Source organism: Stenella coeruleoalba, assembly GCF_951394435.1.
Source record: "Stenella coeruleoalba genome assembly, chromosome: 19".
Lineage (NCBI taxonomy): Eukaryota > Metazoa > Chordata > Mammalia > Artiodactyla > Delphinidae > Stenella > Stenella coeruleoalba.
In genome coordinates, this window is record NC_137165.1 from 41433331 (window position 1) to 41494278 (window position 60948).

Genomic DNA, 60948 nt, shown 5'->3' on the forward strand with positions numbered 1-60948 from the left:
AAATGTTCCACCCATGGGTGTCATGGTCCCATTCCTTTCATTCTAGGACTTCAGCAGAGGAGACTTTTGGGGTGCTGCTTTCAGCCTCCTTTGTTACTCTGCACTCTTACCATCAGGTCTTGGTCCTGATTTCCAATGCAGTCTTCCCTTTGTTGCAATGGAGGCCATTTGACTTTCATACCATATCCTGAGTGAATGGTTGGCTGACCTGAGCCTAACATTTTCCTCCTTTAGAGATTCTCTGGTGATTAACAATAGCCAAGCCACTCCACAGTCATAATAATCATTGCTCTTATCTCTCAAGCGCTGAAGTAATTGATAAGCCAATGGACCCTCATCCACCGGGATCCCATCCTAATTCACTACAGATAAGAATCTCAGTAATTGTGAAGGACCTACTGTATAGCACAAGGAACTCTGCTCAATACTCTGCAATAAATGGGAAAAGAATTTGAAAAACAATAGATACATGTACAACTGAATTACTTTGCTGTACACCTAAAACTAACACAACATTGTTAATCAAATATACTCCAATATAAAATAAAAATTTTTTAAAGGAATCTCAGTAATTGTGTTGCTACAGATCCCACAGTGCTAGAAATATCTGTGTTGGACAAGAATTTCATGTGAAGTCTCTGGGAAGTCCCAATAAGAGAACTGCAGTGCAGACCCCTAGGGCTGGCGAACTTCTTTTAAAGGGCCAGATGGAAAATATTTTAGGCTTTGCAGGTCAAGAGGCAAAATCAATGACATTGCATAGGTACTCAAATAACCATTCAAAGCGTACCCATTTAAACTATAAAAAACATTCTTAGCTTGCAGGCAAAACAAAAACAGGTGACGGGCCAGATTTGGCCCATGGGTCATAGTTTGCTGACCCCTGTTCTAGAGTCAAGGGCATGCTATCTACAGAAGAGAATTATTTACTGTTAAAAAAGCCACTCCCAGCATGCTACTGGGCCCTAGTAGGGAATGAGCACTTGACCACTGGACATTAAGTTACTATGCAATCAGAGTTGCCCACCATGAGTTGGGTGTTTTCAGACTCACCACGTCATAAGGTTGGATGGGCCAAGCAGTGATTCAGTTTAGGATGAAACGGTACACTTGAGATTGGGCCTGAGGAAGGCCAGAGGGCACAAACAAGTTAGTCAGTCACCCACACCCCCAGGCCACCTACGTCTACTGCACCAGTGCCTCTTCCTCGGCTTACCCCTATAGCCTCACTGGAGTTTCCCTATGGCCAGCTCATACAGGAGGAAAAATTCAGGCCTGGTTCCCGAGGGGGTTGACTTGATAAGCCGGTAAAAACTGAAAATGAACTGCTGCTGAACCACGGCTCACTCTGGGTGGCCCTGGAAGACGGTGGTGAAGGGCTGTCTTTCAGGCGGGTAGAGCTTCACGTTCTGGACCTGGGCATCCACTTGGCGTGGAGGGAGAAGCGGTTTGGGGGAAGAACATACAGACCTCCGGGCAGCAGCAGATCGGTCAGGGGTCATGCAAGAGAAAGACTAGAAATTCCGAGACGAAGCCATCTGGGAAAGAGGCAAGTAGATAGATCCATGGAGGGCGGCACAGGGCCTGTGGACTTCCGTGTCTCACACCAGTGCCCACCAAAGAGCATCCACTGAAACGACCAGGTGCTCAGGATGTCTCACCCAATGGAGGTCAGCTAGGTGCAGTCTTTGGCCACTCCCTACTTGCACTATGGGCCCATGAATAAAGTGACCATGGTGCCAGAGACAGAGGTCAGGCATGGAACCGATCGTCAATCCAGCTACTACCTCTGCTGCACATCTGACTTGTGAGCAGCAGAGGCCATTTCTGAGCCCTGGCTGTGGGACCACGCCCTTAGGGGACCAACAAGCCACTTGGTAAATTGATTCCATCAGACACCTTCCACCCTAGAAGGGGCATTGAACCATCCTGGTGGGGAGTGGTTCACGTTCTGAATGTAGGCTTTCCCTTCTGCCCGCAGTGCCTCCCCCAGCACTACAGGACGACAGAGCATCTAAGGACGTACAGTGGGTGACATGCCATCACAGGATCCCCTAAAACATGACCTCATATCACCTCACACGGGTCAGAATGGCCGTCATCCAAAACTCTACAAACAAGAAATGCTGGAGAGGGTGTGGAGAAGAGGGAACCCTCTTGCACTGTTGGTGGGAATGTAAATTGGTACAGCCACTATGGAGAACAGTATGGAGATTCCTTAAAAAACTAAAAATAGAACTACCATATGACCCAGCAATCCCACTACTGGGCATATACCCTGTGAAAACCATAATTCAAAAAGAGTCATGTACCACAATGTTCATTGCAGCACTATTTACAATAGCCAGGTCATGGAAGCAACCTAAGTGTCTATCGACAGATGAATGGCTAAAGATGTGGCACATATATACAATGGAATATTACTCAGCCATAAAAAGAAATGAAACTGAGTTATTTGTAGTGAGGTGGATGGACCTAGAGTCTGTCATACAGAGCGAAGTAAGTCAGAAAGAGAAAAACAAATACCGTATGCTAACACATATATATGGAATCTAAAAAAAAAAAAAAAGGTTCTGATGAACCTAGGGGCAAGACAGGAATAAAGACGCAGATGTAGAGAATGGACTTGAGGACACGGGGAGGAGGAAGGGTAAGCTGGGACGAAGTGAGAGAGTAGCATTGACATATATACACTACCAAGTGTAAAATAGATAGTTAGTGAGAAGCAGCTGCATAGCACAGGGAGATCAGCTCGGTGCTTTGTGTCCACCTAGAGGGGTGGGATAGGGAGGGTGGGAGGGAGATGCAAGATGGAGGGGATATGGGGATATATGCATATATATAGCTGATTCACTGTTATACAGCAGAAACTAACACAACATTATAAAGCAATTATACTCCAATAAAGATGTTAAGTTAAAAAAAAATTAAAAAATTAAAAAACAGGATCTCAGACAAGGGACCTGCTTTATAGTGAAGGAGGTGCGGCAATGAGCACATGACCATGGGATCCACTTGTCCTACCAGACACCATGTGACCCAGAGACCGCAGGCCTAAAAGAATGTCGGAATTAAAGGCGCAGCTAAGGCACTAACTTGGGGATGCACCCTGGAGGGTGGGGTGCAGGATATACTTTGAGCCAGAGGTTCTCAAACAATGCTTTGTCCCTGACAGCCAGAACACGTGGGTCCGGGAACCTAGGGGGAGAGTGGAAGTGGTGCCTATGACCACCATTGCCAGTGGCCCACCTCAGAAATTTGTACTTCCCGTCCCCACGATTCTAGACACTCCTGGACTAGAAATCCTGCTTCCCGGGGAAAGATGCTTCCACCAGGGAGAACAGTAAAAGTTCTCCTGAATCTAAAGTTATAGGGGCTTGCGAATTCCCTGGTGGTCCAGTGGTTAGCACCCTGTGCTCCCACTACAGGGGGCCCAGTTTCGATCCCTAGTCAGGGAACCAAGATCTTGCAAGCCACACAGTGCGGCCAAAAACAAAAAAACAAAAAAAAGAAAGAAAAAGAAAAAAATAAAGTTATAGGGGCTACCTGGCCATTTTTGGTTCATGTCATTAGACCATCAGGCAAAGAAAAGTCAATTATTAGCAGGGGTTACTGATTCTGATTAACATGAAGGGTTAGGATCACTGCCTCATAGTGGGGACAGGAAGGAGTATTCAGGGTCTGGAACTCAGGAGGATTCACTGAGGTGCGTCTTGGGACTTCCTGCCTGGCAATAACCATAAACAGGCAGTTGCAGTAACAATAGCCTGACCAGGGCCGATGACCAAGTGTTCAGACCTCTCAGGAATTACGATCTAGGTTACTTCACCAGGAAAGCAACCTGGACCAGCTGAAGTGCTGACCAAGGAAGAGGGGAATATAGGATGGGTGGTAGAGGAAGGAGATGAGAAGTACCATCTAGGGATTCAGGAGCAATTGCAGCTGAGGACCACAGCTTATACCATTCATCCTCCAGGTGTAATTCTTCTTCCTAAGACACTGTGACCAGCCGCCATCTTAAAGAAGCAATGCCAGGCCAGAGTGAACTCCACATGGGGCTTGAGTGCATCTGAGTGGCACAAAGGGTGGACTGTAGCAGACTGTCAGTGACCTGCCCGCCTCCTCGGCACTCACCATGCTAGCACACGCTGACCATGGTCCATGACAAGCAGTTAGTCTCTGCCAGGGGGCTTTTCCCCAGCGTATGTGTGGAGAGGCCAGAGCACCAGTGAGTTAATAACCCGGGAGCAGACCTCAGCCAATGACAAACGAAACTTGGAGGATGCCTGCCCCAGCTTCCTCGCCCCTTGGATGGGGTAACTGAAATGGGTTCTAGATTGGTGCATCTCCGACTTCAATATGCATTGAAGGTCAAGGTCTTGGGGACCTTGTCAACATGCAGATTCCGACAATATAGGTGTTGGGTGAGACCTGAGATTCTGCATTTCTGATAAACTCCCAGGAGATGTTAATGATGCTGGTCCACCGACCACACTTTGAGTTGCAACGGGCTACACCCCCTCCCAGGGTTCCCCGGTAGGACTGAGCCTCTGTTGCCTAAAACTCCCTTTCGTTAGCTTCCTTCTGTCCTCAATTCCCCACTCCCCCACCAGCAGGGCTTCCTGGGATCATCTTCTAAATAAACTACTTGGGTTTTTTTTTTTTTTATGATTGAAATCTTTATTAGCAATGCTCTGGAAACACCAAGAATTAGAAGGTGACTAAACCGCTCTGAGAATTGAGCTCTTATTTTCCAAAATGATAAACTCTAAACTGGAAATTGAACATATCAAGCCAGACTCAACAAAAGTTCTGGGACCCTCTGATCTCATACTGTTTTCTGTCCCTCTCTGCCTGCATGTTTGAGAACCCTCCCTTGGCAAGAGTCAGTCCAACAGCCTCATTTAACGGAATAAACGACGTGTTTTCACATGTTGTTCTGGGGGACCTCTGCCTAAGACAGTGGTGACTTCATTCCTGCTTTACCCTTTGCAGCTAGGCACCGAGTCAGGATCCCAGGAACAGAAAGGATCGGGGAAGGGGGCCTGCCCAAGCATGGGCTCTGGAGGCCTGAGGGCTTGGGTTCGAATCCCAGCTCCACAACCAGCTGTTCCACTCTTGGGAGGGTCACTTCACCTGCCTAGGTGTCAGTTTCATCACCTGACGACCATTTATCAGATCACCCACCACCCCCCAGGGGTTGTTGAAATGATTATGTGTTTAATCAAAGCCCCTGGCACGTAATTCACTACTGGAGCCCACCCTCTCGCCACAGCTTTGCCGCACCAAAGTGCACATGCACACGCACACATTGCACACACACACACACACACACACACACGTGCACTCCCTGAGAAAGACAGCAGAGGCTGGGCCAGGTAGCGCACAGGTCCTTTATTTCCTTCACCGGCACGTACACGGTCTGACAAGCAACAGAAGCATGAGAAGCACTGTGGGGAGGTGGGCAGATACCGACGGGGGCCTGAGCCCCCGACTCCAGGTGTTTATGAGTAAAGGGTGGGAAAGGGCGAAACATCTAGAACAAGGAAACAAGGGGCACTGAGGAGAGGACGTGGTGGGGAGTGACAGGGCCTTGGGAGGGAGCCTGGACACTCACAGGCCACAGGTGGGGAGGTGGGGAGGGCAGGGGAGGGGAGGGAGCCCTGCACCCCCATCCCGGGCAGAGGGAGTCCTCGCCCGCACAGACAGGTGCTTCTGTTTACACACAGCAATTAGGGACTGAGAAGAAAGAGCTAAGAACCGGGAAAGACGACCAGGTCCCTAAAAGTCACCAAGGACTGGGAAGCCACCTTTGATTGGGGGTCAAGGGGTGAGGGGCATGTAGTGAGCAAGGTGCTGAAAACAACTTCCTACGCCCCAGGCCTGAGCCCTGCCCCAGCTCAGAGCCGAGTCTGGCAGCTGGTGGGCCTCCCCCTGGGCTTCTTACGCCCCTGGGGCCACCAATGATCCAGGCCCAGCAGCCACAGCTTTTGCACCAGCTGCAGAACGAGGGCCGGGGTTCCTTCAGCCTGTCCCAGAAGAGGGTCAAGGCTTGGGCCCTCAAGTTCCGGCCCAGGTTCATCAGGACAGCGGGTGGGCTGGTGACAGATCGGGGGTCCGGTTTCTGAGCAAGGGAAGGGAGGTCTGGGGAGGGTGGGGCTTGGCCAGGCAGCGGAAGGAGGGGCCTCAGGCTGTCTATGGGGCCTCAGCAGGCTGCTGGGAAACAGCAAAGCCTGGAAAAGAAGTGGGTGGACGTGAACTGGGGGCCTGAGGACCACAGGTCTGGCCTGGGCAGCAGGCAGGGGCTACGCCTCGTCAGCTGTATCAGAAAGAGACAGCCACCATTGAGTTATGCAGGTTGTCTAGCCATAGAGGTCACCATTCAGTTTACAACCTGCACAACCTTACATGGCGACCCCGATGAGGCCACCCAGCAGTGACCAAACGGCCATCAGAGTCAGGGCACATCAGATATAATGGTGAGGCTGCCAACAGGTTATAAACATCACAGCTCACCCAGGAGGCCAAGAAGGCACCAGGACAGGGTTAGAGGGGAGGGAGGGGTCAGGGAAGTCGTTACGGCATAGCAGTGACAAAAACGGGTTCAGTGGCCTTGAACAAATTATTTTGCTCTCTGAACCTCCGTTTCCTCTCCAAATGGGGATAATACATACCTACAGGGCTGTGAGGATTAGAGAAGATAATTCGCATCACTAAATCATCTTTGATATCTCCATGAACTCCTCAAGGCAGGGCTCTCACGGCCTAGCACAAGGCCTGTACTCAGCAGGTGTTACTCCCCAACCTTTGGGGCTTCCAGCTGGGGAGAGGAGACCTTAACCGCCCCCCATCACCCTGTAGGAGCCCCTAGCCCACCTTCAGACTCACCCAGGGGACTGGTCCGACTGTGGCCCTTGCTGGCAGAGGCTTTTGTCCTAATGGCCTGGGAATGTCCTTCCAGGCCCTGGGAGGGTGATTGGCCCTTTCCTCCTCCAGCCTCCGAAAGTCCTGGGTCGGCCCCCCAGCTGCTGCTCCACGACCCCGCCCCCCATGTTTGTTTTGGCTGCTGCCCCTGCTGCAGGGTTGAGGAGCCTTGGGGATGGGGGAGGTGGGGGTGGGGGGGACGCGGGAAGGGGGCGGGCCGAGACAGGAAGCTGAGACGCAGTGAGGGGCTACAGTCCGCGCCCTGACCCCCAGCCCAGCCCCAGGAGCAAAAAGGGTGAAGATCTGGAATCCTATGCACACTCCACGTAAATAAGCATTGGGGCCACAATTCCCACTGAGGGGGACCTGAGGTGCCTATGTAAATGATATGCAAAGTCCATGCAAATCAGCACGCTGGGTGGGGCCGGGCTGGGGTAAGTGAGCGTCTGGGGGGCTCACCTACCCTCACCTTTCATCGGCTTCACGATCTGCAGCTTGTCCGGCTGGCAGGAGGGAGGCCCCCACGGGAGCACTCACGTTTCTGGAGCATCTTCTGCCGCAGCTGCTGCCTGTAATGGGCGTCCTGCCAGTTGGCCAGTTGCTGGAGGACATACTTCATGTCCAGGCACGAGGGGCCCAAGCCGCTGGCATCCAGGGCCGACGTGACCACATTCATCCGCGTTGGCTCATCCAGCTCGGGCTCCACCTCTTCCCAGGCCTCCGCCTCCTCAGACACCAGCTCTGCCTCTTCCGTCACCCCCTCGTCAGCTGGCAGCACCTCTCCGGTGGCCCCCAGCTCCTCCTCAGGCACCAGCTCCTCCGCAGGCGCAAAATCCTCGGCCGACATCAGCCCCTCCTCTGCCTCGAGCCCCTGCTCCCGCTCTCGATCTTCACTGTAGTGCAGCTCATAGCTGGGCAGGGAGACAGGAGAGTCCTTCCCTAACCCCTGAAAGCCAGAGCCACCCCTCTTCACTGCCCCAGGGCACCTCCAGCCACTGGGGCTCCTGCTCTCCGCCCCGGCCTGCACACAGACCCTGATGGTTACTCCCCAGTTCTGTCCCAGCCAGGGGTGAGGGCAGCTAGGTACCAGCCTCAAGGCTTCAAACACCCAGCCCATGACCCTGGTAGAAAGAAGAATGGTCACCAACACTGCCTAGGCCCCGCCTTCCCCCAGTAACCCCACCCTGCTGCACGGAACAAACCAGCAGGAATAACATCCCCTCTGCCCCCCTCCTTCATTATTTAACATTCACAACCCATCCCACTTCTAGTTGCCATAGTAACAAATCCATTTTAGTAAGGCCCAGACAGGTCAAGTGACTTGCCCAAGGACACACAGCCACTAAAGGGATCAAGCTGGGACTCAGTCCCAGTTGTTTCCAGCTCCTAGGCCAGTGCCCATTCGCCTCTCAGTCCCTGGTCAGGTGAAGGGAAGGCTTCAGCTCCCACTTGGAGAAGCCTCAAATCAGATGGCCACCCATGGGGCAAAATTTGAAGGCAAAGCGGGCAGTTCCTTCCCAGAACAACTCTTAGCCCAGCCAGCCCGAGAGCAGGGGCTTCTCCAGGGTTGTAGGGCCACAGAACCAGCTGCAGGGGGTTGTCTGGCTGCTGAAAGGTGAGGGCAGGTGGGGACTTCCCTGGTGGCGCAGTGGTTAAGAATCCGCTTGCCAATTCACGGGACGTGGGTTCAAGCCCTGGTCGGGGAACTAAGATCCCACATGCCGCAGAGCAACTAAGGCCATGTGCCACAACTACTGAGCCTGCACTCTAGAGCCCACGAGCCACAACTACTGAGCCCGTGCACCACAACTACTGAAGCCCATGCACCTAGAGCCCGTGCTCCTCAACAAGAGAAGCTACTGCAACGAGAAGCCCACGCACCACAACGAAGAGTAGCCCCCACTCGCCGCAAGGAGAGAAAGCCTGTGCAGCAACAAAGACCCAACGCAGCCAAAAACATAATAATATTCTTTAAAAAAAAGGTGAGGGCAGGTGAAGGGGGAGCCCCTGGTCGGCGTACCCCAGATCTGAGGTCTCCTCTGGAGTCACTTCATAATTCCTTCAACATAGAAAAGGGCCTTCACTGTCCCGAGGCAACGGGAAGCTGTAAGTGTGAAATCCCTGGGACCCCATCATGCAGAAAAATCCCAGGGAGAAATGATACACCCAGAACGTGTGCACAGAGGAAAGGTGTTGAGTGGAAGGGGCCAAGGACCAATGAGGCAGGAGGAGGGGCACCCGGGGGGGGAGGAGCGGGGGAGGGAGGTCAGAGCGGGGTGTGAGGTGAACCCCCTCCCACTACCAGAAAGGCTGCTGCCTACCAGGTAGGCAAACGTGAGTGCAGGGCAGGCAAAGGTCTGGGGCCCAGAGTGCACCTTTCCATAAAAAACACAGGGTCTGAGATAATCCTCCTTATAGATGTTCTGAGCTCCTCAGCCAGGGTCTCCTGGAAATCAGGAAGTGCTTCCTACGGTGGAGAGGGGGGACATCACCAGAAGATCCCCACAGAACCCCCCACCCATACCCCCAGGCACAGGAAAGGACTGCGGATAGACACAGATCGCACAGAGGTAAAAAGGCAGGCAGCCAGGGGGCCTCACCAGAGGTACAGTCTCCGTGTAGTGGGTGACAGAGCCAGTGGACGCCGGGCCTTGCTGGCGGAGGGTCTTCACCTCCTCCTGGGCCTCAGTCAGCATGCTCCCACGCTCAGAGTACTTCTCCCGTAGGTCCTGCAGCTGGGAACCCGCCCACAGGCTCTGCTGGGACGCAGGCGCACCCAGCCCAGACGCCTTGCCCACTCTCTCCCCAGGGGGCGGGGAAGCCTGGGCAAAGAGGCAAGAGGCCCAGACTCTAGACCCCCATAATGATATGCAGGGTGATCCCCGGACTCCACTCCACTCAGACCCCAAATGAACTGCCACCTGCCAGGCCCTGTGCCAGAGGCTGAGGGTATGGAAAGGACAGACCCAGTCCCTGCTGCGAGGAGCTTGTCCTCTCAGGAGAGTCAGGCAGCTGCCCAAGGGTCCCAGGTCCCCCAGGAGCCCAGGGTAGCCTCACCTCGTCCTGGAGCTGCGTCTGGATTTCTTTCTCCGAAGCCAGCTGCTGCTGCAACTTCTCAGCCTCAGCTCCACACTGGAAGGACCCAAGACCAGTGAAGTTCACCCCAGACCTCCCCGCTCCCGCGCACACCCTGCTCTGGCAAGTCTTCCCAGGCTCATCAGTGAGTCTCTGGCAGCTCTTCCAAAAAGAAGTCACGTGGAATAAGGCCAAAGAACGTGGGGAGTCACGTGGCCTGTTTCCTGGAACACCCTGTGTCTCTCTTTGGGCTCGGTCCCCAACTTGGGACGAGGGGACAGGATGAGGCGCTCTCTGATGTCTCCTCCAACACTGACTCTGACACAGAGAGGGGCCTTGGGCCTCTGAGCTCCATGGGGTGGGGGCAGGGAGAAGGAGGTGTGGGTCCCATGGGGCCACGACAGGAGCAAGGAGCCCCGCACACACCCCGACGCACCGCCTGGCAGCACTGCTGCAGCTTCGTGACCTGGGCCCGCAGCTGGGCAGCCTCCCTCTGCTGCTGTTCAGAGTTCTGCATCCTGAGCGCCAGCACCTCCGACAGCTCGGCCATCTGCTGGCTGGCCTCCGCTGGGGAGGAGTGAGGAGAGGTCAGCCCTGGTTCCCCGGGTTCTCAGTCTCCCAGATGCGTCCGTCCACCTGCACCCCTCAGCTCACGCCAAGTACCCGAGGTTCCACGGGGCTTAGCATCCCTCACTCGGGTCTTCTTTTCAATAAACATTTACTGACTGACACAGAGCAGGGTGTTGGACAAGCAGTCAGCAAGACCTGGCCCCAGCCCACACTGAGCTCAAGACTAGTGTGGAGACTGAGGGAAAAAGCAATCACAATAGTGCACGTTATGGACTAGGATGCGGCAAGCGTAAAGGGTGCATCGGGGGTCACAGCGGCCGCACCCAGGCCAGCCTGGCAAGGTCTGAGATGCTAGGACCTCCCCGGGGAAATGGGGCTCGCCCAGCAGAAGGGAAGACAGGGCCCAGGCAGGGTGTGGAGAGGCCCAGAGGACACCAGGAGGGAGTGGCTGGGGTGGTGGGCAGGGCCCAGATCGCTAGGGCTGGGGTAGGGAGGGTGGGGTTTATCCTTTGGCCAATGGGGAGTTATTTGGGTGTTTTAGGCAGGGGAGTGACATAGATCTGGTTTTAGAAAACTCCTTTGCGCTGTGTGCAGAAGGGCCTGGAAGGGTAGGAGTGGAGGCAGAGAGACCAGTTAAGAGTTGGCCTGGGCTAGAGGCAGCTGGGGTGGGAAAAGGAAAGAGACGTGAGCCTTTCCTAGACTTTCCTGTTGTAGAAGCAACAGAATGTGGGGACTGGCTCCTACTCGGGGGGGCCTGGGACCAGCGGGGGCGCCATTCAGGGAACCCAGGGGGAAGGAAGGCCAGATTTGGGGTGAGCGGAACAGCACGAGTTCATCTGTTGCCACCTTGAGTATGCATCTCCCCAGCTAGGCCTGAGCTCCTCAGGGACAAACGCTGTGCCTCACTCATCTTCAGGACCACACAGCGCCAGGCACAGCCTCTGCCTGATAATGCAGTGCCTGAGGAGGGAGGGGGGGCCCTGGTCTCTGGCGGTTCATGGCTCCCTCCATTCCTCGCTCCCAGCCCCCTCCCTCCCCCTTCTCAAATAACAAAAGGAGACAAGCTTAGAGGAGCCCCATAGCATCCGCACAGCTCTTTACAGTTTGCACAAAGCACTTCCTCAGCTGTAACCCCTGGAGAGGTCAGCAGGGCCAATTTTATGAACCCCCATTCTAAAGATGAAGTTTCAGAGAGGTTAAGGAACTTGTCCAAGGTAACACAGCTAGGAGGTGTCAGAGCTGCGACATGAATTCACGTCTCCAAACTCTAAATCCCAGGTTCTTGTCTCTGCTCCTCTGGACAGCGTCCCCTACCCCCAGTTACAAGTTCACGTACAAAAGTGCTCCACACAACCCAGGATGAACATCTGTCCCTCCTCCTCAAGGTCATCGAGTTGAGAGACCTGGAGAGCGGGAGAGAGGAAGGGGCAGGGGCGTCAACACCCCCTGCCCACGGGCACACCCTCCTCCCCCATCCTCACCTCCTCTCGCAGCTGCTCGTTCTCCTCCTCCAGCAGCCGCACCCGCTCCTGCAGGGCCTCCAGCTGTGGGCAGTGGTGTGCCTCTGACTCTGTCAGAGGAGTCCTAGGGGAGGGAGTGATGGGAGTCGGGGTACAGGGGCTCGGGGGACCCAGTTCCCAGCCCACCCAGCGCTCCCCCACCCCAGGCTGACTGCGGTGGTCTCAGTTAGCTCCAGCAACCCCAGTGGCAGGTACATGGTGTCCCTGTTTGCGAACAAGGAAACTGAGACTCGGAGAAGGGGCCGCCCAGGTGCAAAGGCAGGACACTTGCGGGGAGTTCCCTGGTGGTCCAGTGGTTAGGATTGGCACTTTCACTGCCGTGGCCCAGGTTCAATCCCTGGTTGGGGAACTGAGATCTCGCAAGCCGCGTGGCGCAGCGAAAAATTAAAAAAAAAAAAAAAAAAAAGGCAGGACACTGACGGATCTGAGGCTTCGTAGGGATGACCATGCCCCCGCTCTTCTTCTTCATCCTCCTCGTCCTCCTCCTCTTCATCATCAGAGTCTGAGTAAAGCTGAAGGAGGTCATCCCACAGGCTCACCTGGTGTCTGAGATGTAAAATCTGGCAGGAGGAAGAGAAGCCCTGGGGCGGGGTATGGGCAGGGCAGGCACACAGCCCAGCACAGTGGGATGGAGGCCAGCCTGAGATACGCCTCCCGCTGCCCTCCCCACCCAGGTACCTCCTCCCTGGCCGAGCCCAGCATGGCTTCCAGCTTGCTGTTCTCCTCCGTCAGAACACTGTTCTGTTTCACCAGGGACTGGCCAATGCGAGCTGCCGTGTTCAAGTCCCGCTCTCTCTGCAGAGGGACCCCCATCCATGGGGAATATGTTCCTGGTTTCTGGGATCTCCCAGACAGATGGGAGGAGCTAGCGTCCAGAGGAAAGCTAGGCCACTGCTGGAGACCCTCTCCATCCCCTAGTTCTCCAAGGTACTAGACAAGAGCCTGCCATGAACCCACTGTGGGACCTGACTCAGTTTCCCCCTATGGAAAAAGAGATCAGACCGGAAGGTGCTAAGAGCTCTTGCAGCCTGGACATCCCACATCTACCTGTCTTCCGTAAGAGGGACCTCCAGCTTGGCCCCCAGAGAGGTAGCCAGGCAGGAACACTCCTACCCCTACAGACATAATTAAAACGGGAGCCTGGCTAAAGCTGGGGCTGTCCCGGGCGGGGAAGGCAGCACACACCTCCTCTAGCAAACTCAACATCACTTTGACATCTTCTTGGGTGATTTTCTTGACTGGTGGGTGTAGGTCAGGACACAGCGCTGCAAGAGAAAGCGGGAAGCCACATCAGGGAAAAGGGGGCCCATGCTACCTGCCACCTTACTGTTTCCTGCCCTCAACAGCAAGGATCAGCAACAAGGGAGAAGACTGAGTTCCCTTTCTGCCCCCAATATCCTCTCCATACCCCCAGTAATCAGCACTCCCTTCCCTGCTCCCAGGGCCAGCTGGACTCCTGTTTGTTTGATTGATTGATTGTTTGTTTTTTCTGGAGGGGCCTGGGAGGGGTAAGGAGATCCCAGTCCTACAGCTCGGAGGGAAGAGGAGAGGCAGCTTCTGTCTGAGGCTCCGCCCACCCCCAAGATTGTTTGGGGGTAGGGGGGGAAGCCCGATCTTGACCCCAGCAGCCAGGAGGTTGGCAAAACCTCCTCTCTGCCCACCCACCTCCCCGTCGCTGGCGCGGCGGGCCAGCGCAGGCTCAGAGCGCACCGGGCAGAGCCCTCCCGCAGCCCCCCGGCCCTCTCCTGGCACTGCGGTAGCCTCGGGAGGGGGGCACTGAGAGTGCGCAGATCTGCTGCAGCAACAGGCGTGAAGAGGGGGGCAGGGGAGCGCGAGCCCCGGGGATCTTACCCACCGACGGAAATAGGGAACGAGAGAAGGGGAGAAGGAGGTGGGGAAAAGGGGACCGGAGAGGCGCCGCAGACCATGACTTCGCAAGGGTGGGCGGAGGGGTGGGACTGAGGGCCAGAGGGTACCGGGCGCCGGACCCGACGGGGCCCCCTCCTCCCTGCTGCTGCCCTAGTCCCACCTGCTCCGGGGGTCCGGGGACCCAGTTTACCTTCCTCCAGCTCCCGAATAAAGGAGGCGCGCTCGGGGCCCGACACCCCAGGCCGCCGGCCGATGTAGGCAGCCGGCGTCTTCCAGATGCCCGCTGCCTTTCCAGTCCCCAAGCCAGCGGCCCGGGGGCCAAATGGACCTTGGAATATGAAGCGAGTCCGCGGCGCGTCCGAGTTGTCGGGCACGGACTGGGCATTCCCCTGGACTGCCGAGAATGCGGACGCGCGCTGGACTCCTGCCTCCGATCCAGCCTTGGAGGCCGGGCGAGCTCCCGCTGAGGGTCCCGAGACGGTTGCGGATCCGGATCCTGCTGCCTGTCCTGCCGCCGGTACCTGCACAGGGGCGGGCTCAGGCTCGCCGGAGGGCTCTGGAGCGGGATTGGCTGCGGGCAGAGGAGCTGGGGTGACTGCTGCCGGATCGCCGGGTCCCGGCCAGTCGCCGGCTGAACCCTGCCCCAACTCTTGCGGGCGCATGTTGAGTCCGCAGTCGGCTGCCGCAGCAGGGCCTTTATAACCTGTGCCTGGATGCGCGCCCGCCGGGCCGTACCACGCGCGGGAGGGGGCGGCCGAGGAGCAACTGGTGGTGCCCGGCACTGGCGGGCGCTCAGGAGGCGAGCCAATGAGGCGAAACAGAGCGCAAAAGTAAGAGAAGAGCGAGGAGAAGAGGCGAGTGGAGTTCCAGCTGGTTCAGCGGACTTGGGCTCCGAGTGCTGGCCTTCTCTCCCCTCTCCACCTCCGGAGAATGGTTTTGCCCAAAGCCGCCGCTTCCCGGGGTTTCGGTTACCGGGACTTGGAAGTCCCTAGTTGGGGGAACCCCCTCGCTCCGCTCCAGCCAGAGGCTTTTCGGCTGCCTTCCCTGGATCTGACCTGTAAGTTGGGGCCGTATTGTGTCTCTCCCGCGTGGGCTGGGAGATAAATCCAAACTCCAGTACGGCCTCCACGCGCTGCCCAGTCTGGGACATCATGATCCCGGCGCTCACACCCACGGTGTTCCAGCCGCTTGACAGACCTCTTTCTTATTTCTTAAGTCGTTTTATTGCCTTTCCTAGTGCTTTACCTCCGCCCTTATTCACTTTGCCCACCTCATACCACGGTAGCAAACACCTGTTCTTCCGGGAGACCCCACTTAGATGTCTCCGCGTAAAGACTCATCCGACCCCGTCCTTCTCGGCCCCAGAGCATCCTTTATGCGATGGCCGCAGTGGTCACACTGTGTCTGTCTCCGAGACCAGACGTGCGCCCCTTCAACACAGGGAGCGTGTTCCTCAGAGCGCAGCACGTGACGGGATACCTGTGAGGGTCGCCGTAAGTCCTGAATGAACTGTGGAGCGGCAGAGGAGTCCAGTGGCCATTTCTGTGCCTTTGGACCGGAGGAACCTACAGGCCAAAAAGAAATGGCTGCGGCACTGATTCTTTTAAAGCCTTGGGATTATTCTTGGTGCCCCAATTCCCTTCTCTTCAATACCGTCAGTCACCAAATCCTGCTTAATTTACCTCCTAAATAGTTCTCACATGTGCCACCTCCTTTTCAGCCCTTCTGCTCTTGAGGCCTCATTCTCTCTTCTAGATTGTTGTGAGTCTATCCTCCCACCCACCCGACCCCCATCCACATGACTCCATCTCTAACCCATCTCTCTCACTCATACCCCTATCCTAGCTAAGGAATTCCAGGAGCCCTTTTCCTACCGCCACCACTCAAAGCCGGAGCCCAGGACAGAGGCTGTGCCCAAGGTGTGCCCCTGGGACAGAGGCTCTTCGTGCTGACAGCGTGCTTTGGGGGCCAGGTGTCCATGACACAGCCTGGAACAAGAAGCATAACCCAGGAAGGAGGATCAGAGTGCCCCATCCCCAGCCGTCCAGTGGAGAAGCAGTGTGATTAGAGTATTTCCTTCTGTCTGGGTTCATTCATTCCTTTGACAAATATTTCTTGAGCACCTACTATATATACTAGGCACCATGCTAGACTCTCAGGCTAGACCAGGGAACAAGGGAAACTAGATCCCCTGCTCTCCTGGAGTTTAGAGTCTAGAAGGGGAGGCAGATAAACGAGAGAACAAGTAAGGTAGTTACAGAGTGTGGGGAGTTCTCTGAAAGAAACAAACGGAGCTATGACTGAGAAAAATGGAAAGTGCTACTGACAGGGTGGTCTGGGCCGTGGCAGAGGAGAAATCATTAACTGCGTAGTATTTTGCGTCTCAACCCACACCTCCACCTTCACAGCCCATTCATACCCACCCCCCTCCAGTGGCAGCCTCTCTCCCCAGAAGCCTGTGTTTCTTATTCCTGATTGGTGAGTGAACCCTGGAGCCAGTTCACCTCCCCTTCCCCAAATCCTGCATACCCACATGGGGATTCATCTGCCAGTTTATCAAAGGAGCAGTCTGCACTAGTTACGTTGTTTCTGAAACAGTGGCTCAAATGCAGTCCCCTCATTGGCTGGGAAGTAAGAAGTGGTTCCCCTGTGGAACCAGACCCCTCCCAACCCTTGCCCACCTGGCCCCTGCTCCCTCTTCCTCTCCTCTCCTCCCATCCAGACTCCAGGGCACTTCTGCCAAGTTGTTAAAGGTGGCTCAGGCCAGAGGCTTTGGATAAAAAGATGGGGCATCTAAGCTCCACGGCCATTTTTTATGGTCATAATCTTTAACAACCTTAATATTTGTTGGCTTCATTTCTTCTTTCATCTCAGCTCTTCTCGTCCCCCTAACTTACCTTCTACTCCTTATTCATTCAACAAATATTTATTTATTTATTTATTATTAAAGTATAGTTGATTGACAATGTTTTAATTTCTGCTGCACAGCAAAGTAACTCAGTTATACACATATATACATTCTTTTTTACATTCTTTTCCATTATGATTTATCCCAAGATATTGGATGTAGTTCCCTGTGCTATACAGTGGGACCTTGCTGTTTATCCATTCTATATGAAATAGTTTGCATCTACTAACCCCAAACTCCCACTCCATCCCTCCCCTATTCCCCCTCCCCCTTGGCAACCACAAGTCTGTTCTCTGTCTGTGAGTCTGTTTCTGTTTTGTGGATAGATTAATTTGTGCCATATTTTAGATTCCACATATAAGTGATATCATATGGTATTTGTCTTTCTCTTTCTGACTTACTTCACTTAGTATGATAATCTCTAGTTGCATCCATGTTGCTGCAAATGGCATTGTTTTGTTCTTTTTTATGGCCGAGTAATATTCCACTGTATATATGTACCACGTCTTCTTTATCCATTCATCTGTTGATGGACATTTAGGTTGTTTCCATGTCTTGGCTATTGTGAATAGTGCTGCTATGAACATAGGTGTGAATTCAACAAACATTTATCAAGCACCTGGTGCCAGGCATTGTGACAGGTGTTGGGGACACATCAGTGAGACAAAACAAAGATCTTTGCCCTCCTAGGGCCCACATGCAATGCAGAGCTACAAATAATAAACAAAGAAGTAGAGCACATAGCATAAATGATGTGAAAAGTGCTGGGAGAAGAAAAGAAAGCAGGAGGAGGACCTGGGAGGGGTGGGTGGGCTGTGGGTTGCAAGTTTAAATATTTGGGTGGTCAGGGAAGCTCTCACTGAAGAGTCACTTAAGTCCAAAGCTGAAGGAGGGAGGGAGCTGGGGAGAATATTCACCAACAGAGGGTTCGAAGCAGCAACAGCAAATGCAAAGACTGGAGGCCAGAGAAGGAGCCACAGTTGCTAAAATGACATGAACAAAAGGGACTATAGATGAGGGAGGTGGAGAGGTAACAGCAGGGCCCAATGGGCTAGACCTAAGTTGAGTCAGTGGAGAACTTTACATCAGAGGAGTGATGTCACCTGGCTTAAGCTTTAACAGGAAGGCGCTGGCTGTTTGGCTGAGAATAGACAGCCAGCAGGGGGTGTCTTAGTCCGTTCAGATTGCTCTAACAAAATACCATAGACTGGATGGCTTACAAACAACAGAAATTTACTCCTCAGAGTTCTGGAGGCTGGAAGTCCAAGATCCAGATGCCGGCATGTTCCGTGTCTGGTGAGAGGTCCAATTTCTTGTTCATAGACGGCGCTCTTCCCTTCTCACTGTGTCCTCACCTGGTAAGGGAGCTCTCTGGGGTCTCTTTCATAAGGCTGCGATTCCCATTCAGGAGGGCTCCACCCTCATGGCATAATCACTTCCTCAAAGCCTCCTCCTCTTAATACTATCACATTGGGGCTGAAGTTTCAGCCTACGAATTGCAGAGGGAGGTGGAGGACAAAACAGTCTGTAACAACCCTATCACTCTTTTAAAAAAAAAATAAAAGCTTTTTTGAGATATAACTCACGTGCCATAAAATTCACCATTTAAAAGTGTCCAGGGGCTTCCCTGGTGGCGCAATGGTTGAGAGTCCGCCTGCCGATGCAGGGGACACGGGTTCGGGCCCCAGTCTGGGAAGATCCCACATGCCGCGGAGCGGCTGGGCCCATGAGCCATGGCCGCTGAGCCTGCGCGTCCGGAGCCTGTGCTCCGCAACGGGAGAGGCCACAATAGTGAGAGGCCCGCCTACCGCAAAAAAAAAAAAAAAAGTGTCCAATCTGGACTTCCCTGGTGGCACAGTGGTTAAGAATCTGCTGCCAGTGCAGGGGACACAGGTTCAAGCCCTGGTCCGGGAAGATACCACATGCCGCGGAGCAACTAAGCCTGTGCGCCACAACTACTGAGCCTGCGCTCTAGAGCCCACGAGCCACAACTACTGAAGCCTGCACGCCTGGAGCCCGTGCTCCGCAACAAGAGAAGCCACCGCAGTGAGAAGCCTGCACACCAGACCGAAGAGCAGCCCCCGCTCGACACAACTAGAGAAAGCCCGCACACAACAATGAAGACCCAACACAGCCAAAGTAAATAAATAAAATTTTTAAATAAATAAATAAATAAATAAAAATAAATTAAAAATAAATAATTTTAAAAATTAAAAGATAAAACAAAAAAAAGAAAAAATGTTTAATCTCTGGTTTTAGTATATTCACAGAATTGTACAACCAACACCACTACCTAATTTCAGAACATTTTCATCAAACCAGAATGAAACCCCATACCCATTGGTAGTCATTCCCCATTCCCCTCCCCCACAAGCCCCAGCTCTATGGATTGCCTATTCCGGACACTTCATATTAATGGAATCATATAATATGTGGCCTCTGTGTCTGGCTTCTTTCACTTAGCATCATGTTTTTAAGGTTCATCTAAGGTGTAGAATATATCAATACTTCATTCCTTTTTTTGTAACCAGACTTATTGAGGTATAATTGACAATTCTAACTGAACATACTTAAAGTGGAACATACTTAAATAGGGTAAGTTTTGATAGACTTATAATACTCATGAAGCCATCCTCACAATCAAGATAACGAACATATCCATCACTCCATATTTTATCTTTCAAAAAAAATAAAGTTTATATTTTAGAGCAGTTTTAGGTTCACAGCAAAATTGAGCTTAGAAAGTACAAAGAGTTCCCTATATATCCCCTCCCACAACACACGCATAGCTTTCCTCATTATCAGCATCTCCCCCCAGAGTGGGACATTTGTTACAACTGATGAGCCTAAACTGACACAGCATCATCACCCAAAGTCCATAGTTTACATTAGGGGTCACTCTTGGTGTTTTACATTCTATGGATCTGGACAAATGTATGACACGTAGCCATCATTATGGTACCATACAGAACATATTCATTGCCCTAAGAATCCTCTGCAACATGGATAGGCTCAGAGATTATCATACTGAGTGAAGTAAGTCAGACAGAAAAAGACAAATACCATAGGATATCACTTATATGTGGAATCTAAAATACGACACGCATGAACTTATTTACGAAACAGAAGTAGACTCACAGACGTAGAGAACAGATTTGTGGCGGACGAGGGGGAGGAAGGATGGGGGAGGGATGGACTAGGAGTTTGGGATTAGATGGCGCAAACTATTATATATAAAATGGATAACAACCTTGGATAACCTTGTTGTTTAACAAGGTCCTACTGTATAGCACAGGGAATTACATTCAAATCCTGTGATAAACCATAATGGAAAAGAATATAAAAAAGAATGTATACATATACGTATAACTGAATCACTTTGCTGTACAGCAATAATCAACACATTATAAATCAACTATGCTTCAATTTAAAAAAAATCCCTCCCTCTACCTCAACCCTGGCAACCATATTTTCACAATCTCATAGTTTGGCCTTTTCCAGAATGTCATATAGTTGGAATCACACAATATCTAGCCTTTTGGGATTGGCTTCTTTCACTTACTAATATGTATTTAAGGTTCTTCCATGTCTTGATATCTCATTCTTTTTTTGCACTGAATAATATTTTATCATCTGGATGTACCATGGTTTATTAATCTATTCACCTACTGATGTCCTTTCATTTTTGTTTTATTTATTATTTATTTATGTATTTTGGCCGCATCAGATCTTAGTTGCAGCACACAGGATCTTCGTTGCGGCATGCAGTATATTTAGTTGAGGCATGTGGACTTCTTAGTTGGGGCATGTGGGCTTCTTAGTTGCAGGAATGCATGCAGGATCTAGTTTCACAACCAGGGATCAAACCCGGGTCCCCTGCATTGGGAGCGCGGAGTCTTACCCACCTGACCACCAGGGAAGTCCCCTTATGTTTTTGAAAAGAGCCTTTTTTTTTTTTTTTTTGCGGTACGCGGGCCTCTCACTGTTGTGGTCTCTCCCGTTGCGGAGCACAGTCTCCGGAATCGCAGGCTCAGCGGCCATGGCTCACGGGCCCAGCCGCTCCGCGGCATGTGGGATCTTCCCGGACCGGGGCACGAAACCGTGTCCCCTGAATCGGCAGGCGGACTCTCAACCACTGCGCCACCAGGGAAGGCTGAGCCTTTATTTTTTAAAGATAGATACCGAACTTTTTGTATATGAAACAATGTCTGGGATTTGCTTCAAAATAACACAGCAGGGGGAAGCCGATGGGGACATAGATGAAACAAGGTCGGCCATGAGTTGGTAACTAGTGTCGTCATCATGGGATAAACACAGGCGGATCATAATACTGTTCTCTCTCTCTCTCGTGTGTTTTTTGTTTTCCATAATAAAATCTTACATTTTAATTGAAGTATAGTTGATATACGATGTGTTAGTTTCTGGTGTACAGAAAATTGATTCAGTTATACATATATATACATATTCTTCTTCATATTCTTTTCCATCATGGTTTATCCCAGGATAGTGAATATAGTTCCCTGTGCTATACAGTAGGACATTGTTGTTTATCTATTTCATATATAGTAGTTTGTATCTGCTAATCCCAAACTAATTTATCCCTCCCCCCTTTGGTAAATATAAATTTGTTTTCTATGTCTGTGAGTCTATTTCTGTTTTGTAAATAAGTTCATTTCTATCATTTTTTTAGATTCCACATATAAGTGATATCATATGGTATTTGTCTTTCTCTTTCTGACTTACTTCATTTAGTATGATAATCTCTAGGTCCATCCATGTTGCTCCAAATGGCATTGTTTCATACTTTTTTATGGCTGAGTAGTATTCCTTTCTGTATGTATGGACCACATCTTCTTCATCCATTCATCCGTCAATGAACATTTAGGCTCTTTCCATGTCTTGGCTATTGTAAATAGCGCTGCTATGAACATTGGGGGGGGGGTGTCTTAATAAAATCTTACTTTTAGGAAATTCCCTTGTGGTCCAGTGGTTAGGACTCGGCACCTTCACTGCCAGGGCCGGGGTTCAATCCCAGGTCAGGGAACTGATATCCCACAAGCCTCGCGGCACAGCCAATAAATAAATAAATAAATAAAATCTTACTTTTAAAGTAGTAACACACAGACACACATTACCCCTGATAACTCCCTATCCTCTACAAAGAGGGCTGAAAATCAGTTGTAAGCATCTCTCCTGCTTTGTCGCCCAGAACATTCCAATCTTACATAGTTTTATTGTCATCAAGGCCAACAAGAGTCCAACTTTTGGGCAGCACATTCATTCCTGTTTGGGGCTCCCATCTCACCCACCTGCACCTCTGCCATCCACTGACATCCCCCCGCTCCAGCCATGCAGGACTTCTCCCAACCCTTGGAACTTCTCACACTTTCATTCATTCACTCAACAAGTCTTCATTGAGCCCCTCCAAGAGCCTGGTACTCTTCTAGGAACTGGGGATACAGCAATGAACAAGACAAGTCCCTACCGTCGGGAGCTTCCACTCTAGGGAAGTAGACACGGTAACACCACCTATAATGTCACATAGTGACACCATGTATCATATCCTATGGTGATAAGCACTGTGGGAGAGAAAGAGAGCCAAGTAAGGAGGAGGAGGAACAGATGTTACTGTTTCAGAAAGCGTGTTCTGGGAAGGCTTCCCTGAGGAGGTGACATTTGGGCACAGACCAAAGTGAATTAAGCAAGTGATCCCTGCCTGTATGAGGGAAGAGCTGTTCAGGCAGAGGAAAAGCAAGTACAAAGACCTGGAGACCCGTGCCTGCTTGGATGCTCGTGGGATGGGACACCCTCGAGGATTTTCCAGCAGGAGAACAACATGGTCTAACCTACATTTATGAGAAGATCACTTTGGCTCCTGGGTAAAGAATGAATTCTGGAGCAACGCTGTCCAATAAGAATAGAATGGGAGTCACAAACACAAGTCACAGATGTAATTTTTTTCATATTCTTTTCCACTGTGGTTTATCACAGGATATTGAACACAGTGCTATACAGTAGGACCTTGTTGTTTATCCATTCTATATGTAATAGTCTGCATTTGCTAATCCCAAACTCCCAATCCATCCCTCCCCCACCCCCTTCTCCTTGGCAACCACAAGTCTGTTCTCTCTGTCCATCTGTTTTTGTTTTGCCACACATGTGATTTTAAATGTTCTAGCAGCTGTATTTTTTTATAGCAGCTGCATTTTATTTTATTATTTTTAATATTTATTTATTTTATTTTTTTATTATTTTTGAATGCGTTGGGTCTTCGTTGAGGTGCACGGGCTTCTCATCGCGGTAGCTTCTCTTGTTGCGGAGCACGAGCTCTAGGCGCACAGGCTTCAGTAGTTGCAGCACACAGGCTCATTAGTTGTGGCTCGTGGGCTCTAGAGCCCAGGCCCAGTAGTTGTGGTGCACGGGTTTAGTTGCCCTGTGGCACGTGGGATCTTCCCAGACCAGGGCTCGAACCCGTGTCCTCTGCATTGGCAGGCGGAGTCTCAACTACTGCATCACCAGGGAAGTCCCCCACTGATCTTTTTTAAAAAAACAAAAAAAATTTCTTTCTTGTGATGAGAACTCTTAGGCTTTACTCGCTTAACGACTTTCACAGATAGCATAAAACAGTGTTACTTCTATTTATCATGTTAGACATCACATCCCAGGAACTTCTTTATCTTGTAACTGGAAGTCGGTACCTTTTGACTGACTTCCCCTACTTCCCCCTTCCCCTACCCCCCATCTCTGTTAACCACAAATCTGATTTCTTTTTCTGTGTTTGTTTTTAAAGTATAATCGACCTACGACACTGTGTTAATTCCTGTTGCACGATACAGTGATTCAATATTTCTATGCATTTCAAAATGATCACCATGGGAGTTCCCTGGTGGCATAGCGGTTAGGATTCCAGGTTTTCACTGCCGTGGCCCAGGTTCAGTCCCTCGTCGGGGAACTGAGATCCCGCAAGTCCCGCAATGCGGCACCCCCCCCAAAATATATATATATCTCACCATGATAAGTCTAGTCACCATCTGTCACCATACAAAGATATTACATAGTTATTGACTAGATCCCTCACTGTGCATTTCATACCCATGACTCATTTATTTTGCAACTGAAAATTTGTACCTCTTAATCTCCCTCAACTTTTTGTTTCCTCCCCTCTGACAACCACCTGTTTGTATCTCTTATCTATAACCTTGTTTCTGTTTTGTTATGTTTGTTCATTTTTTTTTTTTTTAGATTCCACATATGGGTGAAATCATAGGTATTTGCCTTTCTGTCCGACTTATTTCACTTAGCATAATACCCTCTAGGTCCATCCATGTTGTTGAAAATGGCAAAATTTCGTTCTCTTTTATGGCTGAGTAATATTTCATTTTATACATATGTATATATACGTGTGTGTGTGTGTATCACATCTTCTTTATACATTCATCTGTTGGTGGACACTTTGCTTCCATATCTTGGCTATTGTAAATAATGCTGCTGTGAACATAGAGGTGCATAAAGTGTGCACGTCTTTCCTACAGTTTATTTGTCAGCAAAAAGTTTTTTATTATTTTTTTATTGAAGTATAGTTGATTTACAATGTTGCGTTAGATTCTGGTGTACAGCAAAGTGGTTCAGTTATACATATATATATTCTTTTTCATTATGTTATTACAAGATATTGAATATAGTTCCCTGTGCTACACAGTAGGACCTTGTTGTTTATCCATCCTATGTATAATAGTTTGCATCTGCTAAACCCAAACTCCTAATTTATCCCTCCGCCCCTCCTTTGGTAACCATAAGTTTGTTTTTTATGTCAGCGAGTCTGTTTGTTTTGTAAATAAGTCCATTCGTGGACTTATTTACATATAAGACTGTACATATAAGTGATATCATTTGATATCTGTCTTTCTCTGTCTGTCAACAAGCAGTTTTAAGAAGACACAACCCGACCCCAAGGGCTTGCTGTGGACAGGGAGGGTGGAGAATACCAGGAGGTGGCCATGACCTGGCATCAGCACAGCCCGGACTACACGAGGCTGCAGCTCTGTCGAGTGGCTCCCCCACTAGCCACTAGCTTCCTGGACAGTCTTACTAGAGACATCTCTGTAGCTCCAACACCAAGCACAGAACAGGACATAGAGTAGGGGCCCATTTAATTTTTGCTGAATAGATGTTTGCTGAACTGAATTATCCCAGTCCTTGAGAAAGTAACCCTGAGACCCCTGGGAAGTGTGGGGTAAAGAAGAAGGAAGTGGGATGGAGAAGACAGAGTTGAAGGGGACTCATGAGGCTCCCAGGTAACAACACCCTCTAGGACCAGGCACTAGTGCCTGGCAACTCTCACTGTAGCCACCAGAGGGCAGTGCCAGTCCACATGCCCCCACCCACACCCCACCCCACCCCAGCTCCCTCGCCTGCAGGGTCATCACCCCACAGAAGAGGCAGTGCAGGGATGGTGACTCCATTTTTCAGATGGAAAAACCAGGGCTCAGACCCCCAGTTCGTCCGCAATAAGCATTTTGGTCTGGCTGTTGGGTTTCTGCCGCTTTCTGCCCAGGTCTGCCAGGCATACTCCTCACCGCAGCCATGAACTTGGGGCACAGACACTCTGATCCCCAGCCTTGGGCGACACACACCAAGCTCGGGCCACCTCCCCTGGCCTGAACCTGGAAAAAGCCACCTGGGACAGGGTTCCCTGTGGAAAGAGCCCCTGAGGTTGAATGCAGGGACCCGGGCAGGGCCAGGCACCAGGCCTACCTTCTGCATCAGACTGGGGGGCAGGACGGAGGGGTGCCCTGGACGTGGGACAGCACAGACCTCTCACCCCCACCCCCACTCCTGCTCGTCTCCCGCAGGCCTCCGGGGAGCCCTCCTCCCTCTCCTGGTCCCACTTCCCCAGCAGAACCAGGCAATGGCCACGACAGTGTAACCCCCGATCCCCCGGGTCCCTCCACCCCTCAGCGCCCCCTTTCCCTTACTCCGCTTCCCAGGATCCCAGCGAGACTGCTGGGGCACTGAGCCTTCCAAGACCTCCCCTGAGCCGGGGTGAGGACGTGGGGATGCACTGGGGTCCTGAGCACCTCAGCCCACTGTCTTCTGGTTTCTAGGCCCTGCTGTTGGCCAGGACAGTGAAGAGAGAGAAGCAAGGAGAGAGGACAGAGGGGAAGTACCTGGGGCGATGGTCAGGGTGGGACGCAGGGGCTCCAGGGAGGATGGCCAGGACCTTGGGCAGAGTGCCATTTCCTCCTCTCCAAGCCCCACCAAGCTCTCTCCCACAGGGCTCTTGTTCCGTAGAACCCCTGCCACCCATACAGCCTGCAGGCTCACTCCTGCTCATCTGTCCTTCTGAGGTTGCCCTCCTCCTCTGAGAAGCCCTCCCTGCTCCAAGACCAGGGTGTCTCCTTGATCTGCCCTCTCCTGGCATCCTCGCCTGCCTCACTGTTCACCCGGTAAGATTGTTACCCATGAGCTGATTATTTTAAAAACAATGAGGAACTGATTCACTTTGTTATAAAGCAGAAACTAACACACCATTGTAAAGCAGTTATACTCCAATAAAGATGTTAAAAAAAAAAAAAGGGCTTCCCTGGTGGCACAGTGGTTGAGAGTCCGCCTGCCGATGCAGGGGACACAGGTTTGTGCCCTGGTCTGGGAAGATCCCACATGCCGCCGAGCGGCTGGGCCCGTGAGCCATGGCCGCTGAGCCTGCGCGTCCAGAGCCTGTGCTCCGCAACGGGAGAGGCCACAACAGTGAGAGGCCCGCGTACCGCAAAAAAAAAAAAAAAAAAGAATGAGTGAAGAGGAGAATACAGCTCAGGGTACAGGAGACCATGTTTGCTGTCTATTGAAAAACAATAATAAAATAAAAACAATGAGGGACGTCCCTGGTGGTCCAGTGGTTAGGACTTCTCGCTTCCAATGCAGGGGGCACAGCTTCGATCCCTGGTCAGGGAACTAAGATCCTGCATGCCGCGTGGAGCAGCCTAAGTTAATTAATTAATTAATTAAAATAGAAACAATGAGGGCAGTGTCTGCTTTGCTCACTTCTGTAGCCTCAGGACTCTAATTAGAGTAGGCACTCTGTATTTGTTGAATGAACACACGATGGATTCTCTGGGTGAGTCTGTCTGTTGCAGGGGTGGGGGGGAGTGACCCCCAAAGGCTTCAGAGAGGGCTGACTTGCCCAGGCAAGGTGAGAGCCCAGGGCTCTGGACTCCCAGACCAGTGCTCCCCAATCCCCAGCAGAGGTGAGCCCCACTGGGAAAGCTTCCAGGCAGCGCCTGTTGGGAGCAAGGGGATTCAAGGATGGGAGCCACAGACCCTCCGTGGGGGACCCCCAGCTCAGTCACCTCCCCCGAACTCTCACTTAGAGCCCCTCAGCCTGGCCCCCACTCACTTCCTCCAGGGACCAGAGCTGTGGGCCTAAGTGGGATAAGGAGCTGGCAGGTCACAGGGCTGGCCCTGCCCTGGGAGGCTCTGTGGGGAACAGCTGGGAGAGGGGTGAGGGAAGCCACAGCACCCACTGTGAGGAGGGCAGTGCCGTCAGCTGGGTCTAGCCTGCCGGGCAGGCAGCGCTGGCAAGCCTGGGAGGATGTTCTGCTGCTCTCGGGCCTCTCTGAGCTCCCCCCAGCCCCAGGGAGGATACCAAAGAGCCCTTTGCTCCTTGACTTGTCCCCCTCTGATCCTTGGGTCTGTGTCCAGGCTCTGTGCCCTTCCAGGGGAATTTGTGGGGCTGGAGGGCAGGGAAGGAGGGAGAGGGGAGGGGCAGTGCTGCTGGGGTGGGGAGGACAGAGAGGGCTGTGTTCTGGCCCCAGAGGAGGGGGGCTTAGCACCTCTGACCAAGGAGTGAGGATTCCCGGTGGAGGAACATGCCCTGAGGTCCCCTTATCAGGCAACCCCATTGCCACTCCCGCCCCTCCGTGGAGACCTTTGTCAGTTGCTGCAGAACCCCTCCCATCACCGCCCCACCAGGTCATCCTCCAGCCTCTGCCTGGATATCTCCAGTAATGCGGAGCTCAGTAAAGTAGTCTGTGCACTTCCAGACAGCCCTCATTCTCGAAAAGTCTTCCTCAAGACTTCTGCTTAGAGCAAAGATCTTTGTAATCCCACTCCCACACGCAATCCCACTTCTTGTTCCAGTTAGGCCCTCTGGGGACCCCCAGAATGAGGCTGCACCCCCCAGTGCTCTGGCACATCTGACAGGTCTTTTGCCAATGTGCTCTTCTCCAGGCCCCGCATCCTTTGGTCGGGCATGAACCCCATCCCTCCTGATCTCATCGGGGCGCCCCAGACCAGCGAGGGGTTGCCAGTGGGGCCATGGCATCAACGCAGACCTAGGCTCAGGGTCCCAACCTTGGGGACGGGGTGTGGGTAAAGCGCCTTGGGATTAAGAGTCAGGTGTCCTGGGGACTTCCCTGGTGGTCCAGTGGTTGAGGATCCATCTTGCAATGCGGGGGACGCCAGTTCCTTCCTTGGGGAACTAAGATCCCACATGCCGCGGGGCAACTAAGCCTGCGCACCACAACTAGAGAGAAGCCCGCGCACCGCAGCGAAGAACCGCGCACCACAAAGAAAGATCCTGTATGACGCAACGAAGACCCGACGCAGCCAAAAAATAAATAAATATATATTTAAGAAAAGGGAAAGAAATAGAACAAAATTAAAGAAAGAGTCAGGTGTCCTGGATTCAGATCTCAGCCCAGGTGCTCACACAGCTGTGCTGCCTTCGGCACGTTTTCTAACCTCTCTGAGCCTCGGGGGCTGCACCTCGTATAATTTACCTTCATTTTATACACCTCACAGGGATGTGGGGACTGAGATTATTCAGTAAAGTACTTTGCACCTGAGGGCTCATAACTGCTGTTGTTAGTATGAGTTAAAACTATAGAGTTATAGGCAGGTCACTGGAACGTCGTTAGCCTCAAAAGTGAAATGAGAGGAAGTAGTCCTCACCCTCAAAGTTGTGAGGAAATCACTTAGCATAGGGTCTGGTACTAAGAAAAAGGTAAATGAGTGATGATGGGTATGATCACTGACTGTTACTACGACCGGCCCTCCAAGAATGACCTCAAGACAGAACCTCACCCTCCACGTGGGGTCACTGCTGCCTTCTGGTTAAAACCTCAGTGGTTTCCCCACACACACACCCCAGCTTATCCAGGATCAAGTTCACACGCTTTGGCCAGATGCACAAGGCCTTCCGCCATCTGACTTTTGCCCCATTTTCCAGCCTGTTTCTCACTGTACCGCCCCCTCCTCTTTAAGGGCTGGGCACACCAACCCACTGTTATTTCTTGAACTCCCCACCCAGATCCCCATGTCCATGTCTTTGCTGTTCCCACTGCCAGGAATGCCGGTGCCTCCCAGTGACGGCCAGCAAATACCTCCTCCCTATTCACAATGAGGCTCAGTTGCCCCCCACTCCCTCTCGGACTTCCTGGACCCACCTAGACTCCTAAGCACATGCTCCCATCCATGCCGTCCTGCTGGTCTTGGTTTACTGTCCATCCACCTTCCCCCTGGAAGACAAGAACATGGGCGTCTCTACCCACAGTGCCTTGAACAAAGCCTGGCAAACAGCAGGCCCTTAGGAAGCAGTTGATGAATGAATGAATGAATGAATGAATGTATGATCCACAAATCTAGCCAACGCAGTGCTACTGCGTTCCTCCAGAGACAGTTCTTTCCTTGGGGAACAAAGATCCCACATGCCGCGGGGCAACTAATCTTTCCCACACGTTCTGGGTGTAGCTGAATTTCCCCATATTTCCTATATGTGCATAGATGTTTTTAAAGTATAGGATTTAGGATTCCATCAAATTATTTCCTACCTAGTTATTTTATCTTATCGATTGTACCTTTTAAGCCAACTTATATGCTTTGGAGATGAGGTCATGCAGAAATGTTTTTTAAATGTTTAGTGTAAGACTCCCTTTAATAACTTATTTTTAGTAACTTATTTTTTTAATTGACAGACGTTATTTTAAGAGCCATTTTAGGTCCACAGATGAGAACTTATTTTTAAGATTTTTTTTTTTTTTTGGCCACGCCATGCAGCATGTGGGATCTTAGTTCCCCGAGCAGGGATCAAACCCATGGCCCCTGCACTGGAAGCGCGGAAGCTTAACCAGACCGCCAGGGAAGTCCTTTAAAGACGTATTTTAATAACTTGATATTAATCCCACCTTGTTGGATTCTGCCCCTCATTCCGGCCCATCGCCATTTCTGGGCGGGTGGGGGCTTGGTTCGGCCATCTAGCAAGTGACCCTCCCTTGTCATAGGTGGGTGTCTGTCTGCATTGGTACTGTTGATACCAAGGTAGAGATGTTGATCATGTGGGTGGCAGAGACCTTCCTCCAGACCCTCTAGACGGACAGGGCCAGGGTCCTATTCCTTGGATGTGGGTCAATCAGGTCTGCCCCCCTCACCTAGGTGTCTCTCTAGAAAAAAGCCTCTCGCCCTTTCCTTCTTCTTGCTGGAGTCGGTGTGCTTTCTCATTTCATCCTCATGCTCGGTAGGCGGAGCAGGCATTACCCCCTTTTTACAGATGAGGATATTGAAGTTCAGAGAAGTGAACTGACTTTCTCAAGGTTGTGGGGCTCAGACAGCTCCTGCGTGAAAACTGAAGCAGCAGTCAACTCACTCCATTGAGTTTAACTTGCATTGTTTCCCCTTTTGACCAGGCTGCCAGGAAGCTCAGCGTCAATGAGGAAGCTCAATCATGGCTAGTATGAACCCTTAACATGGGTGCTTTGCTGCCCCTTGCTTTCCCTTGTCCTCATTGCCTGTTTTGAGACTTGAAAGAGCAATCCTTTCTTATAAGCCATCTCCAATTCTCTTTTGGAAAGATGGTGGGTGGGAGAGAGTTATATTCCACTGGCTTCCCCAGATCTACTCCCCACTCTGCTCTGGGCAGCAGGATACAACATGGATAGACCACATTGATGGGCTCTCTGGTTTCTGCTTGGGTTTGGCCAACAGGGAGCACCAGTAGGGAGTGAGGTCACAGCCTTCCCTTGTCAGGAACCTCATCCACAGGGCTCTGTCCCCAAGAAGCACTCCTTCCCTTCCTGCCTGAGGGTAGAGAAGGCGAGGCCCCCATAATTAGTCCAGAGTACTACCCTCTCCCTTCCTGCTTCCTATACCTGCCCACACCTTTGTAAAACTGTCCCTTTAGCGAATTCTCAAATTACCCAAATTGATCGTTTCCTATCAGGACTCTCTTATGGGCTGAATGTCTGTGTCCCTCTGAATTCATATGTTGAAGTTCTAGCCCCCTAGTGCGATGGTATTTGGAGATAGGGCCTTTGGGAGATAATTTGGTTTAGATGAGGTCACAAGGGTGGGACTCTCATGATGGGATTCGTGCCCTTATAAGAAGAGGGAGAGAAATCTCTCTCTCTCTGAGCCAGCACCAAGGAAAGGTCATGTGAGCACACAGCAAGGAGGTGTTGTCTGCAAGCCAAGAAGTAGGCTCTCACCAGACATGGAATCTACTGGCACCTTGATCTTGGACTTCCTGCCTCCAGAACTGTGAGAAGTAAATGGGGTTTAAGCCACCAGTCTATGGTATTTTGTTATAGCAACCCGAGCAGACTAAGGCAGGCCCTGAACACAGAGTACAGAAAGCGCATTGTTAAGAGACCTTCTCGTGGGAATTCCCTGGCAGTGCAGTGGTTAAGACTGTGCACTTTCACTGCCAAGGGCCCGGGTTCAATCCCTGGTCAGGGAACTAAGGTCCCACAAGCCACGAGAACTGGCCAAAAAAAAAAAAAAGACCTTCTCATGATCTCTGAAAATTCTGTTCTCCCCTCCCATTCCACGGCCCCTCTCAGCAGAGCTCTCCTCAGCATCTCATCACCTCTACCCTGCACCTTTCAGCTGCCGCCTAACTGGGCTCCCTGCCCTGCCCCCAACACCAGACCTGTGCCACTGCTCCTCCAAGAACAAGGCCATGACCTCCCTCCACGGCCCGAGCTCCAGGCAGGTATAGAGATGAAGCAACGGATCTGGTGAGAGCAGGCCCACAGGGGCCACATGTTCCAGGCTTGGCATGTGTGTTATACTCAGCCCTCCCCAGGAAGGAGAATTTGGGGACGTGGGTGGGGGACCGTGACATAAGCTGACAGTGGCACCGTGATGGGTGAAATGAGAGGAGAGGGAACAGCATGGACGATGATCAGGAGGCAAGAAACAGCGCGGAGGACGTTGGCTGAAGGGACGGAGGGGAGGGGTGCAGGGGCGGGGGCGGGCCCATCACACACCGACCAATAAGGGGCCTGGACTCCAAGCTACAGGCCAAGGCGGGGCGGGGGGTGGGGTGGGGGTGGGGTAGTGTTCCGCCCTGGAGAGATGGGCCAATGTTCATCAAGGCTGGACGGGGGCAGAGCAGGCTGGAAGTTGAGAGGTCGGCAAGGAGGCTGACCGCTGAAGAGATAAATACGGCCTGGTGTGCCCAAAAGGGGGGACTCACCCCCAGTCATCTCTTCACCCCTCCTAGCCTCCCAAGGTTCCAAGTTGTGTGTATTAAATTAAATCAACTCCAGCTCCTGGACGGCTCCTTTCTCCCCGCTCCCTCGCACCTTGCCTTCTCCACACACAAGGCAGCCTGGACGCTCGGGATCCAGCCGAGGAGGCATCAGGCTGCTAACGGAGCCCCGCCCCCCCCACGCCTCTCCCCCAGACAGTCTCCACCAGATCTGTGCCTTAGTTTTATTTTCTTTGCTTTGGTCTATACAAAAAACCAATAACCAAAAACATAAAGCGATAATAATAAAATTTTCTACTGGGACCTTCCCCAGCCCCCCACACCCGTGTGCAGGAGGTGGTGGGGGGAGTCTGAAACAGGAAGGGGAAGAGAAAGCCCCTCACCGCACACCAGAGGGGTCAGCCAAGAGCACTTTTCAGGGGGTCAGCTAGGGCAGTTGTGTGGGCGGGACAGGTGCAAGGGAGCTGCTAACCCTGGGAGGGGCCAAAGCCAACTGCGCATCCTGGGGAGGGAGCAGGCCATGTCCTGGCGCAGGGGAGGCACTCTCCGCATCTCCGCCCCATCCCCCTGGTCAGAGGATCCCTGAACTTTTCAAGATAAGCTTTGGATTCTGGGCCTTTGGGCCTTGAACCTGGGGCCTGGAGACCCCAGGGGCTCAGTACAGTTGGTGGAGTTCAGTGACCAAATCGGAGCCAGCCGGAGAAGGAACCACGGCCCTATGGAGACGGGAAGCCCAGGAGGAGGGGGGACAGAGTGGGGGCCTCAAGTCTAAAGCTTTAGTGCCAGGGCCTCGGGGGTGGGAGGGGGTGTCGGGCCCTGGACCCACAGCCCAGAACAGGAAAGCAAGAGCAGATCGCCATCCCGAGAAAGACCCTACAGAGGACCTCTGAAGGCGCAGGGTTCAGCAGGAAGTTGCAGCCCTCCTGCCCAGGCTCAGGCACTTGGCTATCTCGCCCCAACGCCCGCGAGGAGAGCCTCTCAGATGGGGAACCGCACCTGGAGGGAGGGGCAGACACAGAGGGGTCAGGCCAGCCCTGTGGCCCGTAGGAGTTCGTGCATAACCCGGCCACCATGGTAGAAGGGGCAGGACTCCTCGCCTCAAGCAAAGATAACAGAATGAGGCAGGCGAGGCACACCTTCCCTGGGGGAGCTCAGCACCGAGAGACCCCACACTTGTTCCCCCCAGAAAGGAGCCACGGTGTCAGGGGAAACCTGAGAGGGCCTCCATGAGAAGGAGGTTCTGAAGGGAAGGGAAAGCCCGAGCCTCAGCAGCCCATAGCGGGAAGGGAGAGCCGCAAAGCAGGGCGGGGAGGGGTCGCCATACTAGGGTCCAGGCAGCTAGGCCAGCATGTGGTCCGCAGTGGGGTAGGGGGGCCTGAGGCCGTCGCTGTAGGTGTCAATGGGATAGTCCCCATCCATGTCCATGTGCATCTCCAGGGGGTCCAGGGGCACGTCACTCGAGTACATGGGGCGGTAGGTGGCATCCATGTCTGGGGAGGAGAAGGGAGCTCCGTCCAGGGTCTCAGGTTACCCTGCGGGGGGGTCTGGACAGCCCTCAGCCACACACTTTCTACCTCTGCCCGCCCCCAGTGGGTCCGCCCCCTTCCCCAGACTCTCACATCAGGGACCCGGACAGAAGTGCATGTGGACACGACAGTGGCTGTCACTGGTCCTTTGGCCCTGGGGTCACAAAGTTGCCCCCTTGCTCACACCCACACACGCACCCCCTCTGCCCTGGGCTCTGCACACACTTACCATCTGCGTAGGGTTCATTAATGGGGATCATGCTCTGGGCCTGAGGATGGAGGCAAAGAGAAACATTGTGGGAGGGGAAGGGTGGAAAATGTAGGCTCCAGGCTGGGGGCAAAGACCCCTTGAAGGAACAGAGGATGAGACAGGGTTACACAGAGCTCTGATGAACTCCTCTCCTCAGGCACCTCCCCAGGGTGGAGGGTCCCACCATTCATGCTAGGAGGCACCCTCAGAACTAGAGCAGGGAGGGGAGTAGAGGGGAGAGGACTAGAGAATGGGTGCCAGGAGCTGCCCCACGCAGGATCAGGGCAGCCTCCAGCCTATACGGCACCTTTGTGCAAGTTAGAGAAAGGCACCCCTGCCCCAACACTTCAGATTAGTTTGGACAAAATAAAAGTGCCATTTTGTAGGTCAAAAACAGTAGATGGTTCAACCCACTACTTCCATCTGCTGGGGATTGTCATAAATGATCCAATTATAAAATAAAAATCTATGAAGTTGACAGGATGGTAGAGGCCTCCCTAAGTGCAATCCTTGTGCAGTGCACAACTTGCACAACCAGACACTGCAGCCCAACCCGGGATACTCACAGCCTCCCAGGCTGCAGGGTCGTGCTTGAAGAGGGAGTTGGTGAGCTCCACAGACACACGCTTTCGGTAATCTGGGTTCTTGTCCTCGGAGATGCGGAACAAGACAGCAGCAGCGTAGGTGGCTGAGCAGAGAAAAGGACGGGCCACGTCAGGTGCCTGCCTCCACCCAGGCCGGAGGAACAAGGCCCAGCTTCCCCCCTCGTCCCCTCGCCCCCAGCCCAGCCCCTCACCGGTGCCCTCATTGTGGGAGTGCAGTAGCTCCATGAGTGGGGCTGAGGCCCCCTCAGCATCAATGACGTCGGCCGCCTCCTTGTCCTGGGCCAGCTCGCACAGCACCCCAGTGGCCACGCGCTGAATGTTCTCCACTGAGGAGTACAGGAGCTGGGGAGAGGGGGCGTGGGGTGGGCGTGAGGCAGGCGGGCATGAGGCACCTCACCGCCCTGACCATCTCTGCCTCCGTTTTTTGGATTTAACCCAAGTCCATAGTAGAAAGCATGAAAAGTGTAAGAAAAGTAAAAAGAAATGGAAAAGCACGCTGGACACAATCCCCCACCCAGACACAGCTTCTTTGCATTGGATTTTTATCATAGTCATATACATATATTTGATTCCTGTTTTTTTATCAAACATTGTAGCATAAAGCATTTTCCCACATTATTCAATAACTTTTCTTTAAAAATCTATGAGTTCACGGGAATTCCCTGGCGGTCCAGTGGTTAGGACTCTGCACTTTCACTACCGAGGGCGTGAGTTCAATCCCTGGTCAGAGAACAAATCAGAAGCAGCACAGAGCAGCCAAAAAAAAAAAAAAAAAATCTACGCGCACGTATTGATACTCAAGAGAGAAAGAGACAGAGACTTGGATGGACCTAGAGACTGTCATACGGAGTGAAGTAAGTCAGAAAGAGAAAAACAAATATCGTATATTAACTATTAATATTTGTGGAATCTCAAAAAATGGTACAGATGAATCAGTTTGCAAGGCAGAAATAGAGACACAGATATAGAGAACAAAAGTAAGGACACCAAGGGGGGAAAGCAGGGGGAGTGGGGGTGGTGGTGGTGGGATGAACTGGGAGATTGGGATTGACATGTATACACTGATGTGTATAAAGTAGATAACTAACAAGAACCTGCTGTATAGGGGTTTCCCTGGCGGTGCCAGTAGTTAAGAATCCTCCTGTCAATGCAGGGGACACGGGTTCGAGTCCTGGGCCAGGAAGATCCTACATGCCACGGAGCAACTAAGCCCGTGTGCCGAAACTACTGAGCCTGCGCTCTAGAGCCCGTGAGCCACAACTACTGAAGCCCAAGCACCTAGAGCCCGTGCTCCACAACAAGAAAAGCCACTGCAATGAGAAGCAGGCGCACCGCAACGAAGAGCAGCCCCTGCTCGTCGCAACCAGAGAAAGCCCGCGCGCGGCAACAAAGACCCAACTCAGCCAAAAATAATACATAAATTAATTTTTTAAAAAAGAACCTGCTGTATAAAAAATTAAATTAAATTTTAAAAAAAAGAGAGAGAGAGAGAAAGAGAATGCTACAAAGCAAAACAACAACAAAAAGTAAAAAAACCTCATCAATCGCAAGTGGAGGTAGCTACCGGCACCAATTCCTTACTCTGAACGTTAATAATTAAAGGAAAGAAATTTCAAAAACTAAAAGTTCTTCTTCGACACCATTGTCTATGACCACATGATATAATGGACCATTCTTTTTTTAACCATTCTCTTATCATTGGACAGTCGGTTAATTTTCAATTATTAGTAGTAACACTGCAATTGTCAGCTCTGTGCATACATCCATGCCATGTTTTCAATTACATTATGCTATTTCATAAAGACAGAGTCCCAGACCTGTACTACTTGGCTGTCTATACATATTTCAAAACTGCTTTCTGGAAAGGTTCTACCACCTTATCTTCCCACCAGCAGGGTCTAAGACTGCCCATTTGATCACATCTTCATCAGCACAAAGCACTCCATTTTTTTTTTTTTTTTTTTTTGCGGTACGCGGGCCTCTCACTGCTGTGGCCTCTCCCGTTGCAGAGCACAGGCTCCAGACGCGCAGGCTCAGTGGCCATGGCTCACGGGCCCAGCCGCTCTGCGGCATGTGGGATCTTCCCGGACCGGGGCACGAACCCATGTCCCCTGCATCGGCAGGCGGACTCTCAACCACTGCGCCACCAGGGAAGCCCAAGCACTCATTTTTTTCTTTGCCAATTTGATCGTGGAAAATGGGCTCTCACTGCAGGGTAATCTTCATTTCTTTAAACTCCTGGGGTTGAGCATTGCTTTTTGTTTTTTGGTTTTTTTAATATTTCTTTATTTATTTGGTGCGCTGGGTCTTAGTTGCGGTACGCGGGGTCTTTAGTTGTGGCATGTGAACTCTTAGGTGTGGGATTGAATCCGGGTCCCCTGCATTCGGAGTGTGGAGTCTTAGCCATTGGACCACTAGGGAAGTCCCGAGCATTGTTTGTTTATGAGCCACCTGGGAACTGCATGTGCCTCTTCTTATATAACTACTGGGGTCTAGCACTGGGGTCTACTATTAACGAGCTCTTTTTATATGAAAGATATTAAACTCTTGCCTGTTGTAATGCTTGCAAGTATGTTCTCAGTTTGCTGTTTACTTTTCAATGCCTTTAGGTTTTGTCGGACATTAAAACATAGTTTTTATTTTCATTTGCTGGCGTTTGCTAAGTGGTCACTCCTGGTACGACCACTTCTCTCCAAACTCCTCCAAAGGCCTCTTGATGCCTGGCCCAGACCCCCTCAAACCCATGGCTGGCAACCTTCCCCTTTCAGCAGTGGGCAGAAGCAGGGGTTGGGGGAACCTCTCCTGCCCACCTGCCCCAGACTCACCTGCACAAACAGGGGGATGGTGTTGAGTCGGAAGATCTCCATGCGGTTCATGGGATCCCGGGCGAGGATGTGCAGGGCTCCGGTGCAGCCTTCCACGATCTCCTCCATCCTCACGCCGTCCTGTACAAGAGAGAGCCGTTGGGGCATAGCCACAGGTAGCCCTTGGGAGTGGTCACACACCCCCAGGACGCTGGCAAACCTCACTGGTCCTTGGAGTTGGCATCAACTGCAACTCGCCTCCCTATTTACACACTCGCGTGCGCACACGTTCATACAGAGGACACTCTGACTCCCCGGGTGGAGGGTCACAGGCCCCTGCAGCTCACTTACCGTGTAGGGCTGCTGTGTGCCTGCAGCCATGTGGCGCTGGGCATCCTGGTGGGCCTTGACCAGCAGCTGGACGAGGCGGGGGATGACCGCTGCCTCCTGCAGTGGGGCATGGTTGGCTGGGCACAGGGCCAGATTCCTGATCAGGCCGATGGTTGCCTGGCAAGAAAAGGGACACTCACCAAGGGCATTTCCTGGGTATCACTTCTCCAGCATCATCTCCTCCTTCCCCTCTCATCTCTTCTGTCCCCCAGGCCAGCCACAGACATGCTGGAAGATCTCCAGAGAATGAGATCACCCCCAGCCCATGCCCCTTATTCCATACAATCTGTGGGTCCTCATGTCTAACTCTTAGAGCCCCTGCTAAAATGATACCCCATTCCAGAATATTCCATCAGCCCCCAGGCCCTGACACTGCCCCCTGTCCCCTCTCTCTTACCTCCCACTCACAGACAACATAGTCTTGCTTTTCTGATAGTTCCCAAACCCTGATTATCAGGGAGAGGGGGTTCTCACTAGGGGTGACCCCGAAGCCTCCTGCTTTGGTGACGCTCACACTGTAATCAACCCCCAGCAGGCGGCTCTGGGAAGAGGTCTCTGCCCCAGGGTCCTCCAACTCCCAGGAGCCATTCTGGCCTCCCAGGGCTCCTTGGGGAGCAATTTATCATCTTATTTGATCCTCAAAACAAGAAACCAGGAGGGCAGGGATGAAAATCACGGGGGAGATGAGGACAGGGTGGATGACCTGCCAAGGTCACTTGTCAACTTAGCTGCTGGGTCAGGGTGCAAACCCTCCACCCACCTCGAGCTTGTGCTGCAGACCAAGACCGAGGAGGGGAGGGACCGCGTGCTGCCCTTTCTTTAAAATACGATATATATAATCACTTAAGAGTCATTCTTATCTGGACTGTTCTATTGTTGAAAATGTAGGCAACAGGAGCCCCTGCCAGCTGGCTGCTGCGCCCTTTGACAAGACCCCAGTCTACGGCGGCTTCCCTCCTCTCTGGCACCAGATGTCACACACACCGGTAGCTCTGCCCTGGCTCACCCTCACCTCCCCTGCCTGTGACAGGGAACAGATACACATCTCTCCTCTACCCAGGCGGCCCCCCGAGAAGAAGGCTCCACCCTGGCTCCCAGTAGCAGACACCCAGTGTCCCCAGAATCCTCTCTACCCTTTATCTTTTTCGCAACCCTCCTGAGTTTGAGCAGGACACATAACACAGTGCTAACATCCTTGCATCCAGATGTGGCCAAATGACCAAGTTGCAGAGTATGGGCTGAAGTGATGTGTCCCGCTTTCTGGTCGCTGCTAGCCCTCCCTACTTCTCCAGGGCTAAAAGGCACCTATGGGGATGATATAGTCCAACTGTTCGTGTGAGGACAGCCCACCCTCATGACCAGACCCTCTGGCATGAGGAATGTGCTCCATGGACCACCAATATCACCTGGGGGCTTGTTAGAAATGCAGACTCTCAGGCCCACCCCAGGTCCACCGAATCAGAGCCTGCAGTTGAATGAGACTGCCCAGGGCGTTCCTGTGCATATTAAACTTTGAAGCTCTATTCTAGGAGATGGTTGAGCTACGAGATAGAAGGAGTCTGGGTCTCAGGAGCAGAGCCACTGTGGAGGTCTAAACCGGAACATGAGAGAGGAGTAAACTTTTGTCTTATCGGAGCCACTGTATTTCAGGCTTCTTTGTTACCGCAGCTTTGCCTGAACCCATACAGCGCCTAATCTGGTCTTCAGAGCTCCTCCCCTCGCTGGACCCCACCGTGCAGGGGGCGGTACCTTGACCAGCGGCCACTGGTTGGGCTGGTTGAGCAGCTTGACGATGGCCGGGATGCCGTAGTTGAGGCGCACGGAGTTCTGAGCCATCTCGGCCTCGGGGTGGCGGCTGGTGAGGTGGCGCAGGGCACAGATGGCGGGCTCTGTGATGTCATCCTTGTCACCGGCACACAGGATGGCGTGGATGAGCGCCTCCACGCCGCTGTTCTGCGTCACCAGCGTCTTGTTCTTGCTGTTGTTGCAGGTCAGGTTGGACAGAGTGCCCGTGGCACAGGTGAGGACATTGACGTCGTCCACGCTCAGCTGGTTCACCAGAATCTTCAGCACACTCTCCAGGCCCTCCTGGGGTCGGGGGAGGCAGAGTGAGGGAGATTCCCAAACACAGGGTCTTCCCAAGTGTACCCGGGAGAACAGATGGCCTACGGAGGTCTCCAGCCCACTCAGCTCATACTCGATGGGCCCTGCCTGTGTGTGTTCATCCCCGTGATTCTGCCAAAACCCGTGAGAAGGTAGTCACGGGGCAGCTGAGGTCCAGAGAGGTTGAGGGCCTTGCCCACAGACCCACAGCTAGTGAGCCGGATCTGAACTCAGGCCTGTCTGTAAGCTCCACGCTCTTTCCTTCCACCCGCTCCTGTCCTCAGACCCAACAGAGCTCTACTCAGGCCGAGGGAGGCCCCTAGGCCAGAAAGAAATTGTTGAGGAGGTCCATGCTTCCATGGCCCAGCTGACCCACTTTTACACGCTTCTCCCCTCTCTGGGCCTTAGCTGCTGCCCATTCTGTGGTCCCCAGGCCAAATCTGCTTTCAGGAAACACCCCTAACCCAGGAGCCTCATTCTCCCAAGGGGAGCCATGTGGGCCCTGTGATGGAACAGGAAGAGCCCAGGATCTGGGGACAGACAGTCCTGAGTTCAAATCCCAGCTCTGCTGTCTGCTAGCTGTGACCAAGGGCCGTTCCTTAACTCCCTGAGCCTCTGTTTCTTTTTTTTTTTTCTATTTTTCTGTGAAAACTTTCTTTTTCTTTAAATTTTTTATTTTATATTGGAGTATAGTTGATTTACAGTGTTGTGTTAGTTTCAGGTGTACAGCAAAGTCAGTTATACATATACATGTATCTATTCTTTTTCAGATTCTTTTCCCATTTAGGTTATTACAGAATACTGAGTAGAGTTCCCTGTGCTATACAGTAGGCCCTGTTGATTATCTATTTTAAATATAGCAGTGTGTACATGTTAATACCAAATTCCCAGTTTGTCCCTTCCCCCCGGTAACCATGAATTTGTTCTTTATGTCTGTGAGTCTGCTTCTGTTTTATAAGTAAGTTCATTTGTATCATTTTTTTTTAGCTTCCGCATATAAGCGACATCGTGTGATATTTGTCTTTCTCTGAATGACTTACTTCACTTGGTATGATAATCTCCAGGTCCATTTGTGTTGCTGCCAATGGCATTATTTCATTCTTTTTAATGGCTAAGTAATATTCCACTGTGTATCTGGACCACCTGAGCCTCTGTTTCTTCATCTAGGCCCCACACTCTACCTCCCAGTACTGAAAGGGGTAAAGGAGCCAATGTCCCCGGTGCCTAGTGGAGCCCAGCACGTGGCAGGTGCTCAACAAGCAGCCGATCGATGCAATTCTTAGCAGTGACAGTCAGGTTGGAAGAGGGACCAGAAGACTTGTCCTGAAACCGCATTTTTCCTTAAGCTGTTTTTAGGCACCGGCGACCCCCAAGCCGTCTCCTGCACACTACTGCTCCCCCCCGCCCAGGGTCTAGGTCAGAACTGTTCCTCTGACACCACCTGAACCCCAGCCAAGAAACATCAGCCTCCTTCATCTAGTCCCCTTTCTGAATCCCTAACAGGGATTAGAGCCTTGAGCCTAAAGGGATGAGGGGTTACAGGGCACGTCCATCCCCAGCCACGGTGGAGCAAGATACAGAGGTCTCAGCCCTTCCCCAGCTCCTAAGGTCAGACTCCCAGACAGGAGGTTGGACATGGTAAGATGGAAGGACGAGGTGGCTGAAGAGGCAGACCCAGGCTCCACGACCTCCCTCACCTGCTTGGTGGCCATGTCCGAGAGGTTGCGCAGGGTCCAGAGGCAGTTCTGCACGAGGCGGGGGCTGTTGCTCGTCAGGTGTTTGCCCAGGGCCTGCATCCCACCTGGGGTGGGAGACAGGGGCACCTCAGCCACAGGGGAGCACCGCTGACTGAGCCCGGTCACTGGTCAGAGCCCCTACCCCCGCCTGCCCGGCCACAGTACTCACCAGCCTCCACGATAGCGGGCTTATTGCTGGGACACACGGACAGCACCTTGAGCACACGGCTGGTGGTCCAGAGCAGCTTCTCGTAACTGTAGTTCCGCATGATGTGCACGAGAGCCTGGGGCCCTCCATTGGCCAGGATGATGAGCTGTGGAGGGAGGGGGGAAATGCGTGTGAGACAGATAGGGACTAGGACAGGGAACAAAGAAGGAAGGGGGGTGACAGAGCTGTTACTACTGTGCTTCATCTAAAACCTGAACAGCTTTTGTGACTATTAAATAAGCCAAAAAGTTACAAAAAAAGGTAATACACAATGCTGGAAAGGATGAGGTGAAATTACTAACGTACATTGCCACTGATGGCATTGCAATAATGCAATCCTTTTGGAAAGTACCTGGAATTCTGCGTAAAAGCTTAGAGATATTAAAAATCCTCAGCCCCACTGATGAAAAACTTTTCCTACCCTCTGGGAAAGGCTGTGTACTTGAATATGTTCATTACAGCATCGTTCGTTCATCAAGGTGGAAAATCGGGAGCAACCTAGATGCCCTCCCTCAGAATAAAGTCTGGGGCCTCCACTTAAGTGAAATGCTATTTGCTGTTATAGAGGGTGGTTTTGCGGACAGTCTAGCCAAAAAAAAAATTTAATATCATGCAGAAAACAGATGCAAAGTTGTAAATTGCTGTAAGTACAACTGTGTACAAATATGCCCACAGGAAAGCACTGGAGAAGCACATGGTTGTATGAGGATAATGAATTTTTTCTTTCCCTTGTCCTCAAACTATCCAGTAATATGGTGAAACATGTACATCTGTATATACATATATATTTAACCTAAATAGGGTAAGAAGGCAGTGTCCTGAAGCTGCCGCTGGACGGAGGGTGATGCCACGGGGGCTGCAGGTCTTGGTTGGGGGTGGGGTGCGGCCCACCTTGCTCTCCTGGTTGCCGTAGGCCAGGAGCTGCAGGCAGTCGGTGGTGATGGCCAGGAACTTGGGGTTGTTCTTGTTGAGCAGAGGTACCATCTTCTGCAGCCCGTCTGCCAGGCGCACCGCCATCTTGGCACCCTCCTGGTACAGCAGCAGGTTGTGCAGCGTGGTGATGGCGTAGAAAAGGACCGACTCCACGGGGGAGCTGGGAGAGGGGCAGGGGGGTCACGTGAGTCAGGTCCCAGGTGAATGTGGGCCACCTCTCAGTACTGACACCCCAATGGTGTCCCTTGAGTCCAGCCCCACTTTTTTTTTTTGGGCCACACCGTGCGGCATGCAGGATCTTAGTTCCCTGACCAGGGATCAAACCCACGCCCCCTGCAGTGGAAGCGCGGAGTCTTAACCACTGGACCGCCAGGGGAGTCCCCCAGCCCCCCTTTTTTTTTTTTTTTTTTTTTTGCGGTACGCGGGCCTCTCACTGTTGTGGCCTCTCCCGCTGCGGAGCACAGGCTCCGGACGCGCAGGCTCAGCGGCCATGGCTCACGGGCCCAGCCGCTCCGCGGCATGTGGGGTCTTCCCGGACTGGGGCACGAACCCATGTGCCCTGCATTGGCAGGCGGACTCTCAACCACTGCGCCACCAGGGAAGCCCCCCCCCACCAGCCCCATTTTTATGCACAAAGCACACAGCACCTCTCCTCTCTCCACTGGGACCAGGACTCCTCCTGCTTTGTGCTCCCGGCTGGGTGCTAAACGTACGGTTGGTCCCCTTGACACCTGTCCCTACTGAGTAACTGCCATGTGGAAGGCCTCATACTAGAGAGGCCCTGCAAGGGACTCAGGGGAATAAGATCAGTATCTCCACCGTTAGGTAACTCGCAGCCTAATATGATGTAAGGAAAAAGGCCAATCAACACTGCAAGGCTGGGAAAGGTAAAGGTGGCAAAGGACTTCGCACATGCTGTTCCCTCTGCCTGTAATACTCTTCCCTTCATCTACACCAGCCAAACTCCACTCATCCGTCAACCCCCTGCCATTAGAGTGAACAGCTTCTTGGAGCTCCGCTGACCAATCTTGGACACACCTTTGCTCTCATCTATACTGTATCCTGATAACTAACCTGCGAGTTACATGCCTGTCTCCCCTGCTATGCTGTGAGCAGCTGAGCACCAAGACTGGGTGTGATTCTGCACCTGGCACATAGTAGGTGCTCAGTAAATGTATGGAAGCCCAGGGACGTGGGCAGGTTGGGGAGTCCAAGGGAGGGGAAGCCCCAGGCTCCCGCGGTGGGTAGGGGTCGGTACCTGAGCATGCGGACCAGGGCAGGGATGCCACCCGACTTGAAGATGGCAAGCAGCCCCTCGCGGTGGTGGGAGAGGTTGTGAAGGATGCTGGTGGTACAGCGGGCTGTGTCCAGGTCGCTGGTGTTCTGCATGGCGCGCACGACGGCTGCTACCAGCTGGGGCGAGCCCATCAGCGCCCGCCGAGATGCCTCCTTCTTGGACAGCTGGTTCACGATCATGGCCGCCTTGGTCACCACCACCTGGGGGGAGGGGGAGGATAGGAGGATCTGAGCAGATGGGCCAGGCTGGTTGCCACTGTGAGAAGGAAGGGCCAGGAGACCCCTCCACAAAGCTCAGACAGACCCGGGTCAGACTCTTCCCACTGATGGGGCTTTGGGTCAATGACCTCCCTCCACCCCAGGTAGGGCCCTCTCCTGCAGACACCTGACCTCTCCCTTCCCTGCCCCGCCTCCACCCCAGCCAGACCCCTCACAGACCGGGTCCTCATCGTTGAGCAGCTTGGTGAGCTCAGGAAGGGCCCGGGTGGCCAGCTCAGCGTCGTCCTGGTAGTTGATGAGATGCACGATGGCCGACTTCAGGAGCTGGGATGGCTCGGCCAGCCGCTGCAGGTTGGTGGTCTGTCCCTCCACCTGGGTGGCCAGCAGGCAGCTGTCCTCTCTTGTCACACCAGGACATATGGCCTCCCGCACCCGCTGGGCTCTGCCTGTCGTGGACATCTGGTAATCCAGGTCACCTGGGGGCCAACAGGCAGGGACTGAGCTGCAGGATGCGGGCAGGGGGACACTGGGGAGCAGGCATCCCATCTGGGTCCTCTGGACCGCCTCCCAGACCACCACTCATAGTTCTACCTTTAACCAGTGACCTTGAGGAGGGCATCATCGCCTCAGTTACATCATCTGTAAAATGGGGCACCACCTGTCCTGTCCGTCGCAGGGAATTCTTACAAGAATTAAATGAGATAATAGTTGTGAATTGGGACCTCCCTGGTGGTCCAGTGGTAAAGAATCCTCCTTACAATGCAGGGGATGCGGGTTTGATCCCTGGTCAGGGAACTAAGATCTCACATGCCGCGGGGCAACGAAGCTCACGTGCCACAACTAGAGCCCACGTGCCACAAACCGCAGAGCCCTCGCGCTCTGGAACCCACGTGCCACTACAATGCCCACACGTCCTGGAGCCTGCGCACCACAACTAGAAAACAGAAAATCCACATGCCACAACTAGAGAGAAGGCTGTGCACCACAATGGAGAGCCCACGCGCCGCAGCTAAGACCCGACGCAGCTAAAAACAAATAAAATAAATAATAAATAAATCTTTAAAAAAAAAGTTGTGAATTGCTCTTAAAAGAAAGGATGACGAGGTGCTTCCCTGGTGGCACAGTGGTTGAGAGTCCGCCTGCCGAGACAGGGGACACGGGTTCGTGCCCCGGTCCGGGAGGATCCCACATGCCACGGAGCGGCTGGGCCTGTGGGCCACAACTACTGACCCTGCGTGTCTGGAGCTTGTGCTCCGCAACAGTGAGAGGTCCGTGAACCGTGATGAAGAGTGGCCCCCGCTCGCTGCAACTAGAGGAAGTCCTCGCACAGAAACGAAGACCCAACACAGCCAAAAATAAATAAATTAATTAATTAAAAAAAAGAAAGGATGCATGTGCCTGGCACATATTGCTAAAAAAAAGTTCAGAGATTATTATTATTAAAAGGAATAGCTAACATCTTTTGAGTACAGGCACACCTTGGAGATACTGCGGTTTCATTTCCAGACCACTGCAATGAAGTGAATATTGCAATAAAGTGAGTCATGAATTTTTTGGTTTCCCAGTGCATATAAAAGTTATGTTTACACTGTATGTAGTGTATTAAGTGTGCAATAGCATTATGTCTAAAAAATGTACATATCTCAATTTTAAAATACTGCCCAAAAATGCTAACCGTCATCTGCGTCTTCAGCAAGTCATAGTAATATCAAAGATCACTGATCATACATCACTATGACAAATAAAATAGTCATGAAAATGTTTGAAATATTGCAAGAATTACTAAAATGTGACACAGAGACATGAAGTGAGCAAACGCTGTTGCAGAAATGACACCGACTGACTTGCTCCATGCAGAGTTACCACAAAACTTCAATTTGTAAAAAACGCAGTATCTGCGAAGTGTAATAAAGTGAAGTGCAATAAAACGAGGTGTGCCTGTACTTATTATGTGCTTAGCAGTGAATTAAGTGCTTTCCTTATACTTTTCTCATCTAATCTTACAACAATCCTAGAACGTAAGGACTATTATTATCTCCGCTTTATAGATGGGAAAACTGAGACACAGAGAGGTTAAAAGAACCCAAGCTGGGATCTGAACTCAGACAGCCTGACTCCAGAATCCAACCCCGACTCTATGCCCCTCCCTTAACCACCAGGTAGAGGTAGGATGAGACAACCTCGGTCTATTTTCAACCCTGAAATTTCACGGTTCTAATTATACCCTCATCCTCCCCAAAGGAGACAACTCTCCCATTATACGGGCAGGCAAATAGAGGCCCAGAGGGCCACCCAGTAGAATACAGCAGATCAGAGGGAAAGTCCAGACTGTGGGTTTCAGCAAGCAAGAGGGGGGCTCTCAGCTCAGAGTCCAGGCTCCACCCCCTGGCGGGTCTGGGAGTCCCACAAACAGGTGCCCCGGCTTCCCAGGCAGCCCTGCCCTGGCAGGCAGCCCTGCCCTGGCAAGTGTCCCAAAGCCCCGAAGAGAGGGAGGCAGAGGTTCCACCCTCCAACCAGTCGGGAAGGAGAGACCATCCACGTGACTTTCCCGTCCGGATGCTGTACCTCAGCTACCAACACAATGCCTGGCCCTGCCAGGCTGAGAGGCCTCTGCCTGCCGTGTGGGAGGAGCTCCCCAGGGTGCAGAGGCTGAGCTCTGCCGTGGCCCAGGCTGCCAAAGCCTACCCAGCACCCTCCCCAGCTCCCATAGCTCTCCGGGCTGCAACACTCAGGGCCCTGGAGGTATCTGTGGACTACAGACAGGACTGGATACTCCTCTCCCCCAGACAGGCAGGGCACCCTGGGCTGGTGGGGATCCCCACCCCTGACTAAGCCCCAGAACCGGGCTCTGCCTCCCCGGAGCAAGAGGACTGTGTCTTCCCCACAGTCCCTGAATTCCCTGAAGGCAGCAGTGATGCCTCCTCATCACACTGTAAGTTCACGGAAGGCAAAGACTGTGCCTCTTCCTTCAGACTGGTGGGCAGGGTCTACGCTTCCGCTCCGTACCAGAGGTTCATGGAAGAGGAATCTGCCTCCCTCCCAGATGGGGGCGCTCTGAAGTCGCTGTGCCTCCTCCCTCAGACTGGTAAGTCTAAGAACAGGAGCTGTGGGGCTTCCCTGGTGGCGCAGTGGTTGAGAATCCACCAGCCAGTGCAGGGAACATGGGTTCAAGCCTTAGTCTGGGAAGATCCCACATGCGTCGGAGCAACTAAGCCCGTGTGCCACAACTACTGAGCCCACGTGCTACAACAACTGAAGCCTGCATGCCTAGAGCCCGTGCTCCGCAACAAGAGAAGCCACCACAATGAGAAGCCCATGCACCACAACTAGAGAAAGCCCGTGCGCAGCAACGAAGACCCAAGCAGCCAAAAATAAATAGATAAATAAATTTATATATTTAAAAAAAAAAAACAAACAACCGTAGCTGTGCCTCCCTCCTCAGACCGGGAGCCCCCCTGAAGTCTGCCTCCTCTGACCCTGACCTCCCTCCAGTGCCCAGCCTGGCTTTCGGCTGGAATATTCCCATGGAAGAGTCCCCAGGGATCCTGACCTTGGCTCTGGGGCACCGCCTGGGTGTAGGTGGTGGTCTTCTTCAGCATGTACTGGCGCTCACAGGCCTCGTCATCCTCCGTGACGCCTTTGCTGCTGACCGAGGGCACGCAGGTATTGACCCCCGAGTGGATGCCCGAGTCGTAGGTGTACGTCTGTTGCCACTCCGTCACCTTGATGGGTTGTTCGATCAGGTTCATCACGTCCATGGTGGCTGCTGGGGACACAAAGGAGGGGCAGGAAATTAGCTGGCCGCAGTGAGGCATCCCATCAACAGGCCCAGTCCCCACCTTCAGCCTCTCCCCAGGCCCTGCCCATCACCCCTAACCCGCACCACAGCTGCAAGGCCGTCAGCAGGCTGTGGAGGAGGGTGGGAGACAGGAGAGACCAAGCCCAGGGGGGGACTGCCAGGATGGGACACCTGTCTGTGAGTCCTGGGCTTGCATCTCTGACCTCCAGCCCAGGGTGGGGTGAACCCAATGGCGGGAGGGGTATAAAGGGCCAGATGCCCCAACCCAGCCCTCAGCTCACTCACCTTGCTGTCCCAGCCCCAAACCCCCAGAACAGGAGAAGGCATTCAGGACCTTCAACAGCTTCTAGGGTCCCGCAGACCCACCCCCATCCACTGGGGCCCCCTGGGAAGCACTGTAGAGGTGAGGCAGCTACACCCCAGGCACTGGGCAGGAAACCGGGTGGGGCAGGGAAGCAGCCAGACAGGTTTCTCTGGGAAGCCTCAGACTCCAAGATCTCACTTTCCTGCAGATGGGGCAGGATCACGAGTGACCCCAGAGGCTCAGGCCCTAAGGACCCCATCTCTCCAGCACTCCAGCTTCTAGAAGCCTTTCCCAGAATTCTGAATCCCACCAACCAGTTCAAATCTCAGCCACATACTACTGGGCAACTCACTGCTCTGCTGAACCTCAGTCCTCATTTGTAAAATGGGGTAGCACCACCTCCCTCGTAGGCTGTTGTGAGGACCAGATTCGTAAAGGACACAGCCTGGTGCCTGGCACACAGTAGGTGTTCAATGTTGGTGACCATGGCCAGATATCAGTATTGCTTCTCCCTCAGGGTGGGGCAGACTACTATTCAGAGACTTGGGGCCACTTGAGGCTCATGAATAGCTGGGCCTGACTCTACCAGGGAGGTGGTGACTCCCACTTGGTCTGTCCAGCTCCCGTCTCGGTGCTGACCTCCAGAGTCCAGCAGCTGGGAGGACGGGCAAGGGAGGCTGTGCCCCAGTGAGGGCCTTCCTGGTGTCCTTCAAGAAGGCTTCCCTGGTGGCGCAGTGGTTAAGAATCCGCCTGCCCATGCAGGGACCACGGGTTCGAGCCCTGGTCCAGGAAGATCCCACATGCCGCGGAGCAACAAGGGCCATGCGCCACAACTACTGAGCCTGCGCTCTAGAGCCCCCAAGCCACAGCTACTGAGCCCGCGTGCCTCAACTACTGAAGCCCGCGCACCTAGGGCCCGTGCTCCGCAATAAGAGAAGCCACTGCAATGAGAAGCCCGCGCACCACAACAAAGAGTAGCCGCCCCTCACCGTAACTAGAGAAAGCCTGCGCACAGCAACGAAGACCCAACATAGCCAAAAATTTAAAAAACAAATAAAATAAATAAATTTTAAAAGGTCACCATCCTCACAAGTGGGTTTCGAAGCACATGCTCTGCTCCCGCATTTACAGATGGGGAAACTGAGGCTCCACCCAGTAAGGAGGCATAGCAGAGAAATGACAGAGCCAGGCCCAGGCCCAGGTGTGAGTGACACCCGAGTCTGTGGCCTGTGCACACCCAGTGTGGCCTCAGATGGCAAGTAGACCCCAGGCTGGTCCACCCGTGAGGCTGGGCAGCAGTACCCAGCACCTCAAACCCACTGTCCCATTGTGTTGGGAGACCAGTTAAGGACGAGGCTGGAGTGGCTGGTGAGCCTGGTCCCACCCCAGGAACAAAGATCACCAAGGATATGTCTTCTGGGATGGCCCCAGTGCCACCCTCCAGGAGGATGACAAAGATCCTTCATGTCACCCTGCCTTTTATGGCGACCCCAGCTCCCCGTCTGCTTGTGAGCACACCTGGAACCGGCAGAGGCAGGAGCCAGACCAGCTCCCCGCGGACTCCTTCCTCTCCTCCCATCACCCCGAGTGACTCAGAGTTTCAGGCTGATAAACAGAAGCGGGCTCGGTGCCTCCAGACGTGCCCAGCTGCTTTCCAGGCACCGGCCAAGTGTGGCTATTTCAGGGGAAGCCCTTCCCCCCCGCCCCCACCCTAACCACACACTGCCCGGCACTCCTGCCTTCCCTGGACACAGAGAATACAGGAGAGTTTGGGAGGAGAAAGCCTGTCGCAGAAGCCCCAGGGAGAAAATTCAGGCAGGAGGCCTTGGACATCCAAGCACTGGAGAAGGAAGATGAAACTGCATCAGTAAATACAGTTGCATTAACCCTGTAAAAGGCCACTTTGCCGGGCAGAGGGCTGAGCCGACATCTGGACGCCGAGCCTCAGTCAGATTCGCTTAGGACAAACTGGACATCTCCAGCCCTATCAGTAAAAACACGCAACCCGAGCCAGAAAAAGCTGCTCCCCAGTAGAGACCGCCGCCTACCCTGATGCTTCTGAGCCAAGTAAGAGGGATACAGGCCTTGGCCGGAACCTCAGGGACAATCCCCTCACCAGCCCCATATCCAAAGGGACCACCGAGGTCAAGGCTGGCCATAGGAGGGGCATTTCCTCAGCAGGCCCCTCACCAACCCCCGCCAGCCCAGGCCTGGAGCCAAAAGAAGTTGAGGGCTGGACAGCTGCCCAGGGCGAGACAGAGCCCTCAGAGGTCACAGGATCCATGGCGGAGGGGAGGCGGGGGTGGGGGGAAAGCCTTAACTAGCAAATGAATCTCATGCTTCCCTAGAAGCAACCCTGGCCGGCATTTTATTATTCCCAGTTTCTAGGTGAGGAAACAAGCTCCAGGCTGAAAAACAGTGGCGCTCTGCTCAAATCCAGATCTGCCTCACTGCCAACCAGCCTCCAGCCCACCAAGGAGAGGATGCCAGACACCCTGCTGCAGAAGAGAGTGAGGGGCAGGGGGCAGGAGGGGCACAGGTGGAGCCGAGCACCTGCTGCTTGGCAATCAGGAGTCCCAGGTTCTAGTCCCACCTCTGCTGCAAACTTGCTGTGTGTCCTTGGGCAACAGCTTTCCCTCTCTGTGCTTCATCTTCAGAAAGGGTAGCCCAGGTGATCTCAGAGGAAAGTTGATATCTAAGATTCTAGGAATAAAGAGTCAGAATTCCCATGACAGACCAGAAAAGGCTGAGGGTGGGCAGGGTCAGAGGTGGAAAGCAGTCCAGAAAGGACATGCACCAGAACCCTTCTTGAAGAAAGGATGCTGGTGGGAAGCCACTCCCGCCACAGGAAAGATATAAGTCAGACCTCAGGCAGGGCTGTCAAGCAGCCCCACCTTTCTCCCCACCTACTCCCCAGGAGAACCAGGGGAATTCTTTTTTTCTTTTTTAATATATTTATTTATTTATTTTTGGCTGTGTTGGGTCTTCGTTGACGCACACGGGCTTTCTCTAGTTGCGGCCAGCGGGGGCTACTCTTTGTTGCAGAGCACGGGCTCTAGGCACACAGGCTTCAGTAGTTGTGGCACATAGGCTTAGCTGCTCCGTGGCGTGTGGGATCTTCCCGGACCAGGGCTCGAACCTGTGTCCCCTGCACTAGCAGGCAGATTCTTAACCACTGCGCCACCAGGGAAGCCCCAGGGGAATTCTTTCACAAGAAACAAAAGTGCTGTTTTTGCAGCTCCCAGGGTGGAGGAGGCCGCACCCGGTTTGGTCTTGTCCCTCTCCGCCCTGGACCTGGAGTGACACCCGCCACAATGCCCCTGGACAGAGCCAGGGTGGAAGGAGGCGAGACAGACGCGGGCCCTGCCCCTGCACCCTGGCGGGAGCCGGGCAGAGCCAGACACAGGGCGGGGCCCTGAGTTGAATGGGCGCACTTTGTTTAGCAAGCAGTCTCTATTGCGGGAGGAAGAAGCCAGCTCAGAGATCACTGGGTGGGGTGGGGGACCTGGCAAGGGACAGGAAGAGAGAAGACAGGGGCCCTGAAGAGGGTGTGCGAAGGACCCTTCCCCCACTGGTCCACACTGGCCAGGAGTCTGCAAGCAAGGGGACTGCTTTGGGGCCTGCCCTGCCTGTCGCTCCTGCTTCCTCCTCCGCGTGGCCGACCCAGGGGGCTGGCAGCAAGCACCCTAAATCGAAGACTGTCCTGGCAGAGTGTGGCCCAGCTCTGACATTAAAAAGAACTCCCAGGAATTCCCAGGCAGTCCAGTGGTTAGGACTCCGTGCTTCCACTGCAGGGGGCACGGGTTCGATCCCTGGTCGGGGAACGAAGGTCCTGCATGCCATGCGTCACGGCCAAAAAAAAATTAAAGAGAAATAAAAAGAACCCCCACCAGAGCTGCATCAGGCTTCTTCACCCTGCCAGTACCTGCCGCAGTGACGGGCTGGGCCGGGCTGCAGGACGCCAAGTGTCAATAAGACACAGGGAGACCAGGACAGGAAATGGGCTGCCTGAGAGGTGAGCTGGGACCCGGCTCAGAAACACTGCATCAGAGCAGTCAGGGCCCCCCAGAAGTTCCTTGGGCCAGAGGCCAGCACCCTGTGCAGACACGGATCACGGGCTCAGAAAATGACAGACGAAGGGGGCCATGGGCAGGGCGGGAGGGCATGGGGGTCAGGGGAAGGCTCCATCCAGCCCCCCCCCACCCCCCGCGCTCACTGGCCGCATGCCCTTGGGCAAATCACGCAACTTCCCGAAGCCTTGCACATGACTGTGCAAGGCCTCTGTTGGTAGGAAAGGCCCAGGCAAGCGTCCTTCTACTAGGGAAGCACAGACATGGCAGAGGAGGAAGACAGCAGAGATGGGCCTGGCAAGGTAGCCGGTAGCCAGCCTGCTTTGTGGGACCCAGTACTCAGGGCAAGACCCAGGCTTCCTTTCCCTGACCCCTCAGATGAAGGCTAGGAGGGGAGCTGCCTCCCGGCCCTGGGCCAGAGCCCCTGGGGTCGGGGGAGGTGTGGCCAGGGAGGATGAGTTATGTCCAGGTCCTGGGAGGGGAGGCCAGGTGGAGACATGGCGCTGCCCCTCTCCCCGGTCACACGTGCCGCCTTCTGCAGCTGGGGGCCTGCAGGCCAGTCAGGCCTGGACATTCCCCACATAGCAGCCCCAGGGGAGAGGCTGGGCTCCACAGTGTCGCCAGCCACCACCCTTCCCCACTCTGTCTCTGGCTCCAGAAGAGATCTGGCGAGCGGTCCCAAGCACAGACGGAAACAGACTCTACAAAAGTACAGAGACAGACAGGACTGCATCCCTTGAGAGCCCTGTCTCCCCCATCAGGCTGGGGCTTCCCATCTAGGCCTCTCCCCTCAGACGGGTGGCTCCAGGAGAAATGTCCACCACCCGCACACTAGATGTTCCCTGGCAGAGACTGTGGTCTCCGCCATCAGACTGGTCATTCCAAACGGGCAGGGACTGAAGCGGGTACCATGTGTGGCCAGGGTCCTGGGGACGGGAGAAGATACAGAAGCCCATCCTGAGCTTCCGGAGGAAACCCCTCACTTCCAGGCTGGAGGACAGCCTGAGCTGTGGCCCAGCACTGGCTGCGGGTGGAGGTTCAGGTCAGGCCGACCCAGCTGCTGTTTATTTTCTTCCTTCTGGGCTCCTGCCCAAAGCAAACAAACCAGGGTGGGAAAATGAAGGGGACTTGGAGGAGAGGGAAATGCCTAGCCAGGTGGCTGGACCCTGGGAACCTCCGGGCCCCCCTGGAGAGGGCTCCAGCTGGAGCGCCATTCCCTGCTGGGGACCCTGGGTGGGCAAAAATCCCAAACCGGCAGATGACCCTAAACCGGGACTCCTGGGAATGGAAAAACACTTTACCAGCCTCAGGAAACAACAGCTAAGGACTCACTTGGGTCGGTGACGTATCTCAATACCCAAGTGCCTGCTGTCCCCACCTGACCACCGCCACCCGGGGGGCTTGGGGAGCCCGTCCCCAGCTCATGTCCACTCCTCAGGGTGTGATTCCCCAGGGTTTCATTCTGCAAGGATCGCTGCCTAGCCCTCTCCTGGAAAAGCAGGGAAGACCCAACTCTTACTTCCCTGTTCAGCATTTGCTGGAGAAAACTAGGGTTCGAATAAAGATTTGGTTAAAATTTGTTATTGTCTACAGAGCATAAGATCATCCGAGAGCGAGGCTGAGATAATAGGAGGATGCTAAGAAAAGAGAAGGGAAGGAAATGTTCATGGTTAGATGCCTCAACAGGATTACGGGTGACTTTTTTTCTTCTCTTGGAAACTTTCCAACTGTTTTATAAAATGATCAGATATTACTTTTTCAATCAAGTGGGAGCGGGAGTTGTGTAGTGAGTGCAACCTCCGCTCACCCCAAAATAAGCAGTGTATTGATTGCCCAGCCCCGTCCCAATTCTCCCCTGTCCCTGCCACTCACCAGAGACAAGAATCCTCTGTCCCCACAGGGAGGAAAGACAGTCGACCTGTAACCCACACTCTGCAGGTCTTAGAAAGCTGAGCTTCCTGCCCTGAGGGCCCCCAAAGCCTGAGGGGCCAGGAGGCTGAGCAAAGGGGGAGTGGTCGGTGAGCTTTCTCTTCAGCCTAGCCAAGGAAGCTGCTGGAAATCAGGACAGTCCACGCCCCCCAGACCTCCCCCAGATTCAACCACGTCCCAGGAGGCAGGCCTCAAGGTGTCGCTTGCAGAGGATGACCTGCCCCAGTCACACTGCTGCTTCTCTTCATAGGGGTCACTGGGCCAGCGGCTCATGGCCACCTGCCTCTCACATGGCCAGGTCTCTCCTCCCAAAAGACACAAGACTAAGAGTTTCCCCAGGGACCCCAACAGACCTCAGACTCGCCCCAAAGGGTAGTGATTCCTACCTGCCCTCTCTCCTGGGGCAGCCTGGCTCTCCCCCAGCTCACACGGATGGGACCCTGCTTCCTCCTCTTCCGAGAAGAGTCAACCCTGAGCCTCCACCAGGATCTCCCTCTTACTCATCAACTCAAGATCTCATCTCTAACAGGCAGGAAGTCCTTCCTCCTGTCTAGCCTCCATTCCTTCCATAAGAGTCCCAATCGCTCTTGTGTCCTCAGGGCTGTTGGAAAACTGCAAGCCTGTCACCCTTTTCACAGCAATCACCCGGGACTAAGTTCATTCTCTTTCTTTCTTTGTCACATCAAGTCCCCTCAGCCTTCTCTTCTCCAGGATCAGTAACTCCCCATGCCTAGGGTCCCCTCCTGACCTCAAGGGATCTGGAAGCCCCGTGTCGATAGGCTCAGTACCCAGGCTGTACTGACACAGATAGAGGCCCCATTTCCCAGGCCCGTTCCGGTGTCAGGTGCCCAGTAGGCAGACGTGCCAGCAGGTCTGAGGACAGTGACACCAGCCCCTCCCTCCAGGACCCAGGCCCTGCTGACCCCACCCCAATCACCAGAAAGGCCTCCTCAGCAGCAGAAAACCTACTCCCAGCCCCCAGGGCTCCCAGCTCCAGAGGACAGCCAGCTCCCCGCCCTAGACCAGCCTGGCAGTGCTGACTGGTAGAGTCCAGCAGGACACTGGTCCGGTCCTAAATCTGACTCTCGTTTCTCTCCACTCCCCAGGGGACAGGCCCCCCTTTATCCTGGCCCAGCTCCAGCCCCCAGCAAAGCATACAACTCCCACTTCCTATACAGGGAGAAGTCCAGAACAGTCCATGGCTCGGCCCAGCTCAAGCCAGGAGGCGGCAGCAGCTTTGACCCCTGCCCTCCTCTCCCTGCCGAAACCTCCTCCACATATCCGCCACAGCCCCGGGCCTTGGGGAGACAGCCCCCTCCACCGGGAACCAAAAACCAACCCACGGGAGGGTCAGGGGTTTCAGAGGGCAGGAGGCTGGGACGTGAGTCACCCCTACCTGGCAAACCTGCCCCCGCCTTCACCAACCACACACACCACCCTGGAGCCTTTGGAATTCTCTTCTCCCCAAACTCCTAAGCAGAGACTCTCAAAAAAGGGATGGCAGAAAAATTCTTCCCAGAGCCATGGTGGGGTGATACAGCAAGATGGGCCCTGGGCTTGGCACCAAAGGACCCAAATGCCAGCCTTGGCCCTGCTTGGGTCTCACTGTGCAACCTTGGGCAAGTTACTTAACTCCCCTTCCTCACCTGTAGAATGGGGTAATGATACTTGCCTAGAGGGATGGTCATAAAGATTAAGTGAGAACAGTTAATGACAGTGCTTGGAATCTATAAGTAGCCCCTTACCTTTTAAGTGACCATTTATCAAGTACTTATTCGGTAGTTGGTACTATTATTTCCATTTTGCCCAGGAGGTCACTGAAGCTCAGAGAGGTGAAGTGACTTGACCAAGGCCACGCAGGTAACGAGCGACAGAGCTGGGAATCAAACCTAGCTCAGTCCAAGCCTAAATCCCTATGCTCAGAACTGCCCCACTATAACATCTGTCCAAATAATAGCCCTTCTGTAGAGAAGTCAACTGCCCCATCTCATTCTAAGGTGGCTCTTTTCCACAAGCCCTCCCAGGCCAGGGAGAGACCCCCGTCACCTGTACCTGCCCAGTCAGTACCCCTTCCTTCCCATGCAATGCACTCTCAAAGCCTCATCTCTGGCAGCCCAAACAGAGATTCCAGAGGAAATGGGGTTGTAACTGGGGTGGGGTGGGACCGGGTGGAGGCATGGAGAGGGCTCATGTCACCCAAGCTGAGGCTTGATCTAGCAAGAAATGACCACTTGGATCCTACCTTTTTTTCCCCTCTCCCTCCAGTCCAGTAAGTAGCCAGTTTGCACCTCCTAACAATACTTCCTCAGTATTATCTTTTCATCGAAGCCAGGAAACAGATTAGCTAACCTAATCATTTAACCAGTGTAATTAACAATGCCTTCCCCTCCTCCACTTTGGCACAGAGAAGAGGGAAAACAGGTTATTTTGCCCAAACTCCTTGCCCTTGTGACACCCACTGGAGCAGAAGAGGTATGGGACTCCCCCTGACCCAGGTTCCCCCTGACCCAGGGCACTCCATGGGGTGGGTCTGACCTCCGCCCTCACTCTCCCATCTACCCCCCACGGTGGAGTTGTAGGGTGGTAAGGGTCTTCCCAAGTGAGTCAGGGCAAGCAACCCTGATCCCCCCAGTCTTCCCTTCATCTCAGGAATGGAGAACCTGGCTGTTACATCCCCCCTTTCTGTTCCCCAAGGAGGCCAGGGAAGGGACTCTCAGGAAATTGCTGGGGGGGAGTAGGGAGGGCAGCAGCTAACGCAGCTCTGCCTGAAACCTTCCCCACTGAAGCCTTCCTCCAGTCCCACCTTCCCCATCGAAGTCTCTCCGGAAAGGGGGTGGGTGGGAAAAGGACTTCAAAAGCCTCCAGAAGGAATGCACCTTCAAAACCCAGAAATCAAATGGAAATCCAGCCCCATTGCTCCGCGCTCTTCGGACTCAATCCCCAGCCAGCTAAATAACGTGGGGGATGGGATAGAGGGGAAAAAAACACCAGAACAATCGCTCCCCCCACCCTCAGTCAGTTTGGCCCGGCCCGGCCCCACCCCCATTCCTGGGGAGGGGGGCAGAGCTCGGGAGAGCCTGTAGGGCAGACCTCCTGCGAGGGGGTGTGGTGGTCCCCGGAGACAGGAAGACAAGGAAGAAGCTGCTTCCCCTTTGGCCCGGCCCCCCACCCCGGCCCCCCCTCAGGCCCCAAGGGGCCCAGCAAACAGGATGGAGGTGGGGGCTGGGAGGACGGGGTCACAGCGCAGGCACTGCCCAGGTTCAGCCTGGCCGGCTGGGGGAGGGGGCTTTGCTCCAAGAAGGACCCCTAAAGCCTGCGGGAAGCCCCGGGCAAGGAGGCAGGAAAACCCCCAGAGAAAGCCGCCGTGAATACTCCTTCCTGGAAAGTTTGTTCGGCGTGATTTTTCCGCCAAGAAGAGGATAGAAAGGAAGGGTAGTCCTGTTCCCATATCAACACTCTGGAAGCCGCAGCTACTGGAAACTGGGCCGGTGAATTCTCCACCCGTGCACGACCCCTCCGCCCAGACCCCTATCTGGAGCCTCGGGTGCCAGACACCGGCTGGGCGCGGAGCCGGGCCCAGCACCAATCCCCCTGCCATCCCATCCCGCCTCCGCTGGCGGAGCCAGAGCCCGGCACCCACCCGAACAGAGCGGAGAGAGGCGCCGCAGGTACAGTCCCGACCAGGCTCGCAGAGCTGGAGGGCAGGGCCTCCGGACTCCGTGTGCTCACCTGCTCGGCAGGTGGGGCCCGCGTCTCTAGGAAAATGTGCGCTCAGCCCTCACAGTTGGGCAAGCCGGGCGTAGACAATAGGGCCCCACCCAGGCCTGGGGGAGTAGAGAGGGAGGGAAAGCGAGGATAACGCGTGGGGTGGGGTGACGGTGGCCCCAAAGAGACCAGCGGCAGCAAGTTTCGCAAACAGTAAATTCCTGATTACAGAGTGAGCGCTGGGACGCAGGCCGAGCAGGTTAAAGTCTCCCCCGCAAGAAGCAGGGCCAGAGTCAGGGACGCGGCGCCCAGCGAGCTCCGCGGGTCCCGGGGGAGGCGCGACCCGGAGGCACCTGCCCTGATCCCTCCCCACCTTTCTCAGACACCGGCTCTCGGAGCCCCCAGTCGCGCTCCGCGCGAACCTCGCGCCCACTTAGTCACCGCGCCCAGGACCCCAGCGCGCCCCCTGCCGCCCGTGCAGGGTGGCTCTCCCTGGCTCCCGCCCTCACCTGCCCGGGGACGGCGGGGATCGGCCTCTCGTCCGCTCGCCCCGCTTCCCTCGCCTCAGCGATACCTGCCCCGATCGTCCGCACCTGCGTTTGGAGCCTGGCCGGGCTGGGTAGGGGTCGGGCCGGGATGGGAGCCGGCGCGGGCTGCGAACTGAGCTTAGCGCACTCGGGCGGTGGCTGCTCCGGACTCTGGCCAAGGCAGCAACTCAGTAACCGAACAAAAGGCGAAAGGACCTGACAGCCAAGCCACGCCTCTCGCCCCCTCGAAGCTCCGCCCCTGAGGGAGACGCCCACCCGCTGATGTGGGCTTACTGGCTGCCTGGCCTGACTGTCCTATGGAGAGGCGGAGCCTCGCGCCCAGTCCCCTTTCACCGCCGCCTCTGTTTATCCGCTGGCCATTGGCCCCAGGGACTGCCACTCGGCCCTAGAGACGTTTTCCAACTTGAGGTTCCATCCTAACTCCTCACCTATTGGCAGATTGAGGGTTACTTCCTCCTGATTGGGCAAGGAACTGTCAGTAAGACTAAGGAAAGAACCAATGGAAGGGATGGGGTGTGTCTTGTCCCACCCTACCCCCGAGCAGGTAAGAATGATTACTCTCCCCTTTCCCCTACCTGTCCAACAGGTGAGTCCGGAGGGGCCATGGGAAAGGACAGATGACTTCACTGGCCAGCCAACTCAGCGTCAGGCATGATGCTTCTTTGGGCTTATTCACCCTTGCCTCAAAGTGGTAATAACGTATTAGTATAGCATTTCATAGGCTTTTTTTTCTGGGCTGGGATTTTTTTTCCCAAAAGATGGAGTGCTCATGAGCTTTACAATTAGAAGTCCTGGATTCGGGTTCTGCTACTTAGTAGCTGTGTGATCTTAGGCAAATTACTTGTCTTTCACCCTGTTTCTCCACACCTGTAAAATGGGTTTATGAGCTACATCTCTCTCATGGGGGTGAAGGAAGTTTTGTGAAGTCACTTGGACAACTGCTAAAACTTAAAGTTAAATTAATGATGGGTTTTTTTTTTTTTTAATGATGGGTTTTTAAAAAAAAAATTCTCATGACAATTCTGAAAAATTGTTAGGGCAACAAAATGGTCCTCATTTCAAAGATGAGGAAACTGCTTCAGAGAGATGACAAAACTAGAAAATGGCACATCCTAAACTAGACCCCTTTTCTAACTTCAAGGTCCACCAAACCACATGCTCTCCTGGTGGAATAATAGCATAGACATAAAATGTCAAAGCAGTGGGGAGGGGCTGGGGAAAAGGCAAAAATGAATATTCTGGGGAGAGGCAGAAGAGCCACGATGTGTGTCAAAGAGAAAGTATTGGTGGGTTTGGAAAAAGTCAGGCAGCAGATCTAAAGGACATCAACACTGGCATAAAAGAAATGGGGCAGCAGGCCCCTCAGTAGTGGAAGTCTGGGTTAGTTATCAGAAAGAACTTCCCAGGGCTTCTCTGGTGGCGCAGTGGTTAAGAATCCGCCTGCCAATGCAGGGGACACGGGTTCGAGCCCTGGTCTGGAGGATCCCACGTGCCACGGAGCAACTAAGCCCGTGCACCACAACTACTGAGCCTGCGCTCTAGAGCCCGCGAGCCACAAATGAAGCCCACATGCCTAGAGTCCATGCTCCGCAACAAGGGAAGCCACCGCAATGAGAAGCCCGCGCACCACAACGAAGAGTAGCTCCCACTCGCCACAACTAGAGAAAGCCCACGTGCGGCAACGAAGACCCAACACAGCCAAAAATAAATAAGTAAAATAAATAAATTTTTTTAAAAAAAGAGGGCTTCCCTGGTGGCGCAGTGGTTGAGAGTCCGCCTGCCGATGCAGGGGACAAGGGTTCCTGCCCCGGTCCGGGAAAATCCCACATGCCGCAGAGCGGCTGGGCCCGTGAGCCATGGCCGCTGAGCCTGCGCGTCCGGAGCCTGTGCTCCGCAGCGGGAGAGGCCACAACAGTGAGACGCCCGCGTACCGCAAAAAAAAAAAAAAAAAAAAAGAACTTCCCAGTAGGCGGGTTGAGAAGACAAGGGTCTTTCTGTGGTTGATGAAGTGAAAGCCTGCTGTACAGTGTGCCAAGGGTCTTACAGACATTCATTTATTAACACAAGTATTGGGCTTCCCTGGTGGCGCAGTGGTTAAGAATCCGCCTGCCAATGCAGGGGACACGGGTTCGAGCCCTGGTCTGGAGGAACCCACATGCTGCGGAGCAACTAA

General features: G+C 53.4%; 2 protein-coding genes across 7 annotated transcripts; both read right to left on the minus strand.

The window, feature by feature from the left end:
• Positions 1-7405: 7405 nt before the first annotated feature.
• On the minus strand, positions 7406-14620 carry HAP1 (huntingtin associated protein 1; the record flags this gene model as incomplete). The annotated part of the gene is made up of 13 exons (XM_079905098.1): positions 7406-7835; positions 8945-8983; positions 9246-9391; positions 9525-9746; positions 9982-10056; positions 10436-10566; positions 11416-11529; positions 11906-11972; positions 12051-12153; positions 12510-12649; positions 12768-12884; positions 13275-13354; positions 14149-14620. 13 exons carry the CDS (start codon positions 14618-14620, stop codon positions 7406-7408), a joined length of 2136 nt encoding a protein of 711 aa, XP_079761224.1.
• Positions 14621-32562: 17942 nt separating this feature from the next.
• On the minus strand, positions 32563-59021 carry JUP (junction plakoglobin). 6 transcript variants are annotated; one of them, XM_079905823.1, is made up of 15 exons: positions 58821-59021; positions 47971-48183; positions 44640-44896; positions 44164-44402; positions 42864-43065; positions 41934-42078; positions 41726-41829; positions 39675-40013; positions 37887-38042; positions 37557-37676; positions 34923-35073; positions 34693-34814; positions 34106-34145; positions 33675-33840; positions 32563-33346 (listed from the first exon to the last, which is right to left on the minus strand). In XM_079905823.1, exons 2-14 carry the CDS (start codon positions 48176-48178, stop codon positions 33689-33691), a joined length of 2235 nt encoding a protein of 744 aa, XP_079761949.1. In that variant the 5' UTR covers positions 48179-48183; positions 58821-59021; the 3' UTR covers positions 32563-33346; positions 33675-33688. The 6 variants fall into 6 exon arrangements, with proteins under 6 accessions (XP_079761949.1, XP_079761947.1, XP_079761948.1 ...); XM_079905821.1 differs by having other exon boundaries at positions 47971-48186; XM_079905822.1 differs by having other exon boundaries at positions 47971-48186; positions 58737-59021.
• Positions 59022-60948: the final 1927 nt, after the last annotated feature.

Excerpts from the sequence above, each read along its gene's own strand:
- JUP (XM_079905823.1), bottom strand. The coding sequence starts at position 48,178 with ATGGACGTGATGAACCTGATCGAACAACCCATCAAGGTGACGGAGTGG. Across the intron at positions 43,066-44,163 it reads GCCCTGGTCCGCATGCTCAG|CTCCCCCGTGGAGTCGGTCC; the intron begins GTACCGACCCCT and ends CCCCTCTCCCAG. Across the intron at positions 34,146-34,692 it reads ACCCTGCAGCCTGGGAGGCT|GCCCAGAGCATGATCCCCAT; the intron begins GTGAGTATCCCG and ends CTCCATCCTCAG.